Source organism: Neltuma alba, unplaced genomic scaffold, assembly GCF_004799145.2.
Source record: "Neltuma alba isolate B1F8T4 unplaced genomic scaffold, ASM479914v2 tig00005878_pilon, whole genome shotgun sequence".
Taxonomy (NCBI): domain Eukaryota; kingdom Viridiplantae; phylum Streptophyta; class Magnoliopsida; order Fabales; family Fabaceae; genus Neltuma; species Neltuma alba.
Genome location: NW_021634264.1, coordinates 1 through 68627, shown reverse-complemented (window position 1 = coordinate 68627; position 68627 = coordinate 1). Strand labels below are relative to the sequence as shown.

At 32.7% G+C, this 68627-nt stretch overlaps 4 protein-coding genes and 1 pseudogene across 8 annotated transcripts in view; 4 read left to right on the top strand and 1 right to left on the bottom strand.

Annotated features, from left to right (window-relative positions):
* Nucleotides 1-7221, top strand: part of LOC114748950 (dolichyl-phosphate beta-glucosyltransferase) — a 7485-nt gene extending 264 nt beyond the window's left edge. Inside the window, exons 2-11 of the mRNA XM_028937413.1 lie at nt 1160-1350; nt 1427-1475; nt 2494-2600; nt 3156-3201; nt 4969-5103; nt 5225-5314; nt 5431-5562; nt 5653-5736; nt 5980-6044; nt 6950-7221. Coding sequence (XP_028793246.1) covers nt 1238-1350; nt 1427-1475; nt 2494-2600; nt 3156-3201; nt 4969-5103; nt 5225-5314; nt 5431-5562; nt 5653-5736; nt 5980-6044; nt 6950-7136 — 1008 coding nt within the window. The 5' untranslated portion in view covers nt 1160-1237 and the 3' untranslated portion in view covers nt 7137-7221. The remainder of the gene's footprint in view (nt 1-1159; nt 1351-1426; nt 1476-2493; nt 2601-3155; nt 3202-4968; nt 5104-5224; nt 5315-5430; nt 5563-5652; nt 5737-5979; nt 6045-6949) is intronic.
* Nucleotides 7222-31852: 24631 nt separating this feature from the next.
* On the top strand, nt 31853-36817 carry LOC114748957 (serine hydroxymethyltransferase 3, chloroplastic-like; annotated as a pseudogene).
* A 1635-nt stretch (nt 36818-38452) lies between these two features.
* On the bottom strand, nt 38453-52874 carry LOC114748958 (actin-11). Of its 5 annotated transcripts, XM_028937424.1 has the most exons (6): nt 42409-42420; nt 40741-40743; nt 40334-40399; nt 39822-40215; nt 38865-39478; nt 38453-38767 (listed from the first exon to the last, which is right to left on the bottom strand). In XM_028937424.1, the coding sequence occupies exons 3-6, from the start codon at nt 40391-40393 to the stop codon at nt 38702-38704; spliced, it is 1134 nt and encodes a 377-aa protein (XP_028793257.1). In that variant the 5' UTR covers nt 40394-40399; nt 40741-40743; nt 42409-42420; the 3' UTR covers nt 38453-38701. The 5 variants fall into 5 exon arrangements, with proteins under 5 accessions (XP_028793257.1, XP_028793256.1, XP_028793254.1 ...); XM_028937423.1 differs by lacking the exons at nt 40741-40743; nt 42409-42420 and adding an exon at nt 52870-52874; XM_028937421.1 differs by lacking the exons at nt 40741-40743; nt 42409-42420 and adding an exon at nt 41368-41431 and having other exon boundaries at nt 40334-40403.
* Nucleotides 52875-55143: 2269 nt separating this feature from the next.
* LOC114748952 (CASP-like protein 4D1) lies at nt 55144-58822 on the top strand. Its single transcript, XM_028937415.1, has 3 exons — nt 55144-55304; nt 56590-56728; nt 58553-58822. The coding sequence occupies exons 1-3, from the start codon at nt 55144-55146 to the stop codon at nt 58751-58753; spliced, it is 501 nt and encodes a 166-aa protein (XP_028793248.1). The 3' UTR covers nt 58754-58822.
* A 3544-nt stretch (nt 58823-62366) lies between these two features.
* Nucleotides 62367-67637, top strand: LOC114748951 (D-xylose-proton symporter-like 2; the record flags this gene model as incomplete). The annotated part of the gene is made up of 12 exons (XM_028937414.1): nt 62367-62498; nt 63050-63147; nt 63759-63837; nt 64561-64620; nt 64784-64850; nt 64938-65062; nt 65622-65723; nt 65931-66299; nt 66383-66430; nt 66548-66610; nt 67260-67340; nt 67537-67637. Coding segments are annotated over exons 1-12 (1238 nt in total), but the record flags the coding sequence as incomplete, so codon positions are not given.
* Between the last annotated feature and the right edge of the window lie 990 nt (nt 67638-68627).

Sequence of the window (68627 nt, the reverse complement as noted above, 5' to 3'; positions counted from 1 at the left end):
TGGCAATCTTTTCTCTTCTTTGGTTTCATATTTTTTTCCCATAATGTGATTGAATTGTGTTCGATTTCTTCTTTTTCTGTGTTTCCAGCGATATTCTATCCTGTGACTTTAATGGGTATGGAATGGATGATAAGGTCATAAATTTATGAACTTTTCATAGTTCTGTGCTCTTGTTAGTCTCCAAGTTTGTGATTTGAAAATTCAAGTTGGAAGTTCTGTTTCCCATTTATGATTTTAAGCCGCATGATTTGCTTACCTTAAAGTTGACGATTGTTCTGGCCCAAAAAAAAAAAAAAATCTCGTATGAGGGATGGGAGTGGATCCCCTCCTGTTCGAGAATGTTAACTGCCGGTGAATTGCCTCATTGCCATCCATTAAATTGATCCATTGGACTAGCAATTTTATGGACATGTTGGCGATTTTCTCAGTATTTATTCTTGGCATCTTCTTCCTCATTTGAAAGTTCAAGCTTCATCCGTATGCTTTTGGACTCCTCTTTTGATTTAAATATTTTTTTTAAAAAAATTACCAGGCTTCCCTTTTTCAATCCATATTGCTTCTCTAACATAATATTTAAACGTTAGAGTTGTTTTTCATCATACTGGACCAGGGCAAAAGCAATTTTCCTATTTCTCAATAATCAACCAGAGTATAATGCTGGTTTGGGAAGTAAAGGTGTTTCATCCTTCAAACCTTCATATCAATCCAACGAAAGAAAGTTAGACAATTGACCCGCAATTGAGGCTGCACCGGAGGGACCCGCATCATATGAGGGATAGTATTCCTTAGATGAGAACCAATAGGACATTTCATAAAAGAGATTACTTTGTTTCATTACGTAGTTACTGATAGCTGGATTATACAAGGACCCACCAACCTTCAAATATGATGTTTTCCCTATAAGATATTTTGATATGTTACTTGTTGCGCTGGATCTGAAAATGGATAGTAAAATTATCTCAAAACATATTTCAATGCAAATCATGATTCAGCATTTGTAGATTGTAGGGCATTTGTACATTTGATAACCTGACAACTAAGATGTTTATTATTTATCAAATGCATTTACTTAGATGCATTTTTAGTGTTTGAATGTGTACAATTCATGCCATACGGATCCTCCTTGGTGAATCTTATTTGTAATGCTTACTGTCAACAGTGTAGGCTGACCTATTTCATACACAATAAGGGCAACTTATATACAATAACTGCTGCAACCTGTACAGCACCCGAAGGAATGGAATCTCTGTGGACAATGGTTGATCTTTTTGTGATGTTATTCCTGGTTGCAGTAGTAGGATTTGCCTCTGCAATAGTCTTTGAAGCATATAGAAGAAGAAATAACCATGAGTATGTTCAGTTAAGTTATTTTAAAAATGGAGTTATTAATTCTATTTCTCATTGCAATCTTTTATTATAACAATAGGCATGTTGAAGGTGCGGCTATTTTTGAGGATCCCAATTCATTGAAACAGGTTAACCATTTACTTTTGTGTGAAATCAATATCTTCTTTTGGTGTTTCATACGGATAGCAGATGGAAAAGTGCGCTTTCTGAACTAGTAAACAATAAGTATTAACAATGTTGAAATATAATAGCTTGACTAGGAAAAACCATGGTATTCAGCTCATTCTGAAGAATCTGTGCCGTTGTTGATGCCCTGTGGTGTGTCAATGTCCATGGAATGCATGCTTCTTTTCCCCTTCTCTCATGGTTCACTATGGCCACTCGTTCTTTGTTAATGTTTGATATTTTGTTTGAATATTCCTTGATAACTCGAAGGAAAGTAATCTAGAACCCTTATAGACAAAGAATAATTTAATTTTAACTTTGCTATGTAAAACTGTCATGTGTTAGGGATTATTATAAAGCCAGGCTTTCAATTCATAGCGCTAGCTTTTAAGTTGAAATGGTTTTTGTGACGATTTCAAAGCCTTGTGACCGAATGGTTATGAATTTGACTATAACTGACCCTGTTCGTCATAATGACAAGTTTAAAGTGATATTTTGGCCCCTATTCTTCTGAATCACACTTCAAGCCCATAGGCCTCCATGTGAGTTAAAAAGAGATTGTAATAAAACTATTCGTAGGTCATAATTTAACAGCTTAAAATTTTGATTTACCATGTCTCTGGCAATATATATTATTGCTCATTTATAAAAATCATAAAGGATTAAACTTTCAAGATAAAGTATGTTATAAGCAATAAACTAATCATATTCACACCAATGTTAAGGATCATATGGGAAATATTTCATGCATTTATATTTATAACTCATTCTATTGGTGGAATAATTATTTTAAGTATGCACATCAAATAACTATTAGTTGGAATAGAATAATCAATTATTTTCTTCTTTTATTTATATGATATTTTTTCAGTTTGGTTTTCATTTGTGTTGGCTGTGAAGTTAGGTAACATTTTAAGAGGATGAATGTTTGATATATGAGTTGGCTGAGTCTTCTGACTGATTCTTGCTCTGTATATTTAGGTTCCTTGCCCACACATTGTTGATCCAGCAACGAAGTATATGTCTTTAATAATTCCTGCATTCAATGAGGAGCATAGGCTTCCCGCAGCTCTTGATGAAGCTATGAAGTAGGTCGAAGCATGCCTTTTTATCAACATTATGATATCAGCAATAAAAATTGGACTCAATTATTTTAACTTATTGGTCTGTGTTGGTCTTCCTGTCATTTATTTTGCCGTTATGTATGCGTAATAAAATACAATCAACCTATTGGGAGTCTGCTGATGTGTCTATGTTAATTAGTATAGCTGAATTTGTTTACATGTCACTTGTCACATAATATGGTATCAGCAACACATTTATTCCCCTGCCTTCTAGTGGGGCTTGGAAAAGCTCCAAAAAGATCAGTAAGATAAGCAAAAGTAACCAACAAGGGGATATTTAGAATTCATATAAGATAAAACATTTAAAAGTCTATGTTCTTTCTTGATTATTTCAGATACCTATTCTGATGCACTTATTCGTTATTATTGCATATTTGTGTAGTTTAGTACTTGTTAGTATGGTGTGTTTTGTTGTGTAAGGTATCTTATTCTGAGAAGTAATGGAGTCTCTCCTGTTTATGGCTATTTATGAGGATTGCTGTATGGAACTATAGTGATATTTATGACTTTACTTTGTAGTTATCTTCAACAACGTGCCTCAAAGGATCCTTCATTTTCATATGAGGTATCATCGGTTTCTTTACACAATTCCTCATAACTTTAGGAAAGCTCTCCGCGTGCTTCTATTCTAATTGCTGTATCTCACTTATGATGCATAGTCAGTTTAGTGCTTACTTTTTAAAGCTCCACCTCAGGAGGCAATTTTCTTCCAATAATATACTCGTTCTTATGTTCTCCTATGATATCCATGACCTTCGTGTTTAAGAATGATTGAAAGCAAGTTGAACATGTCATCATGAATTGCACAGATAAATTTGAAGATCTTATATTGGCTTTAAATTCTAGAAGTTCAATAAGTTCCAGATAATTGAGATATTATTCCAAGTTCAATTGGTTAATGTTTCTATGACACAAGAAATGGGCCACAGTATCTAGTGCTGGTGCCTCTTCATGTCATGCCTTAATTGAGCATGTAAGATTTAAAGATAAGGCACAGAATTCCAGGTACAACTTTTTGAATATGAGGTACATTGGGTCTTTTTTGTTATGTTGATCAGGCTGTCTTGACCCAATTTTGCCCTTTGGAGGAGTTTATGTGACTAGCCTGCATTGAGTAGGAAACCCTTCTTTAAGGATTTGACTCTAGAGCGTGTATGTTGATTTTCCTTAAAGTTCTGTGCCATATATGGAAGGATCAAGGGCAGATTGAGTTTAAACCATTTGGCTAAGATCGCTGTGTACTTAGTAGTGCAGTTGAACCAGATCCTTGGCTTTTATGATTATGGGTTGGGCATGGCACTTGCTACTGTTAGCTCAACATACACTGGGAAATTAATTAAGCACTCGCATACACATGTGCACTGCTTAACTGTCCACTCTCTACTCAGGTGCGGTGAGAGCATTGGGATGGGTAATGCAACCGAAGTTTTCTTTTTAATTGTGCATGGATGAGGGCATTATTGGTTGTGGAAACACCTACAACATGTTGCCAGGATAACATGGATAGGACCGTGGTCAATGGACTCATCACATGTGCTGATGTACAGCTCATAGTTTGAGGGTTTTTGACCCTGAGAACTATGTTGTTACCTGCATTAAGGGTAATGAGCGGGTTGGTTTTGTGCTTTTGATTTCTACTTAGTTTAAGGCCAGGTGGAATAGTGTGCTGTGTTAGCTACATGAGGTTGGGGCACATGTCCCTTTTTATGATTAATTTAGTTAATCAATCTCCTGTCTTTGCTATTGGTTAATTAGTCTATCAAACATATCCACCTTCCTTGCTAGATGGTATCTTACTCTCATTATATTATGTTACTTGTATAACCTGTATGCTTGTTGAAAATCATCACAGAATGGCATAAATAACAAGGTGTAATTTTTTGCATGAGTTTTATTAGCGTCAAGAAAACTAGAGAAGTACTCTTCATGTCTATTCAAAACAAACTATGATAAAGAAATATGAATTTCCTTGCCCAACTTGTCTTCCACCATATGATTTTGTTGAGGTCAGACTCAACTAAGACACTGAAAGGCTATCCAAATATGCATGTTCTCTTTATTTATGGAAAATCATTTCAAAACTTAGGTGAAGGTACAGAAACATAGCCACACGCTAAAGGGAAAATAATTAAACAGCTCCCTACACACGGGCATCTTAATTCCCTGAGATGTTTCTTGGGTTTCGATGTTATTATCCTTCCTCCTAGTGCAAGCCTTGTAGGGCTTGGCTCTCCTAACATAAGTCTGACCTTCCAGCCCCTTATGTCCATCAAATTTTTGAATTTTCTTGTGCTCTCTTGTATTTATTTTGAATCAATATATGCTTGTGCAGGTTTTGATTATTGATGATGGAAGTTCTGATGGGACTAAAAGAGTAGCATTTGATTTTGTGAGGAAATATACAGTGGATAATGTGAGAGTTATTCTTCTTGGAAAAAATCATGGCAAGGGAGAAGCAATCAGAAAAGTGAGTTTAGTTAAAACAATTAAAGAAATCTCTCCTTATGATGAATGCCTGCGCATCATTGTCTGTGCTCATTGACAATTCATTAATGCCTTTTAGTTCTGAAAGCATTGTATTACTGCAGGGAATGCTTCATTCACGTGGTGAATTACTTCTGATGCTGGATGCTGATGGAGCAACTAAAGTCACTGACCTAGAAAAGCTTGAAAATAGGGTTGGTGAAATTAGCATGATCTGTGGTTTTCTTAGGTTTGCTTTTAATTATTTTTTTATTTCTTCTTCAATATGTTGATATGCAACTTGCTTTAAGTTTTGTTTCTAAACATTCAGATCCAAGCTGTTGCAAAACAAGAGTTTAAGAGCGGAGATTCAGCCACTGGTGATTCAAGTTTTAGAATATCTGATATCCCCATTGCTGCATTTGGTTCAAGGGCTCATCTAGAGGAGAAGGCTTTGGCTACAGTTTAGTGTTGCCATTCTTTATTTTCTTTTAATCTTTGTCACATTTGTCTTGATCATCTTGATTAAACCATTTAGCTTTAATATTTCCAGAGGAAGTGGTACCGTAATTTTTTGATGAAGGGTTTCCATCTTGTGGTTCTCTTGGCTGCTGGTCCTGGAATTCGTGATACCCAGGTAACTTCATTTAATTTTTGACCTCAGTCTGGCACCACTGCACTCTTATGACCTATTGACCTGTATATGGTTCTCCCTGTATCTAGTAGCTGGCCTTCTAGAACCTTCTTCAGCAATGATTATTTGCATACTGATTGCTTACCAACTTTAATATGGTTCAGTCTTCGCTTGCATAATGCCTGTCTTTTGCCCCCATGATTTTGTCGGTTTTCATTGCTCATCTTATTGACTTTGTACCTACAGTGTGGTTTCAAAATGTTTACTAGGGCTGCAGCCAGAAAGCTTTTCACAAATGTCCGCTTAAGGAGGTAATGACGCCTAATCTCTACAGAATACAATAACTTCTTGAGTTGTTTTAAAGGGATAGATTGAGAAATAATTCAAGATTGGTAATTTTTAATTGTTATAATTGCTTGTAAAGTCCAATCTTCTGTAACTACCTCTTTTGATTTGTATGTGATATTTAAGAAGTGTATCTGACATCATCAGTATTCTAAGGGTCTCAATGGTATCTCCTTGTTATAATTTATTGAATGCTTTCCCTTTCTAACATTTCTCTGAGCACATATTTTTGTAATTTTGCTATGTTTATTGATGGGCTTGTCTTTTCTTGTCTTGAATGCCAGAATCACCCCCCCCAAAAAAAAAACACACACACACACCAAAAAAAAGAAAAAGAAAAAAGATGTAAGAATTTCCGCTATTGATATCTGGAGCATATTTGAACTTCAGGTTTTTCTGAAAAATCCATACGTTCAGAATCTTCCGCTTTGCTACTGCCTTTTCCCCTTTAGTGAGGACAAATTTATCTTGTCAAACCCCCTAATGTTGATCAACAGTGTTGCCTTTTCCTCTGCCAATTGTCTTTTTCATCTTTTGGTATGTTGGTCACCTTTGGGGTTGAATTTGAGGTTAATTTCCTTCCCATAAGCCTATTTACATGCTGCAGCTATTCTATGTCAGCAGTTAAGCAATAAAAAATGTATGTCGACTATAGTTAAACATGGTTATTGAATACAAATTAGTGGTCTGATTGGCATGTCCTAACTGGTTGTTCGGCTGACTACGTAGTATGACACCTTCAATATATGAGTGAGCCATTGGTCGATGATGATTTTTGGACTTGCACTAGACTTTAATAAGCAAGAGTTGGTCTATCGTTTTTAATTTTCTGGTGCTTTTTGTTAATGGGGCTGGTATCTATTTTCTGCAGGTGGTGCTTCGATGTTGAATTAGTTTACCTATGCAAATGGTTTGGAATCCCAGTTGCGGAAATTTCTGTGAATTGGTCTGAGATTCCAGGATCCAAGGTGAATCTATTGAGTATTCCCAACATGCTATGGGAGCTTCTGTTCATGTCTATGGGATACAGGTCTGGTATGTGGAAAATTTCTGCATAAGTTTTTGTGCTGTACATTAGTATTTTAACATCAGATATACCGGTGTTAGATTATAAGGAAACATGAGATTATTCACTCTCTTTTTAAGTCTTTGGGGCAACAACTATATTTAAATGTTTATAGGTGAAGCCTTAGCATAACCTTCAGACTCAGACTCTATTAGGTTTCGGCAGCAAGGTCTTAATCTTTGAACGAGGTGGAGATTTTGAACGATTCATAGTTGTTTGTGTTGAATTAGAGGAAAGTATTCTAACCACACTTGTTAATCTTATGTTTTTTGACGTTAGAAAAGGTTGCAACTGACCAAAGCGAAAATAAGTGTTGGTTTGGTTTAACGAATCAGAATGAATGTAATACTCCTCGTATCCTTAATATAAGATCTATTTAACTAATTTGATTAGATTAAGAAAGTGAAGTAAGGTAGTTAGTTATAAAAAATATGACATGTTTTTCTTAAAACATTATAATAATCTGTCTTGATATCCTCTTTCCTTCTTCTACTTGATTATGGTTAAGGGAGATCTATATGGGTAATTTAGAAAAAATTGATAAATATGAGAAATAAATCTTATATTTAATATTAAAATCAACTTAATAATTAGATCTTATATTAAAGATCAGAGAATGTAATAATAAAAACTATGATGTAATGTAATAATAAAAATCAAGACAGATTGAGGATGAAAATGAAAACAAGCGGAAATCTCTAGCATTGGTTCGACAACATGATTGTATTCTTCCATCATTTACTTTGCCCAACAATGGAAATGATGGTGGAATGTTATCAAGATTAAGCGCAATCGAATGGTTACATTCCAATTAATATTATCTTCACTTTTAATTATAAGAGCTAATTAATTAATTTGAATAGATTAAAAAAATAAGTTAAGTTAGTTATTTGTAATAAATATGTGTTGTTTTATAAAATATCTTTGTTAATCAAATATATTAACTACTACTATCATTCTTAGAAAGACTATCTTGGAAGAAAAATACATAAAATATGACAGATAAAATAAATGAGGGTCTTATATTTAGGACCAAAATAAAAGTCAAATAAAGCCTTATATTAAGAATTGGGAGTAATAATAAAAGAATAGTTATTCTCAAATTAATAATTAAAGAAAGAATTACAATGAGGTTGCGAGAAAATAAAATAATTACTAGTAAGTCTTAATGACAAGTGACCATTATGACTTCTTACTAATTATGTTTTTTTATTTGGGACTTCATAGTAATTTTTCCAACTAATAATTGCAATCAATTGTTGCAAAAAATGAACACTAACATTTTAAGTAGCAAATCATTGCAAGATGCAATTCTTTCCAGGAATTCCAAGTGGCAATCATATGTAATTCAGGGGACATGAATGGTTGTTTCGGACATAACGTTGGATCAGAGCTCATTTAAAAGGATCTTAACGCGTGACAACCAAGAAGGAAGGTATCAAGGTATCAATGCTACGACTGAGAAAATTGACAGAAAAATTAAACATTTGGTGAAAGTGATATGATGGGTGGTATTACTGTTGGAACAATTAGCTGTTGACAACTAAAGTAGCGTATTTATAGGTGATGCCAACCCCGACGCCAATGCAATTGCAAGAATTGTGGAGAAAATATACATAATTAACAATAATATTTTAAAAAAATAATACTTATTTATTATAAATAAATAATTTTTTTAATATTTATACATTAGTTATATAACTTTCGTATTAATAAAACAGTACGAAGTATTTTGTTCTTTTACATTACCGGAGAAATATTAAACCAAAGTTACAGCATCTTTTCCAAGAATCATCCCAGTATCGACCAAAGTCTTCTAGAAACATGAATGCCAGTCCAAATTCAAAGCGTGATTAGCCATGAAATTGCGATTAAAACAATACCATTCTCTTATAAAACCCATATATGAGAATTTGAGTAAAAGGGAAGAAAAGAATCTTTAATTCATCACATTGAAGTCCGTTAGAAAGGAAATATTTGCATTAAAGTACTCTAAAATCACTCTGCAAGATCAAGTGACTAAACTGAAAATAAGTTTTATGTGTGAAAGGGGACTTTTCTCAAAATGCTACAGACAGTAAAATAAATTACTATGATGCTATACTATGAAAAATATTTTCCTAAATGATATATTTAAACTTGTTCACCATAAGAACGAGTTTGAATTTTTAAAGAAGTTGTTCAAGAGGAAAATGAGTTTCATGTCTGACAAATTTTTTGTTTTTAACAAAATCAAAAACTCGTTCAAAGCATGAATGAGTTTAGCCTGTTAGCCGCCTCTTCTTTTTCTCTTTTATTTCAACAAATTTACAAACAAATACCCATTCCATCGACACATTCCTTTTTCTTTAGTCTTAGGAGAGAATTGTAATTAATGACCCCGCTCCTTCTCAACAACCACTTCATTCTATATTTCCAACAAAATGAAACAATACTATTATATTTTACATTTCACAAGATATACAAAAATATAAATGAATTTTGCTTTATATCCTAATAATTAAGTTTTAAAAAAATATATAAACTTTGAATTCTTAACCATGATCAACTGAGCTAGCTTGCTTTAGGCGGCTTTGGTAATTAGGGTGTACTGTACAGCAAGATAAGTTATTTTAATTTCAAAATATTTTTCAATAAAACTGAATGAAATATTTTATTTTGTATTGTATAAAAATGCTGTTAGTAAATCATTTGTTACTTTCATTATTAATCATATTAATCATACTAAAAGGTTAAGTAATTATGACGTCATTTTATTGTAATTAATCCTCAGCAGTGTTGTTAATATAAGTAAATGACATTATTAAATATATTTTCAAGATTTGCATATTTTGGCTGATTTAACCTATAAAATTTTTTAGAGAAAACTTAGAAATTCATATTGGCTAAAATTATATCTTGTAAACAAATATTTACAATATATACTTAGATGCCGCATGTATCAAGACAGCCTTATCATCATTTAATGAACATTTAATTATATTAATTCAAACACGTTTAATTTTTAGCTAATGGACAGATCCAAAGTTAAATTATGAATATTGTTAAAATTTACACCCCTACTTAATAATTACACATCTAAAAGTGATCTATTGTGATTTATCATATATCTAAACAAGCTGCAATATGCTAAGTTAAACTGAATTTTTTTCTAAAAAAATTCAAGTATTTTATGAATATTATCAAATATGGATGTCCATCTCCTCTTTCTCTTCAACTTTATCAACTTCTACTACTTTCATTAGGCATTAATCTTCTATTACTCCATTACTTTTTCACTATGCCTTCAATCTTGTAACTCACCCTCCACTCACATTCATGTAGTTTATTATTCACTATCTATCATTTAAGTACAAATGTAACTTATGTGCAAGACTATGCCTATAAATAGGGCATGCCATTGTATTGTGATGTAAATGAAACAAGTGAAGGAATACAATATCATTCTCTCATTTTTTTGTCTACATCTCTTTCCCAATCTACTGTATTTGTTGGTTAATTTCATAATATGTTATTAGCACGAGACTCTACTATCTGAGTTCATGGCTTCTAGATGATACACGTCGTTGATGTTTTGTTCATTAAATAAAGATAGTTTGATCTGATTAGTTTGGTAAGATTTCTCTAATTTATTTCATTGTATTGAGATGTGAAAATTTTTATTTTTAGTTCTTCCTTTTCTCATATTTTCTTGATTCTACTGTTCTTATACTTCTTAATTTGCTATAAAGTTTATTTTTATCTATAACATTACTATATATGATTATCATCTTCGATATTAGTTAATTGTTGTCTTAGAAAATAAAATGTTAAACATATAAATGAATGGCTAATAGCCATTGTATTCTTAATTTTGTAATTAGATGACCAGAAGCCATCTCATGTTTTAATGATTCTTCGATTAAAAAAACCATCTTATGGTTGTAACAAATGGCATGGTAAGATTGTCACAATTTGATAATCTATATCAAAATCTTAAAGATTGATGGTCTAAAAAAAATTAAACGATACCAAAAAACTTCATAGTTTTGAAAATTTTGTTATGGTCTAAAAGACTAATATTTAAGAAAATTGATGGCGTGCTATTGAAAGCAAGAAATATATTCATAAGAGTGATAAAGAGTATGATCACATTGTATTAGTGAAACTAATAACTAAAAAGGTAATAATCTTGGGGCTTGACTATTGAATCTGTAACATCTCAAAATTTATTTAGGTTTTAGACTTTTAGTGTTTATGGTTAAACAACAACAACAACAACAACTAAAATAAGTAGATTATTCACTGCTCGAATCTCATCTTAAAAGATTAAAGAAAATAAGTGATTTAGGAGAGAATCACATTATATAAAATTATATGTGACAATGACAACCTCAACAGTCTATAATGACAAGTCTTATAGTGACAATGATAACCTCTGGGACTTATTTTTCAATTGTTTTTCTTGTTTGGGACCTCATTATAATTCTCCCTTAAAAAAAGGGGATAAAAATTAATTAAATATATGCCAATAAGTATATATATAAAAATAATAATAAAGTGAAACGAAATAAAACTCAAAATATTACAAATAATTGTATCTTGAAATTATTATTTCTTTTAAAAAAATCTGGGTTGTTTTTAATAGATCTCAACTAATTTTGTGCAGATTATTGTATAATCAAATAGTCACATTCAAATTTAATTTTATATATTCTAAGAGTTTATATAGGTAGCCTAAACCTAGTTATTTTAGGATACTCTCATTCAAATCTTGTACAGGCGTCAAGTATTCATCTTCCTTTTCTTTTTCTCTCTTTTCTCATTATTTTTCTTGCTTTAACTCCCCTTGTTATTTTGTGTTTCGTAAAGTGCCACCCAACTGCTCCTATTTTAACTTTTCCCATCTTGAATCACGTGTTTGCATAACCCAGGCATAGTAGCTTTCTAAACCTACAATTTTCACTTGTAGTCCTAGTCTTTACACACACACACATGTATGGCAAGGATTGAAACTTTTCATCTTTTCCTCTAATCACCTGGTGTTGCGTGGACTTGTTTTACATGTGTATATGTGTGTGTGTATATTCTATACACATTGCAATTGCTTCATGTTAACCCGACTGCTTGTTTTCCAAAAGGGTTCCCACATCCTTTACGACACTATCGATATAATCCAGTATGCCCTTTCTTCTCGCTTTAACATATACTCTTTTATCCTTGACTTGAACAAATTTATATAAAGAAGGACTTGAATTTTTTAAGAGCTGTTTCGCATCTAAAATTTTAAAGAAAAATAAGTTAAAACTTTATTGCTAACGGATATCTACTCTCCACATATTCATTCATCTAGACTCTCCAAAACCTTTCCCTAGAGGCAGTATCCACTCAAAATTATAGACATACATACATATGTGTGTGTGTGTGTGTTAATAGGTACAAGGCTTGATTGTTATCATAAAGCTGTCATCTTTGTCCTTTCTTGAAACTATCTCTCTTTCTGCACATCCTTTGCTTTCTATCCTCACGTCCCTTCTTTCTTGATCGCTTGTATGCATAGACGCACAAAGTGAAAAAAAAGAAAAGAAATTCTTTTACATGTAGGTTACTACAGATTAACTTAAATTACAAGAGGATAATTATTCAAAAATAATAATATAATAATATATTAATATAATATATCTCTGGGTATTTTGGAAAACTTTAAGACTTGAGAATATCTTAAGGATATGCTTTGATTGGTATGGTCCAATATTAATTCTTTTATGTATTTGTGTGATTTTGTAGACTCTCACTAAGAGCCTTATTACTTGGAATTTGCTACTTGACTACTTTCGATCCTGAGGATACCAGGTAACTTGGAGTTTTTCTATGTGTGTGCAATCTTTATCCATCATAATTAAATTGGTATTAACAGTAGTAGATACACATAATTCTATTGGCTTAATGGATACAAATAAATAAATAAGACTAAAAAGGTGAAGGAATAAAATTGTATTATCTTCTATGTTATTTTAATTCTCCTTAAACATGAATGTGTTTTGGTTATTTTGTGGAAATTTTATAGTAATTCGTTTTCTTTTAAGCATGCTTGCATATAGTGAAAAAAAAGAAAAGAAATTCTTTACATGTAGGTTACTACAGATTAACTTAAATTACACTGAGGATAATTATTCAAAATAATATAATATAATTAAAAATATAATATAATATATATATATGCGGTATTTTGGAAAACTTAAGACTTGAGAATATCTTAAGGATATGCTTTGATTGGTATGGTCCAAATATAATTCTTTTATGTATTTGTGTGATTTTGTAGACTCTCACTAAGAGCCTTATTACTTGGAATTTGCTACTTGACTACTTTCGATCCTGAGGATACCAGGTAACTTGGAGTTTTTCTATGTGTGTGCAATCTTTATCCATCATAATTAAATTGGTATTAACAGTAGTAGATACACATAATTCTATTGGCTTAATGGATACAAATAAATAAATAAGACTAAAAAGGTGAAGGAATAAAATTGTATTATCTTCTATGTTATTTTAATTCTCCTTTAAACATGAATGTGTTTTGGTTATTTTTGTGAAAATTTATAGTAATTCGTTTTCTTTTAAGCATGCTTGCATATACTGGATTTGTTATATATTCATGACATGCATAGGCGATTGGACTTGGGAGTTTATGATAATGATATATGTGACGAATTGTGACCTCGTGGTTTGCCTCACTTAGCGCAAAGTGGTTGCCTTTTAGGGCCCCGTTCCTTAATACACCTGGCCAGGTTTATAGAGGGGGAATGTGGGACAGTGACACCTCCTGGTTTTTTTTAAGGAGGAGAGCCATAGTCTCGGCTTGGGCTCTGTATCTTTAGCCAGATACATCCTAAATACTGGAGTAACTTTGGTCATTCCAGTGTGTGGGCCAGACCGTGTATAAGCTTATGGTTCCAGTCAGCGGAATAAGGTTGGATGGAGCAATAAGGGAGGAAGCATCCATTGCATATGAACATGGCATATTATTAAATTAGTTACATATTTTGCTAATAATTATTTAAGCTGTTGTAGTATCTGTTTGCCTAGCTAATATGAAATATTTGGGCAATAGTTGTATCTATATGATTGAACTCTGGGTTACTGAGACGTTTGTACTCACCCCAATTATTTAACACTTTCCAGGTGACAATCCTTATAGGGAGCAAGGGAAGGTACCAGATGAGTAAGCTAATGGCTCTTACACTTCTCAAGTACATGCTGAGTTAATTTGATTCTTTACTATTTGTCATGACCCTAGGACATAAAATCATAATTTTGTTAATTCTTTGAATTGATGGACTTTAGTGCTTTATTTCAAATTTTCACCACGGTTTATGTTATATTAGACTTTGAAACTATAGACTTGGATAATTATGCTCGAATATTATATGGGTTTTATTGCTCATGTTTATTTGATGTAGTAGTTAAAAGGTCGAGTCTTTGAGTGTTAACTTTATTATTGAGACCTTAAGATCAAACTAGTTTTTACATGGTGTTTGACTAGCTTAGAAAATTGGGTGTTACATAATCATAACAGTAGAATTAGTAATAGCCTTGTGATTAATATAATAAAATTATGAACAAATGTTATAATATGACTAGAAGTCATATAGATAAATATGTATCAATTCATTGAAAGTAAATGTTTTTTTAAAAAAAAGTGGTGAGGCCAAAAAGACTATATGATATTATGAAAATATCAAAAGTAATGTTACTGCTTGAAAGCAATAAGTTATGAAAAAAGATACCCAAATATTTATAAAAATAAAAGAAATACAACCATATGCTTAAAAGGTTATATATATAATGTTTAATTTTTATTAGTCTTTAAATTTATTGTGATTTGTGAGAAACAAATTATTATAAGAATTTGATATTGTGGTATTGATAAGTATGTGATATAAAACTAAATAGATCAAATAGACTCAAAAGTTATTAGTTTTATTTTGTTTATTTATATCTTATCATATGATCTGATTCAATATTAGTTTTGAATATTTTAAGTATCTATAGTACCTTGATCAATATTGAGAAGTTTAAACATTAAGTTTTATTTGTACTTTATTTTCAAAATTTTATTTTAAATATTTTTCTACATTTTTGTGTTTTCTCTATGTTTATTACAAGTTAAATCTGTGATACTCATAATTATTTGTTATTATGTTAATGATATATTGAAATAAAGTTGTCTTTCATATTCCTCTTAAATTATATAGTTCCGAAAAACTAGATGTAATAGTATTAATATAGTTCCATAAGAATTTATATTGATTTTTCTTTATGAGCAGACAAAGTATTGATAGTGAAAAATATGACCCATAGATCTACATCATACTTTGGTTCTCAAAAGAATGTAAATGTTATAGCACAATTAGATTAAAGTCCATAACTATATATGAATTAGGAAGTACTTGTGCTTCCAAGCAAAAGATAGGTTATTGGCCTTAACCTATTAAATACTATTAATTGTTTATGAAATATATGAATAAAGGAATCATGTTTGAATGGCTCAATCTTGAGGAGGAGACTGTTGGAATACAAGTATGAGTTGAAATTTGATATATTTTCATATCAATTTCATAAATGGATTTCATCAATCCTATATTATATTGAAAAATTTATTGTGGTAATGAAATGGTACAGTAAACCAGAAGTTTACTAATATAATTAGATTTATTGTTGGCATGACTTGTTTGATCATCTTGAACTATATGATACAACAAATTATTGAAGATTATGTATTGATATCCATTGAAGAACCAGAAGATTCTTCCAAATAGCTAACATTTTTAAGAATTCGTATGTGCTGTTTGTTCTAAAAGAAAACTGATTATAAAATATCACTAGTTATGTTTTGTTTTAGAATGGATCACTACATTTCTGAAAATATATTAAACCCATATATATGGGCCTATTTAAAAGCACATAAGCCATGCAAGTATTCAATATTTGATAGAATCATCCATATAAAATGATAACATGTGTGACTGACATTAGTTTGTAACCTGAAATTTGCAAGATTGTTTAGATAAATATTTCTGGACTCTATGATGCTAAAAACTTGATTTTAAAGATGTTAGTGAATTTCTATATCATGCTTTTAATGTTGAAAAGCCTGCTTAACAAATTGATCTAGCAAAATCATTTGTTAATATCTTTATGAATAGTTAGATCAATATTTATGAGAACAAGTTTTTCTATTTTAATATTGGCATATTTAATTTAGGAAAAATGACATTAAGGTCCCACACAAGCAAATATATAGCAAAAAGGTCCCCTGAAATGAAATAATTCTTCTGAAGTCCTAAAGGGATCTCAGTGTAATTTAGTAAAATGAGACTGGACGTTTTTACCCCTGATGAGATAAGTTCAAATCTATTGAAAGTTACCCTATTTTCATTGGAAAACCCAAGCCTATTCGTAGGGAAATAAGAAAGAGAAACCCAAAGTTTACCCTTTTTCTTCCACATTCTCACTCAAAAATTCTGACTGCTCTGCTGAAATCAAGTGTTGACAAAAATTAGGCAAAAGTTTTAGGGTGTTCCTTCCCTGTGCTCCCAATTTCTGGTTCAAAAGCTATCATTCAAGGTAGTGGTCATCGAAGTTGTGACCTGTGATTGAAGGGCTTGCTAGTCGGCGTCTAATTTCTGGTGTGATTATGCTCTTTCTTCTTGCTAATTAGCATCTAATTGATTGAAGATTAGTTCTTGATTGTTGTAGTATAGTTTTGCTTCGGTATGATATGAAATAGCTTTTATAATAATTGTTGGTCTTTTAGTGATAATAAGGTTAATTATTTTGATTAATAAAGATTTTGATGAAAACTTTTCCTGAGTTTCTCAACTCTTCTTTCCTGCTTTTTTTCTCGTAAAAGCCAAAACGCAGAATCATACTTTGAGAAGGCGTAGTGGAAACACCCCCTATAAAGAAAACACGATTTAAAATGTGAGTCTGCAGGAGAAAATATGGGCGGAGAAAAATAAAAGGGAAACAATCAGAGTGTAGTTGAATGATGAAGCAAAGCTATTATTCCTTTCCCAATCATTAATAAATAAATAAATAAAAGTACAAAATGAGGAAGTAGAAGATGAAAGAAATTTTGTGCTATGGTATTCCTCATAGAAAGGGTAGTGTTGCTTATTCAACTTCCGGCTACTTGGACTTGCCCAGCTGCCTTTCTTGACACTTTTCTTAGAATCAATTTTCTATTCATTTTTTCCCTTTTTCTTTCTTTCTTTCTGTATGTGATTATCTCAATTTATTTAACTTGGTCACTCTTACAACTTTAGTGTGGGATTCGTTGTTGCTTTTAGTAAAGATGTCGTATTACTCTTTTACCAAACAAGTCACTCATGTATATCCTATCTTTCAAATCATTCATTTCTCTCGCATATGAAATATTTAAATCAGACATCTTTTTAAATTTTCAACTTATACATTCTTTTCCCTCTAATAATCATGCCACATAAATTACTCCTTCATCGCTGTTTTCTTCCTGTATTATTATGTTAGTTTATGAAACTGTTAATGGAAAGAAAGTAACTCATGGAGGATGTCAAGCTTAGTAACATTTTTTTTTGTTTGAAAAAAAAAATAGCACAGCAAGAGAAAATGAAACAAAATGGAAATTAGTAGAGTGATACTTAAAATGTTGTGATGTGATGGTTGCCTCATCAGAAGGGAATGGGTAATGGAGATAAATGTCTCTAATGGGGACAATGATTAATATGCGTCCACCATAATAAGAAACCTGGGACTGTTAGACCATATGTTGATTAAGAATGAAGACCAAAGCTTACCTTGGATTCATCAATATGATCGGGAAGGCACTATAAAATCGATTATTACTATTAAGAGATGGGTTTTTTGAAGGTATTGACAGAAGTTATTAACTAATAGCTCATTGGATATGTTTGTTCAAAAATTACACTCGTCTTTTAATATGTATGGTAGATTAAGTAAAGTATACTTTTTCATGATATCTGATTTGTATAGGAGTTTCATTCTGTAAAGGATGGTAATTTTTGGATATTTGCATAATATTGTGTAACTTTTTGAATTTGTTTTGAAAAAGCTGTTATGAACTAGTTCTGTATCAGATATGATATTTAGGTGTTTTCCTAAACCAAATGAACTTCAATAAATTTGAAACTTCAACAGCAGATGGTACATGAGTATACCTTGCCAAAAAGTCCCAATGAATAGGATTTATTCTGTGGCCTAGAATCTATAAATGGCTTTTAGGGCCTTTTTCCTTATGTTTAACAATAAATAAGGAATGTTAAATATTACCAGCTTATTGATTTGTCTAATTTTGTCACTGAATTTTTATATATACTTCTGACAGCTTTTTGGTTTGCCAAGTTCTATTCTTTTATGATAAGAATTAGAGAAAACCTTAGACAAGGCTCCATGTTTTGACTTGCCTTCTATATCATGTAGAATTAGTCATAGTTTTTTTTTTTACAGGTTAAGAAGATGGGAAATGATGGAACCAACAAAAGTGCACAACAAAGCTGTAATTTTTCTGGTTATACCTTGTTCACAGAGGAATTCCATAAGAAAAGCTCAAGGAAGTACAAATCACTTGAATCTAGGAATCAACTTGTGAGAAATGCTTGGGACAAATTATCTAAATAGCAAAAGGAGGAATATTGTAAAAGGGTTAAGGAACAAAGAGCTCCCACAAAGTCCAAGAAGTATATAGTTCCTTTCTATACAAGATGTGTACCTAAACAATTCATCCAAGTTTGCAAGCATATCAAAGAAAGGAAGGAACAAACGAATAGATAGGCTAAAAAAGATAGGTTTTGACAAGTTGGTTGAAGTATGTTGCCACACAATTCAAAGAGAATTGTGTGGAGAGTTTATGTGTGCATTCGACCTTCCAACAAAAAGCATTTCCATAAGAGGGAAGAGAAGAAAAATGAGAGCAAATGATGTGCATGACTTTATGAGGCTACCACTTAAGGGGGAAGAGATTAAAGTAGCTGCGAGTAGTGAAGATGAAGTGTCCAAACAATGGAGGGTTGTGTGTGGTAATATTCCATACAAGAAGATAGCGTCATTGTTGACCGAGAAGAAACAAGATGAAAATTTTGAAATGCTGTTTGTCATGTATGCATTGGGAACACTGTTGTGTCCTAATGCAAGTATTTGTGTCACTGATTATTTGTTGAAGGTCATATTATCAACAAAGGATAGATTGGGTGGGTTTGATTGGTCATCTTATGTGTTGAATGAACTATACAAGGGCATTGGAGTGTACAAGAAACAATTAGAAAAAGGCAAGTTGACTAAAAAGAAGAATGTGCCAGGTTGTCAATACTTCCTACAAGTAAGTACTATTATAATTTGTATATTTTTTTTGTCATTTTATGGTCTGAATGTTGTCAATGGCTGCTATTAACTTATCATTGATGTCACATGCAGATGTATTGTCTACAAAAATTTCTACTGGGAGAAACAAAAGCTTCACATGTTAAGCATGCTCTTGCATTTTGGGATGAAAAGAAAGTGCAATAAAGAGTTAACATGGAGAAAGAGAGCGATCAAGGACTATTGCATCCGACTAGTCAAGCCACCAATTTTGATCCAGAAAATTTAACTCACCTGGTATGTGGACTTGGAGGCTTAATGTACTTTTTTTTTTGGGCTGTTGCTTACATATTGAAGTTCTGAATTTTATTTGTATAGGAGATCAAAAAAATATATACGCGATTAGTGTCAATGCTGGGAGAGGAAATGATGGCCCTTCAGTGAAGACTAACGAAGGATGGTGATAGTGTAAGTGAAAAGGAGAAAGAGGAGGAAAAAGAATCTAAATCAGAAGGGAAAAAAGTTGTCAGAGGAAGTGAATCAGAGGAAGAGGAAACTGAAGAAGAAGGAACTGAATCGGAAGATGATAGAGAAGAAGAACAAGAAACTGAATCAGAAAAGGAGATGGGTAGAGAAGAAAATGAAAGAGAAGAAGAGCATGAAGAGGTCAAAGAGCTAAAAGAGGACAAAGAAGATGAATAAAAAATAAAAGAGAAGAAGAGGATGAAGAGGACAAAGAGCAAGAAGAAGATAAAGAATATAAAGAAGGAAATACAACAAAAGAAGAAGATGAAGAGGACAAGCAAGGGAAAGGGAAAAAATATGTGAGGAAATCAACAAGGGTGATAAGTAAAGGTAAGGCTCTTAGGTCTCTATTTCTAGAAATCAAAAGTAAGCCTGGGAAAAAGAGAACAATTAATGACAGGCAAGCTTTATTTGACATGTGTACAGCAAGGTGTGATGAAGAGGAGTAAAAGCAGTAAGTATTATGTTTTGGTATCCAAATTTATATTATGTTACAGAATTTATTGACTTCATAATTGTTTTATTTGCATTAGATGCTTTATATCGATGTATGGATACTTCCTAACCCGTGGTGAGCTGTAATGTCTCCAACGTAGAAGATGGATAAATGACAGGATAAGTCATATGTATATAGTTAACATTAGAATGAGTTATTTGATGGTAAAGAGTTGTAATTTCTTTGTATTGTAATTTCAATTTATGACTATGGTGGCAAATACATTTGTTGGAGATCAAAAGGATAAAGAGGAGTGAGTGAACGACATATATTTTCTGCAGATTTCATGTAAAAGATGGTAGCCAATCCTTTAAGATGGAAATGGGAGGACCATGAAAGGGAAATATTACCTAAATATATTGGGTACAAAATAGGGGATTGTGATTTCCTTTTCGGTCCTATGTTATTTGAAGATCACTGGTTTTGTTATGTTTTGGAGACAAAGACCATGACCTTCTATGCCCTTGACTCCTTGGCTAATAGCATCACATTCATGAGATTACAAGCAGAGGAAGAAGAAGCAAAGAAGAAGGGGGTGAGCAACAACATGATGCGAAGAAAAAAAAGAGGACAAATAAAGGGCACTTCAATCCCAAACAATTTATGGCAACATAGATTGTGTGTAGTTATTTGCTACTGTTATACTTGTCAGTGACTACTTTTATAGTCGTCACTAGCAGCCTGCATAGTTGTCATTGCATGCTCTGTTAGTTGTTAGTAGATGCTGTGTTAGTTGTCATCACATGCTCTGTTAGTTGTCAGTAGATGTTGTGTTAGTTGTCATCACATGCTCTGTTAGTTGTCAGTGGATGTTGTTAGTTGATTAGATGCTATGTTAGTTATCACCAGATGCTGTGTTAGTTGTCACTGCATGCTCTGTTAGTTGTCATTGGATGCTTTGTTAGTTGTTACTGGATGCTGTATTACTTGTCGCTGGATGCTCTGGCCCTTGTCACTGGATGCTTTGTCCCTTCTCACTAGATGCTCTATTTGTTGTTAGTGGATGATGTTTTTTGTCACTGATGCTCTGTCCCTTGTCACTGGATGCTGTGTTGTTATTGAAGCCTTTTGATATGTGGTTTTTTTTGCAAATGAACTATTTCCATACGATATTGCATGCTATTAAGCCAGAATTGTTTGCCAATGAGGACACAATTGACAACGAAGTGAAATGGGCTAAAGTTTATGTGCAGAATGATATGTGAGTGTAGTTGTTCTGTTCGATTGTGTTATGTTGTTTTGTTCATAATAACAATTGCATGGTGCTAACATATTCAATTTCCTTGGCAGTGATTCATGTGAAGTTCATGTTCTCTCTTAGCTACAAGAGTGGGATGGCACTGTTCGTGATGATGCAAGATATACAATGCCGTGATACTCCAATGATGAACTACAAGAGTTGAAGGTTGGCTATTTGTGGTGGTTGGTTACCCATCCAAATAATGAACATAGGGGGTGAAGTGATGTCAATTTTATCGGACTACAACAAGAGCAAGAAGAGGAGATAGAGTAGTCTATTAATTTTTTGTTTTGTTAGGCCATGATATGCGTTGTAAGATGATTGGCAAACGGGTCATTTTGTAACAAACTGATCAAATTATGTTTATAATATTATTACATTTGTCATCACATGTTGTAATACTACTTTCTTAGGATTTTATTACATTTTTAATTATATTTATGTTTTATATGTGTAGAGATATTAAGGGACAGTGTTTTATAAAATATTCTAATTTAATGACAAGTGATATAAGAATTTCATAACAAATGAATGTGTGGAGAATAACAATTGATATTCAAAATTTTCACAACTAAAGGTGTCTATATAAATAATGTTACAGTGCTCCATTAATAAGTCATAAGTAACACCATTGACAAGGGACAATGTTCTCACTAACAAGTTACAGTGCTCTATTGATAAGTCATAGTGCCATCATTGACAAAGGACAGTGTTCTCACTAACAAGTCATAGTGCTCTATTAACAAGTTATAGTGCCACCATTGACAGGGGACAGTGTTCTCACTAATAAGTCATAGTGCTCTATTGACAAGTCATAGTGCCACCATTGACAACAGACAGTGTTCTCACTAACAAGTCACAATGCTCCATTTACAAGTCATAGTGCCACCATTGACAAGGGACAGTGTTCTCATTAACAAGACACAAAACTCCATTGACAAGTCAATGTGCTACCATTAACAAGTCACAGTGCCACATTGACAAGGGACAAGAAGAGGTAAATTTTTGACACTTCATTAATAATGATTATATATGACAATATAACCAAAATATAATATGACTGAGTGATTGAAAATATCATTTGATGGTAAGAAAGGTTATGTTACTTGAATTCATATTGTTGACAACTTACATCAACAAATTCATTGACAAGTCATAATGTAATGATTGACAAGTCATAACAGGTCTAATGACAACGCAGAGTACAGGTAATGACAATTGAAATGATAGCAGAATCTAACATGCCAATTCATAACCAACTTTCATTTACACCTTCATATACATGAAACTACACATATTTCACAACCCATCCCAAAAAAAAACATAGGGGTTGTATGTAATTATGAAACTAACCCGTGGTGTGTATCCATTTACAAAAAATTTCCTTCACACCCATTTACAAAATATTCCCTTCACATCCATATACAAAAAATAGCTGACTTCAATATGTTCTCAATTGGGATTTGGGTTCTTGCATGTTTTGGCAATGTGTCCAGGCTCTTTGCATCTTCCACAATAATAGACCTTCTTATTTTGGAACTGAGATTCTATCCTATTAATCCTTGGCCTTCCTGGAGGCCTTTTTGTTTTCGGTGGATGCAAGAATGTTTGGGTCAACATATGAGTCACAGTAGGTGCATCAGGCTGTGGACAATCATGCATTGCAATTGGCCTTATGCTATTTGTATATATTTTTCCTGTGTGGATAATTTGTAACAGTCATCTACATAATCATACACGCTGCGATAAACTAGTTTGATTGCTGCACATGCATGAGGACAAGGTATTCCACTCATTTGCCATGCCAAACATGTGCATCTGTGAGAAATAAGATTAATAGTCACATAGATGATGCGTCCCTTATGCATTGTTTGCACCGAAATATGGTCATCACCATAACATGTTGCCTCCATATACGCACTTCTTGCTATTTGTTCCAACAACTTTGATTCAATATTGAGTCCTATACCATTTTTCCAGCTTCTCATCCCCATTTTGCTAGCAACCATCTTCTTTACCAACTTCTCTTGATGCTCTTATATCAAAACTGGCAAGGCATGCTTCCTTTCTTTCAACATCCATCCATTAAAAGACTCAGCAAGATTATTGGTGATGTTATCCCATCTCTTAAAAGGAAATTTACTTTGCACCTATCTATCCACATCCCCATGAGATTCAACCCATTGTGCCAATTGTGAACAAAACAATCTTAAATTTTCTATTGCAACATTAAACTCATTGTCATGCATTGCATATGCGATTCCATCAAGTAAATTAAGTGCATTCTCCTTGTTATTTTGTGAGGTTCGTCTCACATCTCTATTGATTTTCATATACTGCGTACTGTAATTTTCTTTCACACGTTGATAGCAAAAAGCATGTCTTTCACCATCAAATACTGTCTTGACATCAGCGATGATAGCATTACTTTGATCTAAGACAATTGTCACTTGTGTTGATTTGGTTATCTCCTTTAGATTCTGTAGAAACCAAGCACATTCATCATTTGTTTTCCTGTTAACAATACCATATGCTAAGGGAAACAACTCATTATCAGCATCAAATGCACAAGCTGATAATAAAGTTCCTTTGTAAGGACCACTCAAATGACATCCATCTATATAAATAATTAGTCTACAACCTTGCACAAAGCCTTTAATTGAGCATCCGTATGTAATGAATAGCCTCTCAAATTGGTTGCTATTTGAGCCTTCCCATTTTGCAACTGTATCAGGATCAGTTTCCATTAATCTCTCACTCATCCAAGGGATTACCTTATAAGAATCTTCTACTCGACTATGTAATTCCGTTAATACTCTCTTCCTGACCCTATATGCTTGAGTATAGTTCAATTGCACTCCATATTCTTTATACAAGTCCTTTCTAATTTCATTATGACTCTTGTCAACATTGGACCTCAAGTCATCAATCACAATTAAAGTAGCTAAATTTGACCTTCCTGAGTGAGAAATAATTAAGTTGTCTTGTGCATGATGAATGTGTTCACTTTTGTATGTTCTGATAGTTAAAAACTTAGTATCTTGATGTGCTCCAATTGAATATGCATCCATATACCATGGACAACCATCAACCTTGCACTTCACAATAATCTTTTGCTGATTATTCTTAATAAAAAGGTATGAAAACTTCTAGGATAAGCTGTACTTGTATAATGTTTTTCGGAGAGCAGTGGCATTTGGAAATATTTGTCCTTCTCCAATAATCAAATCCTTCCATTTTGTGGAATTCATTTGTGGTGTAGATGTTGGGATCATTTCAATAGCAAAAAGAATTGATGATGGCTCTCCAATCACATCAAATAGGTGGAGACATAGACAATTCATTGACACCTCCAAATGATTGATCAATCCTGCAAGAAATGACAAGTTAGGGTGCATGCATTGACAAGTTGATAGCAAGACAGTAACAACTGACATACCAAGAAATGACAATAAGAGATTTGTTAAACTAAACTTACACATCTTGCTCCTCCATTGTATTATCCCTTATTGTTTCTATATGGTCCTTATTTCCATTCCCTTCTATATACACATAACCACTTTCTTCATTGAACTTTATCAAATGTTCTACCCCATCATCATCTACCAACTCCACAAAATTTTTTTTTATCAAACACAACTGAGAATTTTAAAAGAAATAAGTTGCTTTCTTTTCTAACAATTGATGATATAATCTCTTTTAATTCTTCACAACTTGTGCCTCCTTTATATTTGTTGTTCTTACACTACCTCCCACATATCTCATATTATCTTCTTCATTATTTATAAACTTTCCACCTATGTGAACAAAGCAAAATAAATGCTTTCTAGATGTACCTGTCATCAGTAATTTAAACCTGCATCAAGAATTACGCAACTGTCATTGACAAGTCAAGGAGCTCTATTGACAACTGTCACGGCACACATTGACAACTATTACGACTTGATTGACAACACAATATCCCATTTCGTATTAAGGGTTTCTACCCATATTAACTTTCATCTTTTTCTTCCTTTGCCACTAAACTAACATCAGAACAGAGCAAAACCACTCACAAGCAACCCAAAAACAGAGCACCCATGATCATCCTACACACCCAACTTAAAATCACCAACACACCAACCAAAAACACAGTTTTTCTATTGATTAACTAGTGAATCTCATTCCCAAAACCACTCACAAGCAACCCAAAAAGGCAAAAACGATTTTCTGATTTTCCATTTCCAAACAAATGCACAATCTGTCAAGAAAGGTAGGAGAGGAGAGGAAAGAAAGTTCTACACCTGAAGATTTGTGGAGATTCACATGGAAGCTCTTTGGAGTTCACTAATGATAATGGAGAAGACACTTCATCATCAATGGCTCCTTTCCTCTTTCCCAATGTCTTCTCTCTCAAGCATATTGCGCGAGAACTCCTCACCCACCGTCTTTGTTTTTGATGGCAAGGGCAAGAGAGTAATTTGAAGATTCTGAAAATTGCACACAAGTCCTTTTGGGACTTCAAAAACATTATGAGATTTCAGGAGACTTTTTTGCTGTATATATGCTTATGTGGGACCTTAATGTCATTTTCCCTTTAATTTAATACATTGCAGCACTCATACACATTAAAGCAACAAAATTCTCCAAATAAAATTAGTTTTGGTCATGAGCTAGATATTTTTCATCTAAAAGATGAAAATGTGCAATATTTATTTCTACTAATCCACCACATTGCACATAAATGGATTTTAAAAAATAGTTGGGACATATGTTGGGTAAGAACCTCCTTCTTGATTGTTTCTAAATGAAACAAAATTATGTTCCTAAAAGAAGCAAATGGATTTAGGAGACTTATACTGCATAATTAGTTGACTGTTATTCGACAAAGTTTTTCTAACAGGAGGGGGAGAAATTGAGTAGCTGGAAAAGAGAATACATGGAATGCATTATTACTATCAAATATAGATCCTCAAATATATCAGTATGGACCAGAAGTTTATCGAAATTGCATTCATGAAATACTACAAAATATTTTACTGATATGAATAAAAAATTTTAAATCTCTTATTCCAGCTAAAAATGCTTAGTATAAATAAAAATAAGACATGTCGGAAGCATGAGAGGTTAATCAGTTCCAATATAAATATATTGAATAAAGAGGAGCATACAACTTGGAAGTTGTATTAATGAGGCATGTACTCTAAAAGAGTATCAAGACATAACTAATTATAAAACATCAGAAGAGGATCTGGTACTGAAGAGAAAGAAAGAGATCTCAATAAGTTATGTCAAAGAGAAAAATGGAACTGAAAGGATAAAGGTTATCAATGATGATTTTGATAAGAATATCACGTGATAAAAAGAGGATCTTACACATAGATCTATCATACAAAATAGACATAAATTTAGCCAAAAAGAAAAGTAAAAAGGAAAAGATGTGATGAAAATATTATTTCGATATGTGAAAATAGGCCTGCAATCCGAACACATGAAATATAAAGTTTCTATAGAATATATAGATGTTTATGTGAAAATAAAGAGTTTTACAAATGATTATGATGAGACATATTACTTTGTGGTAGATATAATTTTGTATATTTAAATAGTTTGGTAGTTATAAAATGCGTTTGTTAGATATTATTATGATCCATGCATGAGAATCATTAAATGGTGAAATTTACATGATAATCCTTGAATAATCCAAAATATGTCAAGAATATATATAAGAAAATCTTTCAGTATATGAAATATTATGAAAATTAAAATAATTTCAGTGTGTAACATTCATTTTATAGTTCTAGATTAAAATATATGAAATTTCCTGAAGAATTTCACTTGTCATAAGCATACAATTCTAGTTATTGAGAATAATACTTAATTAAGTTAAGTAAGTTTCTATAAGAATTGAAGTAATCAGGGTATACGTGGTATAACCGACAAAGTAAATATCAGTTGAAGGAATGATATTAAAACATAATCCAATTTGCCCATGTATTCTTATGAAAAGTTCTTGGAATGAGTTTGTTATAATTTTTGTAAATATTATTAGAATTCCTGAAGAGCTCATAAAAGTTATAAATTGCTTACAGGAAAAAATTTGAAATAAAGGACTTAGGAAGAACAAAGTTTTTGCCTTGGATTGTAAATTGAATACTCGAGAAATAAAAATTTTTGTGTATCAAATAATTGATACAAAAAAGGTTTTAAAGTGTTTTTATATAGATAAATCATATCCATTATGTACTTTGGTGGTTGTGAGATTTTTGGAGGTGAATAAGATACTTTTAGACCTCAAAAAGGTGACGAAGAATTATTTGGTCTAGAAGTACCATATGTCAGTACAATTGGTGCACTTATATATCTTGCTAGTCACATATGACTTGATATATCATTTGTTGTTAACTTATTAGTAAGACGTAGTTCTTCACCAATATGAGAATACTAAAATAAAGATTATAAATTCTTTTATGATCTAGATATTGGTAATTCCAAATAGAGTATCTCATAATATCCAAAAGATGGTGAAATAAATATCTAGCAAACCCATTCAAATAAAAATTTAGCAGCTTTGTTCACTAAGTCACTTTTTATTACAATATTTGAAAAATTTGTTCATGATATCAGATGTCACAAACTCAGAGATATTAATTGATGTTATTAAGAGGAGGAGTTAATACACGTTGTACTCTTTTTTCCTTGTCTATGGTTTTTTTCTACTAGATTTTCCTAGCAAGGTTTTTAATGAGGCAGCACCGAATAGTGTATCAATGAGTATGTACTCTTTTTCTTCTGTTAGGTTATTGTCCCACAAGATTTTTTCTAGTTGAAGTTTTTTTAATGAAGCACATCCTTATATAATAGACATCCAAGGAGAAGTGTTATGAATATTATCAAGTATGGATGTCCATATTCTCTTCCTCTTCAACTTTATCAACTCCCACTACTTCCACTCGGCATTAATCTTTCACTAGTCCATTACTTCTCCATTATACCTTTAATCTTATAACTCACCCTCTACTCACATTCATGTAGTTTATTGTCTACTATCTATTATTTAAATATAAATGTAACTTATATATAAGACTATGCCTATAAATAAGGCTTGTCATTGTATTGTGATGTAAGTAAAACAAATGAAGAAATACAATATCATTCTTCTATTGTTTTGTCTACATCTCTTCTCTAATCTACTTTTTTTATTGGTTAATTTTATAACAAAATATAAATTATATTTCAATAAAGAGGTTGTTGGGGAGGACAGGGGTCATTAATTGCAATTCTTTCCGAAGGCCAAAAAAAAGGAAGAATGTATTGATGGAATGGGTATTTATTTGTAAATTTTGCTGAAATGAAAGAGGAAAAGAAGAGGTGGCTGACAGGTTAAACACGTTCATGCTTTGAATGAGCTTTCGGTTTTGTTAGAAAAAATTGTCAAATATGAAGGGGTGTTTGGATGAAGCCAAACCATTGTTTAGAGAATAGCTTCTGGAGAAAATAGATTTTGAAAGAATAGATTTTTTGAAAAAGTGATTCTGATAAAGTGAGAGTGTTTGGATAGTTGTTGTCAAAAGTGCTTTTTTATATGTAGAAATTACTAAAAAGGACATAAGTTTAAATGATAGTTACATATAAGTTATATTTCATAATATATGTTTATTTGCAGTAAATAAATAATATTAACAAAATATACCTTACGTATATATATTAATAAAATAAATAAATATGTTTTTTGCAAAATAATTTAATAAAGTAATTAAATATGTATATATATTAATAAATAATATATAGTAATAACAATAATAAAATTAATACGTATATATATATTAATAAAATTAATACGTAAAATATATATATTAATAAAATAACAGAATAATTTGTTTTTCGTAAAATAATTTGTCAAACCGGTGGCCATGGGAAGGTGATAAGCCATGGCAGAAGAGAAATTTTGTTTTCCACCGTTGAAGCCTCTCTGACAGGAGCAATTATTATCTCAACAAACATATTTCTCCACAATCCATAATTTGCCAGCTTATATGAAAACCATGGTTTTTCAAAAAAAAGAGGTGTTTGGCAAATTTTTTTCCAAACCATGGTTTGGAAAAAAACCCAAACACCCCCTGAAACTCTTTTCTTTCTTAACAACCTTTTTGAAAATTCAAACTCATTCCTATGGTGATCGAGTTTAAATATAGCATTTAAAGAAATATTTTTATAGTGTGATATCATGGTAATTTATTTTACTATGTGTAGCATTTTGATAAAAATGCCCATCCCTTGAAAAAAAGGCCACCTATCCAAAACTATAATTTGTCAGATTTTGAGCTATCTATAACGTCTAGGAGTGAAAACAGGCCAGGCCAAGTCGGGTTTCATCTTTAACAGGCCTAGCTTGTGATGGGACTTGTTGGCCTGAGCCTAGCTTGCGGCCTGTGAAAGGTTTTTTAATCGGCTTGAGCTTGGCCTGTAATCAGACTTGGCCTGACCTATGGCATGTTAAAAAGCCTGTTTTTTTAACAAATTTCAAACACACATAAATCAATTCAAAATTACAATAATTCAACCCAATTTATCTAAAATACAAACAGAAAATATGAAATTATCAAATTAACACAATTCGTAAAATATGTCCTCTTAGGCCAAAAAAATAAATATGAAAAATTATTAGAAAACATAATTTCACTTTGATATAAAAATATCACTTCATACCATCTCTAGTAAAAATTAGTTGATGACTAGATCTAGTTTAAAATATGAAACATCCTTCATCCTTTTTATATTTTAAATTTATCATTTGTTCAAACTAATTTACTAACAAAATTATATTTGATCCTGTTATTACACATGGTTGTTTTAAAAAAAATATGTTACATTTATTATAATTAATTTATTTATTTAAATTAATTAAGCAACTATCATAATAAGAATTAGATTGAGCACACATATATACAATCTAAAACATAATAGGTTAATTATATAAATATATATTCTATATAAGATTAATATGAAAAGCATAGATCAAATAAATGAATGATGTTTTCATTTTTTTAATGCACTTACGTTTTCTTTCTTTGTTCAAATATGTGTCATTATACATACATCAATTATTTTTATTATGGAGAATGGAAATGAAATGAAACATACAATAAGTTCTGGATAACACGTTTATGTGGGTGGGGTTTTCTCAATTAATCAATTAGAATAGCAGATTCCCTCTTGTCCATTTACACTTTTAACCTAAAAAAAAGAAGATAATAGGCCCAGGCCATCTGATAGGCATAACAAGCTTACTATCAAGTATGAGCCTGGCCTAATAAGGTAAACAAGCCTTTTTACAGGCTTGAGCCTATTTTGATATCTAAATAACAGGCCAGGCCAGGCCATTTATAGGCCAGTCACAGGCCGCTTTACCTATTTTCATCCCTAATAATGTCAAAGTTTGAGCAAAGGAATTTCTTATAGATGAGCAAAGGGTATTTTTGTTATTTTATGGACAAACTTATTTTGAGTTGAGTCCCTTGGTTGCGGAATATTTCTAGATTGCTCTGTGACTTTAATGCAAATAGATTTCATCAGTGGGACCTAATGTGACTTTCTCAATTTTAATTTATTAGATTTAATTTTTTTTAAAAAAATGGAATACCCACGTAACCAGGGGGTTGGATTCTCTCCACTACCTTCCCATTCTCTTTCCTTCCACTACCCTTCTTTTCTCTTCACAATTATTGGATCAAAATTCCAATGGTTCAGATTTAACATCTTATAAAAATAATATTATTGAAAAAAAAAATAAATAAATTTAAACTGTTAAAATCTAGTCTGAACAGTTTACAATTGTAATAAAAAAAATTAAAAAAAATTTGCTCTATAATAACAGTTTGTAGTTATGAACTGTTCAGATTAGATTTTAACAGTTTAAATTTATTTATCTATTTTTTATCAAAATATTTATTTTTATAAAATGTTATAAAATATTAAATCTGGATTATTGGAGTTTTGATTCCATGATTGTGAAGAGAAAAAGAGGGTGGTGAGGGGAAGAGGATGTGAAGGGTAGCGGAGAGAATCCAATTCCGTAGCCAGATGCTGTCTGATCCCTCAAAATTTATCAGCCTAAATTTCTCTGCGTCTCTTGTGCGCGCGCCGTCCCTGAAGCCAAAAACGTTGCCTGAGCCCCACTCCCCGTCCGCCGCTCCGCCGCCGCCAGTTCGGCGTGCCTCCACTATATTCACTCCCCGTCTCTCATCTTCTTCTGCCTTAGTTGTGCCCCTCTCTCCTCCTTTCTCCCCCTTTGTTCTAGTGCTGTCCGAGTACTCTCAGAGGTTTTGTTTGAGAGAAAATTTGGGTGCTCTGATATTTTACTAGCCCAGTCGTCGCCATATTGGCTTTTTCTGAGGTGAGTCTCTTCAGTTCGTCTCTTCTTTGGGTAAAGCAATCATCTTCTTGCTTCTCTCTCTCTCTCTCTCTCTCTCTGTGTCTATGATGCTATTATTCTCGTCCTCTCTCTCCTCTGCTCACTCCGCCTCGCTGGCTTTTCTTTGGATGATTCTAATTAGCCCCGCTATCTCGGTAAAGGAGTAGTGTAAAAAGATTAATCTTTGTTCTGTTGTTATTCTTTACACGCGCGTGTATCTGGGTAAAGGAGTAGTGTAAAAAGATTAATCTTTGTTCTGTTGTTATTCTTTACACGCGCGTGTATTCTGGGTAAAGGAGTGGTGTCAAAAGATTAATCTTTGTTCTGTTGTTATTCTTTACACACGCATGTTATTTTGATACAGACATTTTAGACAATCGCTTGGCGAAAGAGGCGCATGCCGAGTTTTGTGTGTGTGTAATCCTATGATTATTTTTTAGGGAGGAATTTGTTAAACATGTTAGGATGCATTTTAAGTTAAAATATTCCTTTTGTTTTATTATTGTTTAGCGTTTCTGAAAATGGCATTTTTAGTGTCTGTGCATGAATGATGTACAAATTAATCATTATTAGATCGATATTTGCTATTCTTTTCAGTTACATTGTCTGCTTTGATATGAAATATCGATGAGTTAACTCTTCTAAAGTTTGAGGAATTTCATGTCACGGAATTCACATCTGTATTTAGATTCTGGCGTCTGTAAATAATTCATAATCAACATTTTCATATGAAAAATTATTCTGAATCCTTAATATAACTTGAGAGTAGGAAATCTGTTTGTCTAAAATACTTTCTGCTAGTAAGAAAAAAAGCTGTTTCACTTATAACATGCTATGGTGTGGCATTGTTATCTTTACTTTGTTGTACAATATTATGAACCCCGCAGGATACTTCATTATAAAATCATAAACGAGGATGCAAGTCTGTGGTAGAGTTGCAATGATGGGTTCGGGGCAACAATTTGCATTGACAAAGGTGCTGAATTTTCCTGCTAATGGGTGTGCCAGCTATGGATTCACACCTCAAGTAAAGCTAAATAATGTGAAGGCTTGTAGAGCATCTTATGTTGAAGGAAGTTTGGTCAGTGGAAGACCATCTACTGTCTCAGTCTCTGTGCCTGAAATAGGAGGTAATAATACTGTTTCATTGGAAAGATTTCATGTGATTAATTAGCAAGTATTTACTTTCGAAGACCTAATAAATATCTAAGCTTATAAACTTTGATGCTATAGTTAATAGTTTTTTCTTTAGTCTTGTTCAGTGTTCAAGGTACTTGGCCTGCTAAATGTTTTGCAATATACACTGTTATGTCAATCATTAATTCTTTGGCACAAAGGCTGACGTAAAAAGTCTATGGGTTCGAATTGTATTTTCAGCTGATCAAAGTAGCTTTCTGGATTATGGCTTGAGTGAAGCTGATCCTGAGGTTTATGCTATTGTTGGCAAGGAAAAGAACCGACAGTATAAAAGCCTTGAGCTTATTGCTTCAGAAAATTTTACATCAAGGGCAGTGATGGAAGCAGTTGGTTCATGCCTCACAAATAAATACTCAGAAGGTTTACCTGGCAAAAGGTAAATTTTATTCCTTAGTATTTTTCTGATGTGTAGAAAGGGTAGGAAAGAGAGAGAAAGAGGAAGAGAGAAAAACAGAGGGAAATAGGGAGAGAGAGATAGATAGATGAGAAGAAGAGAGAAACAGAGAGGCTCAATTCTGTTTTTCCCAAAAACTGATTACAATAAGCCCTTCTGGTCTCTTTGTATAAGCCATAGTTCCTAAACCCAATTAACTAACTAACTAACTACCCATTAACTCCCTTGGCTGAGTCTCTCACTTTGTATTTATTACGTAACATTTTCCATCACTAAGTAAATAAATACTTCACTAAATGATTCCTCCCTCTTTCACTAATGTAATTGCATTGATTAGATTCTCATTTTGTATGTAAGGTACTATGGTGGAAATGAGTACATTGATGAGCTTGAAATACTATGCCAACAGAGAGCATTGGCTGCATTTCACTTGGATGGGAATAAGTGGGGTGTAAACGTTCAACCCTTATCTGGTTGTCCAGCCAATTTTGAAGTTTACACTGCAATTCTTAAGCCACATGATCGAATAATGGTAAACAATTTTCACTTATGTGATTTTTATTAATCCAAAATTGTGTTTGTCACCGGGCTGTGTTGATATGAAATATTGATTTTGCAGGGTTTGGACTTGCCTCATGGGGGACATTTATCTCATGGATTCATGACTCCTAAAAGGCGTGTATCAGGAACATCAATCTATTTTGAATCTATGCCTTACCGACTTGATGAATCGACAGGTACTTATATTTTTGTTATGAAATTATAACTAATTTATTGGATAGCTACATGAAGCTTATTAAGTTATTTTTGAATCATAAACAGGCCTTATTGATTATGATATGCTTGAGAAAACTGCTATTCTCTTCCGACCAAAACTCATCATTGCCGGTGCTAGTGCTTATCCTCGAGAGATTGACTATCCACGGATGAGAAAGTGAGTCCTATTCTGATGTATTTTCTTGAATATTTTGTTTGCGATTGATTATCTTTTGTGATTTGAGTTTTTGTCTCTTAGCAAAAGGCTAATTACATTTAATATGCATGGGAAGATTGCGGATGAAGTAGGTGCTTTTCTTATGATGGACATGGCTCATATTAGTGGACTTGTTGCTGCTGGCGTGCTTGCTGATCCCTTTGAATTCTGTGATATCGTGACAACCACTACCCACAAGGTTTTCCTCAAGACCTTCTGAATGTTATGTATTGATTTTTGGTTCCAAAGTGAAGGGAGCAGGATTTGCTTTTATCTTTTAAACAACCAAAATATGCTTTATTTTTTACTATATGCTTCTCTAAGTTGGTTTTTGCACACACGACTTGGTACTATTAAATATTTTTCTCCAGTCTCTGAGAGGTCCAAGAGGTGGCATGATATTCTTCAAGAAAGATTCTGTGCACGGTGTTGATCTAGAGTCTGCCATTAATAATGCTGTTTTTCCAGGCCTACAAGTAAGTTAGATATTGGTTCTTCTTATTCTTGTTGGGAATATATTGTCTAGTATATTTTGTGCCTATGAACCATGAAACCAGATGTAGATATCTCTGCTTTCGTTGTTTTGTACTGAAATTCTTTATTTAGGGTGGTCCTCATAACCACACAATTGGAGGACTAGCAGTTTGTTTGAAATATGCACAAGCCCCAGAATTTAAGGTTTACCAAAACCAGGTATTTCTCTTTCAGCCGATTGATAAGTGTGTCCCTGGGCGGATGATGACAGATTCACTCATGACTTAAATCTTGCAGGTGGTCTCTAACTGTAGAGCTCTGGCTGATCGATTAATTGGACATGGCTACAAATTGGTTTCTGGTGGAAGTGACAATCACCTGGTTCTTGTTGATCTGAGGCCTTCTGTAAGCATGTTGCTATCTTATATCTAATTTGAAAATAAAATTTCAGTATTTTTTTAACTCCCTATTGTTTTAGCGCCTTAATATTTTGTTGCTTTAAGCGTTGAGGTTTAAATGTTGCTCTAAAAATCTCTTGCATTTCACGTTAAGCAAGGTAAAAGTGAATGGATCAGAGATTAAAGAGAAAGTCAAGGGGGCAAGATTCTTATTCCTATGACAATTGGAAATGTAATGTAGTACTTATTTTGTGACGCACTGTTGTGGGCCAAAATTGACTTGTCCTTGCATTTAATGAAAAGTGATTATTGATTGTATGATTCTTTATGTATTTTTGAACTTAACATGATATGGTGATTTGTCTATTGATATTGGGGTTACGTTCTCCTTTCTTGACAGTGTGTGTGTGTGTGTGCGTGTGTGTGTGTAGTGTTTATGAACTTAAAATATACTTCCTTTCATCTATACCGTGACATTAACCAGCATAACATCCCCTAGGGTATTGATGGTGCTCGGGTGGAGAAAATTCTAGACATGGCCTCGATAACTCTCAACAAAAATTCAGTGCCTGGTGAGATTCATGCTACTTGTGTACCATATTCTTGGCCGTGTTTATGTATTATTCTATTTGCTGTCCTTCCTCCCCCTCCTTCTCTTTCGTTAAAAATATTTATCCCCTCTTCTTATGCATGTGAAATTATAACAGGTGATAAAAGTGCTCTGGTTCCTGGAGGCATTAGGATTGGATCGCCAGCAATGACGACAAGAGGACTAACAGAGAAAGAGTTTGTTCTAATTGCAGACTTCATTCATGAAGGTGTGCAAATAACGCTTGAAGCCAAACGATTGGCCCCGGGAACAAAGCTCCAAGAGTTTATGCAGTTTGTGTTATCCCCTGAATTTCCTTTGAAAGATCGAATTTCAAGCCTTCGTGAAAAGGTCGAAGCTCTCACTACAGAGTTTCCAATTCCTGGAGTCTAAGTGGTGTAGTAATTGAAGTATAGGGGGATGGGGTGTTAAGTGCTTAGCTGAGGCAAGTAGAAGACTCGAGTACTTAGTCTTGTATGTTTAATATACTTCTGTCCAATCAAATCAAAAGAAATGGATTTTTTTAAGTATTAACAGTATTAATAACAAGTTTTTTATAAAATAAATAATCTATAAAAAATCCGCATATCTTGATTGATTGGAAACAGTCATCTTAGTCATATAAAGCTAAGTATATAAGGTCTCTCTTTAGGTGATAGAATAGAGTATTTCCTTTGATCTCCCCCCGTTATGGTCTGGCAGGGCAAAATGTATGATTTGGTACTAAATGGGTTGTACGTTAGATTTTACGTGGACTGTAATATACAGAGCTGATTATCAAAGTTGGTCTCCGTGGTGGGACATTGGTAACTAAACCATTGTGTCCGTGAAATACTATGTAGTATGGGACTGGATGTTCGTCAATTTTGATCCGTAATATTATTTTGGGTCTTGGAGGTTAAAAGTTGTTTATTTAAGGTGCTGCATCAGGAGTATGATTTATATATTGTTTGTTGTGGTGTGGAAGCAGACAAATGTTTTGCCCAGGTAATTATTCGTTGGCGTTTCCTTCGGATATTTGATGAAATTTTAAGTTAACTGAGTTCACTGGAATTTGTATATTTGCACTAGTTTTAATGCAGGAAATTGTTCCAAAGAGGTAAGAAACTTGAGTTTTTCTCTCCTTAAGTAATTTTAAAAAATTTACAATGATTTATGTTTATTTATCAGGGAAGATAAATATTTGTTTAAGCAAGCACAGTTTACATCATGAACTCTGGGTCTGAAAAAGGAAATTCCTAAGACTCAGCTATATTTGATCTCGCCTCTAAGCTTTTCACCCTTCCCATGTATGAGAAAGAAAAAACTAGGAATATCAGTGCATCCGAAAATAGAGGATTGATCTCTATCAATAGACCTACTAATTTACCCAGGTAACCGCATTAAAGGATAAGTTGACGCACCCATCACTTGAGCAGCAAGTGATCGAATTAGGGACATGTAATCCAAAAACAGTATAGGAAAGGCATAAAGGGATAAATGTTATCCATTAAAATTCCCATGCACTGGGTTACTTGGCTAACTCAAGTGATGGAAAGTACATATTAGATAGGTACATGGAATGTGATTGGATCAGATCAAGGAAATTCATTTTTTGATGGGAATCAAGCATCTGTAGCGATGAAAAACAGGGTGGAAAAGGTTGGGCTGAGCACAGTGGAAGGTGTTATCAATAGAGAAACATATGCTCTCTCTGTGCTGTGCCCTGATATTTATAAATTTTGGGGTACTTGGATTTTCATTGAGATGCTTAACATGTTCAGCAAACTCCTAAAAGCTAGAAGAGAAATCAATTGAAAGAAATAAACCTTGCAGCATCAGCATGTATGATGGGATTCATTAGAAATTCATAGATTTGCTTGTTTAGAACGTATAGGAGGCGTATGCCTCTGGAGAGGACGGAAAAGGGTGAGTTCAGTGACAAAACTCAAGACATCAATCCTAGAATGAGGCTCGTCAGATGAACTTTGACCATAGGCTCCAGCTAAAATTTAATAGTGAAAGCATAGTATTTTTCTCATTCCAATGGTCTATTTATATACCATTGACCTTAAAAGAGCACAGAGCTATAAACGTTAAACTTCAGTAACAATTTAGAAGTAGTTAAAGTTAGGAGTTGTAGAACCCAAAAAAAAAAAAAAAAGCCCTGAAAGAGCGATGCAATTTACCACTCGGAGAAGAGCCACATGATTTGGCGGCTGGGAGAATCCCCTCAGCGCAACACTTGTAGCCCATGTCCTGAGTAGCTAACTGCCTTTACTGGCAATGTATGATTAAATGGGTTCAGAGTAACTTAGCAAAGGACGCACATGGGAAGCAAGTGTATTAGGAAATTCCAGCTAATTCAGACGCAGAGTTACCAATCAAAATCTTGTCAAAGTATACAATACTAAAAGAATTGGACCATCGTGAAAATGTGAAAATAAAATCCCCGCCTTCTCAGTCATCACTCCAACATGAGAACATGAAAGGACAACAAAGCTACATTGAATAGGCTGCAAGCTGCAAATCTTCCTCAGGACACATACCATATTCTCACATTTTAGAAGCATTTTCTGTGCACAATGGATGGTCCAGATTCATCATACTCTGCCTTTGCAATCCACATCTGCTCTCAATAGACAATACAACATCTCATCAGAGATTGAATGGAAGCCCTTAAAAACAAAATTCGAAGGAACAGAGAAGGATAAAACAGTACAAACCTGTTGGAAGGTGCTCAGGGATGCCAAAATCGAACCACCAATCCAGACACTGTACTTCCTCTCAGGTGGTGCAACTACCTTGATCTTCATACTACTTGGGGCCAATGCAGAGATCTCCTTGCTCATTCTATCAGCAATGCCTGGGAACATGGTTGAACCCCCGGAGAGGACAATGTTACCATACAAGTCTTTCCTAATATCAACATCACACTTCATAATGGAGTTGTATGTTGTCTCATGAATGCCTGCGGCTTCCATTCCAATCAAAGATGGCTGGTACAAAACCTCCGGACATCTGAAACGTTCAGCACCAATAGTGATGACCTGACCATCAGGCAACTCATAGCTCTTCTCCACTGCAGAGCTGGTCTTGGCTGTCTCTAGCTCTTGCTCATAGTCAAGGGCAATGTAAGCTAGCTTTTCCTTCACATCTCTAACAATTTCCCGCTCTGCTGAGGTGGTAAAAGAATACCCACGTTCAGTCAGAATTTTCATCATGTATTCAGTAAGGTCGCGACCAGCCAGGTCAAGACGAAGGATGGCATGAGGGAGAGCATAACCCTCATAGATAGGAACTGTGTGACTGACACCGTCACCAGAGTCCAACACAATACCTGCAGAGGGAAAGCAATTAAATCATCCTCGGAAAAAAAAAAATTGACAAATGCAACCAAAGCCCGTTATATGATTGTGAACTAACAAAGGTAAAACCCGTCATTATTTCATATGGTCCCAACTGACTGCAGGAACATTATCCTTGTTCAAATGGCAAGTGTAATCATGCAGAATAATGCAAAAACTTTCTGTCCCATCGAATGTTTAAATATAATGTTATAATATATGCTTTCAAGATACCTTAGGAGTTTTACACAAGTCAATATCTTAAAACTCCTCAGACAAGTTTTTCTTAAAAAAAAAAAAAAAAAAAAAAGCCTCAAAGCAAGTCCGGTAGCTTACCAGTTGTACGACCACTAGCATACAGTGAAAGAACAGCTTGAATGGCTACATACATAGCAGGGGTGTTGAAAGTCTCAAACATAATTTGAGTCATCTTCTCACGATTAGCCTTGGGATTAAGTGGAGCCTCAGTTAAAAGCACTGGGTGCTCTTCTGGGGCAACACGAAGCTCATTATAGAAGGTATGATGCCAAATCTTTTCCATATCATCCCAGTTGCTGACAATTCCATGCTCAATTGGGTACTTGAGAGTAAGAATACCCCTCTTAGATTGTGCCTCATCACCGACATATGCATCCTTTTGGCCCATGCCAACCATCACACCAGTGTGACGAGGACGACCTACAATGCTGGGAAACACAGCACGTGGGGCATCATCTCCAGCAAATCCAGCCTGACCATAGCAATGGGTTATTTTAAACTTGCTGGATCACAAAGCAAGGCATTTAAAGAAAGTAGATTGAGCTCGGTATGTTTAAAAAGGAAAGATGATAAGGAAGATCTATTTATACCTTGACCATTCCGGTCCCATTATCACAGACAAGGGGTTGAATATCCTCAGCATCTGCCATCTTCTGCTATCTGCTAAATAAACAACTGGTAAGATGTGTGCCATTTCTATAAGCAAAACCACTTAAACTAGAAGTTGACATTAACCCTGAAAGATATCAGATGATGAAACAACACCAAGATTCTGATTAAAACACCACAAAAAAACGCCTTATTTAGTTTTATAACATACAAATAAAAGAGATGCTTCGGAGTATCAAATGATCAATGCCCAAGACTCAAGGATAGACAGAAGCAGCGAGACAACCAATTATGAACGTGTATTAAACGAAGTAAATATAGGCACTAGATCCCATACAAATTCCCCAGCTGTTTGTTTTTTAATTTTTTTAATCATCAAGAGGGTTACAAACTCCATTGGCAAAAGAGAAACAAAAATTTGGCTAGACACCACGAAGTCGGCCATATTACTAATTAGTTAGGTGGGGGAGCATTGACAACGTTGGAAAATGTACACATAGCTTCAGACAGAAACCAGCTTCGAAGGTTGCAAATCGAATTACTTCAGGCATTCAATCGAGCAACATTTTCTAGCTTCCCATAACCACAATAGATCCAAACCATTAGCAAGAAATCTACGAAATGAAAAGAAAGAGATAAACAATGCGACCAATCAAACCGATTCAAAGTTCAGAGAAGACAAGCACCCACCTCGCGAACAAAAACCTGGATCGTTCAATTCAAAACAACCTAGATACACGCATCAAATAATTCAAATTGCGCGCAGGAATCCACTCCACCATCCAACACAAACATCAGGCCACGAAAACGATCAGATAAAAGCAAATGAACGTGGCACACATCATTTAAATCATAATGCAGGTAACAATCCACTAGACATCAGAACTGAGAACCAAAAAGTGGAAAAAGCATGCTTGATCAAATGCTGAATAGAAATGCAAGGGACAGATCTAAGAGGCAATGAAGCGGATCGAAATGATAATGTAAGAGAATCGAAGCAAGAGAAGAAGTAGACCTTAAGGATTTCCGAGCGATGGAGAAAGAGATGTAGAGAGAGGGAAGAGAGAGTGAGAATGGAAGGGAGGAAGTGGGAAATTGGGAATATATATGTAGGAAAGAGGAGAAGTAACGGTGGCCGTTGGATGAGATGAGGAGAGACTGTGAGAGTTTGAAAATGGGATGGGAAAGGGGGCGAACGGGTCCATTGGGATGCCATCTTCTGTCTCTGAGTGCTGTCCGCTGACCAATCCCTCTTCTTCTCCACACTTCCCCCTCCGGTTTTCCGGTCATCCTCCTTCCTTCAAGTGGATTCGCGGTTTTACCCCTCTCTTAATTTTCTCCTTTTACTTTTATTTTTGAAAAAAAAAAAAGTGGCCCCTCTAATTTTGATTCAATTTCTGTACTTTAAATTCAGTTGAAAGTTTTAGCTAATTTAAAATGTTGGTCCTTATATTTTATAAATAAAATTATAATGACTAATGTTTTAAATGACTAAAACTGTAGAAATCTGTATTAAAATTTATGGACTAAATTTCAATCGAATTAAAATTATAAATATTAAATTACATCAAATTAAAGTTTAGACAATAGATTACAACGAAGTCCAAACTATATAGAATGAATTTTTTTTTTTGCTTGTTAATGAAATTAGCTTCTTAATTATAACACATATTTTTGGAAGTACTTTTTCTTTATATGCAAAACAACTTAGATGAATATCAAATTTTAGAATTCATTAGAATCTTTGCGACTTGGAAAAAAAATGAAATTATTTACAAATAACTTATTAATAAAATTATTGCACCCCAATAATAGTAAATTCTAAATTTTTTGTTTACTTTTTTATTGTAAAATCTAATATGGAATTTTCAGGTGACTTATTTTAAAGCACTTTTTAAGTTTTATTTCGTTTGAAACTAGTTTTTATTTTTGACCTGATAATGGACATATTTGGTTCGTAATATCAACTATTTTATTTTCCTAACTTTATTTTATATCACATGCTTAATTTAACTATTCTATTTTATTTTGATCAATTAGCTTTTACCACCTCCACTCCTTAATATAAGACTCTATTTGATTTTTATTTTGGTCTTAAATATAAGACCTCAATCCATTTTGTCTCTCATATTTATATTTTTTTTTCAAAGTAGCCCTTCTAACAATGATAGTTCTAGTCAATACATTTAATTAGCAAGGATATTTTAGAAAAAACAACACCTATTTAGGATAAATAACTAACTTAATTTACTTACTTAGTCTCCTCAAATTAGTCAATTGGTTCTTCTAATTAGGACCGGAGGTAGTATAAAACAACTTAAATTTAAACTAGCATTAAATTTTTTTTGTTGGTCATCAGCTTGTGAGGATGCTTAGGAAAATTATGAGTACTTTGTGGAGCAAATGATGACAACTAATTACTAGGTGTTACTTAAATCCAACGTATTATACCAACTTTCAGCATCACTATCCAAATCTTTTGCCTTCTAAATTTGAGATGATGGATACACACACACACATTATCTATTGTCTTTAATATAACAGCTAATCTGATATTAAATTTAATCATAAATATAATATCTCAATTTACTTTGTCTCTAAATAATCCTTGTAGTAATTACATATGTTAAGAGTTAGTTTTAACTAATACACATTATTAGTACGTATATTCTAGAAAATACAATACTTATTTATTACAAATAACTAACATAATTAATTTTTTTAATCTTTTCAAATTAGTCAATTATGTCTTATATTAAGGATCAGAAATAATATTCATCTAATATTTAATATAAGACTCATTTTATAGTACTACCTCCGGTCCTAATTATAAGACCCAGTTGACTTATTTGAAGAGATTAAGGAAGCAAGTTAAGTTAGTTATTTGTAATAAATAAGTGTTGTCATTCCTAAAATATTCTTGCTAATTAAGTATATTGGCTAGAACTATCATTATTAGAAGGACTATTTTGGAAAAAAAAAATGTATAAATATGAGAGACAAAATGGATTGGGGTCTTATAATTAGGACCAAACAAAAAGTTAAACGGGATTTTATATTAAAGACCGGAGGTAGTATTATATTTAGAAATAGATTGCGTGTGTGTGTATTTTCTGATTCATCACACAATACTTCCCAAAGCAGTCGTCCATCAAGTTAGCACCAAGTCTCCCCTCAATTCAATTTTCAATCGGAAAGGTTTTAAAAATCACGGGGACAACGTCCCTAAAGACCCGTTTAAGATCACGCATGAGGGTCCAAACGTACATCTCAACTGGCAAAAGTTTCTTCTTTTTTTGGCACGTCATTTTTACAATCTAGCTTTGGGGTTCAAATAGACTTCTGGGATGAAGCTGATGGATCTTACTTTTTACAGTAAGAAGAATACCAGTGTGGTGAAATAAGGAGGAATATGGTATTTTGAGTTTTTCTAGTATTATGTGTTCTTGTTTTATTAGCAATTTTGATTTTAGAGCAGCACTTTTATTTAAAGTTGTTGATATGAAATTTTTGTTCATTTTTTTAGATGTTTATACCAACTGATTCAGAGGGTATATTTATCCATATAATATATTTAATTAAGCATTTTAGTATTTTTCAATTTCTTACTAATAATACATTAATTTTAATATTCTAATAATTTTATTTTCAAGATTTCTTTTATGATTGTCACATTATATACATATAATATTAAATATGTATTATTTAATAAAATTTATGTCATTTTCAGTCATGTTATATCTAAACTTACTTTTTTATTAATCATCCAAATAAGTTTCAATTTTTCAAACTGATTTTTTTTATAAAAATTCATCTAAACATAAATCATACCATACTATCTGACTTTTATCTCAATTTTAGTTTGTAAAATTCAAATTGAAAAAAAAAACCACTTCTATTACTGCTAATCCAAAAATATCCTAAAAAGTCAAACAAGGCATCTTACTTTTACTAAAGCGTAATGACGTTGGTGTTATCATTGCGCAGAAGCCAAGATAGCAATTCATCACCCATCCGTAATAATTAGAGCTGCACATGGGTAGGACTGGACAAGACAGGACTCTTGCCCAATACCTAGCCTGAAGAATGAACAGGCTGAAAAATAGTAATACAGCCTATTACCCAGCCCTACCTATGAAAAGCTGTAATAAGTTTGGACTAAACAAATGCAGGCTGAGCAAGGCAGGCTTTTATTCCCAACACGTCGATATACTATATTAATTACCTAATTATTTATGTGCTTCTAAATAATCTAATGTAACTTTGTATTAAAATGAAAACTTGGCCTTAATTTTGTTATTACTAATTAATATACCATGAAACTACTTTTTGTAGTAGTTAAGAGGAGTGGACTATGACAAAAAAAACATTGTTAGTATATTTTATTAAACTTAATTATTTTTCTAGTTTCTAATTCTCAAAATCATTAAAAAAAATAAATAAGTATAATGAATGCTGAATATTGATGTAACAATATATTTGATTTAGAAAATAAATATGAGACAAATAAAATATATAAATAAAATTATATATATTTTTGCAGGCAGAACCAAATGAGCAGGGCAGCATACCATGCCTGATGCCTAGCCCTGCCCAGCAATTTGCCTAGCCCGAACATGCCTAACAGTTCTTTTGGACCATTTTTTTAGGACGGGTTGGGTATTTTTTTGCTAGCTTCAACAGGCATAACGGGCAACTGAGCTTCATGAACACTCCTAGTAATAATGATAGGCACTATTCTTGTAGACTGAGCCATCCAGAATTCACCATAAAATAGAGGTCGACGTGCAAATTTATTACAGAAAAATTTCACTTAACAGCTTTGTCATATCCCCTGAAAATTTAAAATCATAATAATATTATTTGTTATTATTAAAAGATTAATTTTAATTATAAAATAGTGACATTGATTATTAATATTTTTACCGATAAAAAACCAAATTACTGCCATTTTAAACCTTTAGAGACAAATTTACACCGAAAGAAACTTCCAAATATAAAAACTTCCAAACACAAATTTGCACATTAACTTAAGATGAAGCAGCATACCTGAACAGGAAATTTTCAACCTCCATATCTTCTGTGAATTTAATGAGGTTTTACCATATCCGAAAACAGATTTCCATGGAAATCCTAACATTAATTAGGATCTTTGTTAATTGCGTGACTCTTGCAATTAAAGGAATGCCCAAGTAATGAGATGATATGCAAGTAGCAGATCCTACTGTTGAATGGATTCAACTTTTACACTCCAATTATATGAACAATAGATAGATTGGGAATGGCATCTAACTTTATTGGGATTGTTTCGCATCACCAAATCATAATTTGCAAAGGACAAGGTTCAATTTCAAATTCTATATGGTAAATAAATTGTAGGAAAATTATTGTGTAGTCCCACGAAAACAATCTAATCACAGCCAAAATAATTCTAAAGTGCCTAGAGACCTGATTGCAAATAGGCTTGTACATGTAGTTACCAAAACACTTTGATTTATTTCTTTTGGTCCTTAATATAAAAGTTAATTGACTAATTTAAGTAGATTAAGAAAAATCATTAAGTTAGTTATTCGTAATAAATACGTATTATTTTTCCTAAAATATTCTTGTCTTTGTTAGTTAAATATATTGGCTAGAATTATTATTATTGAAAAGACTACTTTGAAAAAAAAAAATTAATAAATATGAGAGATAAAATAGATTGGAATCTTATTTTTAAAACTAAAATAAAAGTCAAACAAGTTCTTATATTAAATATCGAAATTAGTATTAAAAAGAAAAAGAAATAAGAAAAAGAGGCACTTGGCCCACGCACCTTCATTCCAGCTAAGGTCGAGCCCTCATCATCTCTGCAAGATTAAGATCGGTAATATTCATCTCCTAGCTAGAATATGAAAAACTTGTGTTCAAGATGGGCTCTCTTGATCATTTAAGTTGGGGTTTTATTATGTGAGTAGAATAATGAATTGCTATTCTATTTTTGGGTACATTGTTGATGGGTTACTCTTGTTTCATCATGACTTAAGTCAGCATGAATGAATATAGTGGAGGATTTTTGTGGTTAGGATCCTCCATTATGAGATGAAAATCCTACTTCTGGTCTTAATCATAAGAACTAGTTATCTAATTTGAGAAGATTAAAAAAATAAGTTATGTTAGTTATTTATAATAAATAGGTGTTGTCTTTCCTAAAATATTCTTACTAATCAAGTGTGTTAGCTAAAACTATAATTATTAGAAGGACTATCTTGGAAAAAATTATATAAATATGAAAAACAAAATGGATTGAGATATTATATTTATAACCAAAATAAAAGTTAAACAAAATTTTATATTAAGGACCGTAGGTAGTATATTTCAAATACTTTAAGCATTAGTTGTTTATATGATAAGTGTAGCTGTTAATAACAGGTGTTATGGAAATTGACATGTTAGATGGCTAATAGTTCGAGAAAGCTTTTATTGTGTTTGTTTCACATAGGAAGCAGTCTGTGAATAATGAACAAGGTAATATGCAATATGTTAGGGGAGTATAAGAACAAAAGCAACAAAGGAAAGCACTAAAGATAGAGTTGACAGTAATGATATCCTCAATTATTGGCAGGGTAAGCAATAAAACTCAAATACACTTATAAAATTTGGTGATGATGATGGAACAAAACATTTAATTAAGTACAATAAAAAAAAGTAGTCATATGCATATAGTAACTAATGAAAATGACAATGAACAAGCAATAATGAATTATCTTATGCATTACCACCAAGTGTAATTTGTCTTTGTTATGTTGAATTAATGCTCTTTTCTTTTCCTATACCTTGCCACTGGGCTGCTCATAACTTGTTATTACTTGCATTATTTCCTCTCGGATGGATCCCTCGTTTGAAGGTTTAGATAGATGCTCTATCTCCACCTAGTTTGTATAACAAGATTAAAGGTTCAACATCATTGGCATGTGCTGTACAAATGATGTCAATGCTAAAACCTAAAATGCTACGATCCCTTGATGAACATCCATCCGAACTTTCGACCAAATGATCTATTTTGGAGGAAATCATAAATTAGAGTGCAAACAATGACAAGTTATGAACAACTCAATAACAAGTTGTGGGTCATTAAAAAAATCAATTCAACATAATAAAACTTACACATGTTGACACTCCATTGGATAATACATTACTACCTGTGATTATCATTTCTATTTGTTGATACATACACATTATCATTTTTTCTATTATACTTAATTACATATTCTACTCCACCATGATAAACAAGGTCTATCAGTGTGCTTGTATCAATACTCACTGTGAATTTCATTCAAGTTCTGTTTTTTTTTTTTAGCCAACAATTAATGATATCATTTTTGTCAAATCTATATGTTGTGCTTTTTTTAGTTGTTGTTCTTGCACCCTCCCAACATAATAAATTTTACCTTATCCATCATTAACAAAATATCTCCATATAAAATAAACATAATACTACCTCAGGTCCTTAATATAAAAACTAATTTGATATTTTAGTCATAAATATAAGATCACATCCACTTTGTTTCTCATATTTATTTATTTTCCTCAAAATAGTCCTTATAGTAATTGTATATGTTAAAAGTTCCATCAAATGCTAATTCTAGCTAATACACATGATTAGCAAAAATATTTTAGAGAAAATTACACCAATCTATTACAAATAATTAATTTAACAAACTTTCTTAATCTACTTAAATTAATCAATTAGTTCTTATATTAAGGATTGATAATAATTACTTCATAAAAGTACTACCAATCTTTCATATCAAATGGCACCATGCACTTGTTATTACTGACAATTATACTTAACCATATTAGCAGCCAACATTTAAGATATTAACTGCCAAGTAAAGTTAAAGGTAATATCAAGTTCAAACGGGAAAGATGTGGCAATAAGCAAATAAATAAAGCAGTCAATTAGGAGACAAAATTACAATTGGAAACAGATGATCTTTCTTGTCCTTCCGATTACTTTTAAGCTATTGGATGTTTCTACAATGCCCCAACATGCCTCTCACAAACCACTGTTTCGGATGCCAACAACCCAATAAATTTAAAAAAAAGAATAATTCCCGCCAAAAATTATTGAGAGAATTTATATCAAGCTCACCTTCCAAATGTTGGATTTTACAACGGCAAGACATAATTAAAAGTTGGATTTTCAAAAGTAAGACATAACTATGCTTTCTCATCAACTCTCTGTGTGGTCCCATCAGCTCCATCAACTGGAGGCAATGTCTACAGGCAAAAAAAAAAAAAAATCAAGAGCATAAATTATGGTTAGGGAAATGAAAGATGAACAAAGTCAAAAGGAAAAGGGAAAAATGGAGGCACATGACATGAAAGATTTGTTAATGATATTTGACAGCCAAAACAGAGGTGTCAACAAAAGGCAACAATACCTCTTTCATCCCGTAAACTTAGGTTGCTCTAACTTTTTTCCAGGTTTGTTCATGTCGATTTCATCCTTTATGTACATTAAAAAAAATGTATCTCTCTCTAATTGGCAACGTCATCCCTTTGTTGACACAGTCAGCTGACGTATCAAACATTTTCCTATTAGATGATGCAAATATGATTTGGTTATTTGACCTAATATCTTATTGAATTAGAAAAAACCTAAAATGGTGTGTGCTGTTTTAATTATCTAATCCCAGCCTCCTTCCTTCTCAAAGTGTTTACATGAGATTTTATGCCAGATATCCATATAGGCAAAGTAATACCTATTTTTGCATCATCTAATAACTACATGTATGACATGTCAGAAGACATCAAAATAGTTTTATAACCATTTAAGATGAAATACATGCCAAAAGAAAACATTAGGATGATACAGAAAGTCAAAAAATTAACATCAAACTTAAAGGACATTACAGGAAACCTTCCAAGCTGAACTCATCTTACTGTAAAATATGCTCTGTCATGATGTAAACCTTGTAAAGGAGAAGAAACAGCATCTCAAAGTTATTAGAAAAACCAAAAAACAAAAAACAAAAGGGAGAAAAGGGGGAAAGGAAAGAACCGGATCGTTTCAACCCATATATCAATTTTGCAGCACCCAGCTGAAACAATTGACATATAACATATAGATACACTACATTTTACCTTCAGAACTATGACTTAATTATAAAATTGGCACTTGAACTTCAAAATGTAACAAAATAATCTCCCAATTTAGACTAAAATAAAACTGTTGAATTAATGTGGTATTGTAGAACAATAGAAAGAATGGAATGAGGAAGAAGGAATCAATGGAAGATAGAGAGAGGAAGGAAACTGAACAATCTGCCTGAGTATTCATTAGAAGATCGACTGACTGAAGTACAAAGGTTAGGATGCTATTTATAGACATCCTATCAGTTGTCTAACTAGAGACTGTCTAAATTACCCTTCGGCCTTGTCAATGGAACAGTGGGGTGTTGCTGCTGTAATTGGCATAAGGGCACCCAAGTTGCTTCTTCTTCTGGAAGCTGTTTCCATTTGATCAAAACTTCAGCAATAATTCTTCCTTTTTTCCTACCAACCCGTTTATTCAGAACCTGTTCTGGCTCCTTAACTGGCGGGGTCAGGCCAATTAAAAGGAGGACACTGCTGCTTAACTCTCGGGTCAGGACACAGTTTTAACAGGGAGATATGGAATATATCATGTATCCTTGAATCAGCAGGGTGTTCTAACTTGCAAGCACCCGGCCCTATTTTCTGTATAATCCTATGGGGACCAAAGTATCTAGGAGCCAACTTCTGGTCTTGAGGTTAATGACTAGAGCATACATGACATGATCTTCATGCAGCCTCTTATATCTACTTTTTAAGTCCGAACCAGATGCTAGTTCACAAGAACTGTTTGCAAGGAAGGGGCTTCTCAGTTATCCTAAAACTAATAGAGATGTTTTGTTAACTTTTGACAATCATTTGTGTATTCAAGCCTTAAATCAGGGAGGCCAATATTATCTTCCCTTAAATTAATTAAAAATAGAGGAGGATTAAGAGCAGAAGAAGGAAAAAAATATTTTGAATGATCCACATTTCAGTCAAACATAAACCCACGACACACATCATACTTTGTCATGGGCTTTCAAAATTCTAGTTTACACAAAGCAAAGTAACAAATTCTGTGGCATCTTAAATTCATAACTTGGAATCAGCAAGGCAATAACAGGTGGTCAGAAAGGGCATGTTCGAGAGAGCTTACAAGATTAGGCTTATAGATATTATGGACAACAGAGGCGCCAGCAAGAAGAGAGAAGACAACGACAACAGAGGACCAAGCCATAGATGGAGTCCCTGTTGGCTTCCTCCCACCTCCAAATTTTTTGTTCATTCCCAAAATCGTTGCCAGAGGGCTGAGGTGACCTTCTCGTACTATCTGAACTCAATGTTCAAATTGCTTCTGCCGTACCTGGAACCCAAAGTTACTTTTCTCAATCTCAATTCTTAAATGACGTTAGCAACATAGATGAAGATCCTGCCCCAACGCCATTTAGGAGTTTCAAGTTCATAAGTAATTTGTAACCGGCCATACCAGAGAGACTTGCTCCAAAATCTATTCCATTATGAAAGCTCTAGAATCACAATTCATGCCTAAAACAAATATATCCAGCTTTATATATTTAAATATATAGATTTTGGACATATGCTACAAAACAGCGTATTAAATACAATAGTTTTACATACATCCAGTGAATAAAATGCAAACATCTCAACTTGTCATAGCAATATTAAAATACAAAATCACTAGATATAAAATTTTTAAATACAGATATATAGGACAGCTTATGGAGTAAAGGAGAAATCTACATTTTATTTTGACAAATCCATTTATGGAATCTAAACAAATTCTCCCTTCAAGTGTTTCAACCAAAAAGAGCAAGCTAATAAGCTCCCCCCAGCTATGGAGGACATTGTTGAAATAAACAAATGAATACAACCATTAATAAATTGTAAAGGAAGATAAATGAAAATTCAAAATGAAATTATAACCTTCTTCAACAGCATATCGTTTCAATTTGGTCCTATGATAAAAAGTAATCATACTCAAAGTGAATATATGTAGCTTTGTGCTTTCTCGCTTCAACGTACAGGATAAATACCTAAACTTCAAAATCCAATTTTTGAAATGACTAAAATAAAGGATAAAAAATAGAAAGCATAAAACACACAAAACTAAATACCATTACTATGAGTTACATCAGCTCTTTAGTTTTCTATGAGGAAATTTCGGTGATACTGAGTAACTCAATCTAACATGCATATAATCTTGTACTCAAAAGCATCAACCATACGCAAAAGCAATGTACAAACTAAGATAAACAATATTTGGTTATTTAAAAGTGCTGTCAATATAAACCATTCAGTGAAAAGGACATGTTAGGCAAATGACATATGAGGGTTGGGAAGGAAAAAATAATTTGACCGAAAAATGATACGCATTCCGTCAGAAACTAAAATAGAGTATCTGAAGCTCCCCGTCATATGGTCTTATACTTGAGAATAACACAGCATCAGACTACTGCCAAGTTCAAGTTTAGAGCAAGGATAATAAAATCACTGAACTTTTGGTGAACTCATAAACTAGTATCAAGCAACAAAGATTTAACAGGGACATAGCATGAGTCCAAGCAAAGCAACTATCACCTGGACAAAATTGAAGATCGGGGAGAGTGTCTTCAGTTCAATCACGGTGGGATTGCGTGGAAGGGTCTTAAGCGTCAGCTAGCCGGAGGCCGGTGGCGTCGTCGCAGCACAGCAGGAGCGAGGCAACGACGGCCGTGTAAAGGTGAGGAAGCCTGGAAGAGTGCGACACTGAGAGTCTCAGACAAAGAGGTGAGTTAGAGCTTCTTTTTTGGGACTGATTTTCGCAATTTAGTGACAAATTGGTGGGGCAATTTGAAATGCGCCAGTGTGCAGACTCAATAGAAAAATTAAGGTTAATAGAAGATGGGAGGTCAGAGTGGGATGAGTGGGGAAATCGGCAAACTCTTGTGCATATGCCTTGGCAAGATTAAGTTTGTTTTTTTTTTGGGTAAAATTGGCAAGATCAAGTTTTGAAATTGATGGTGAGGTGAGGTGAGGTGCAGATTTGGGGTGAAGAGAAGTCCGATCTGGACAAGATTCAGGAGCGGGAGATGAAATGATGAATAGACGATCCTGGATAGGTCTTCTTCCTGTTAATGGGCTTGGGCCTTCGTTTCTCACCAAAAATCCTAAACTAAGCCTTTGAGAAGAAGTTACAAGCAAGTATATCAACAACGCATGCCATCACTAACGGGATTAGTCCGAGTGGTAAGTAGTTTGGTTTTGTTTAAGTGAAATCTCGAGTTCGATTCTTCATAGATGCAGAAAATCCCTGCTGGGAGACTCACCCACCATACCTAGATGTGTGATGCGGGTCAGATCTGAACATAGTCAGGGCAAAACTCTGGTGAATTGGGTGAGAAACCAAAAAAAAAAAAAAAAAACGCATGCCATCTGCGTGTTCAACACTGGAAACTACACTCTCTCGTCCTAAAAAAAAGGGTTTGATTTCCCATCACAACGCCTAGAGAGGCATCTTAAAATAAAAGTGCCTAGATTAACACTTGAGAGTATAATATATGTTCGTATTACCTAACATTGGTATCACTGAGGAAGAGTTATTCCAACGCCATGTCCTTGGCTTGAGTTGAGCCCGAACCCCTACCTAAAATTTTATGTACCAAAAAGGAAAAAAAATAACACATGCCAATAACCAATAAGAGTTGAGTTTTGTAGAACGGACTAGTCCTTTAAAATGTGGTGCCTACATTTAGTACCTAACAGAAACTCAAATAAGATTGCTTCTAATAGGAAAATGTCTATGCTTTAGGGGTGAAAAACAACATATGCCAATATATTCAAAGCAAACCATTCTTATTATTACAACCTGGTCCAAGAAACACATCCACAAGTGAAGAGTAAATAATGACAAGATTTAGAGTAGGAAATGACTGAGGTTGGTCACTTGTTATTAAGACTTGTTTAATAATTAAATTTCTTGCTTAAAACTTCTTGGTAATTCTTCCTTAATCTAATCTTTGTTTTTTATCCAAAAATCTAATTTTTATTTTATTTTTTATTTTTTATATTTTCAAATTGTTGATTTTCTCCTCATCATTTCATTTCATACGGCTTTGGTCTAAGTACAGATATTAAAAACAAAAATCATTAAAAGTGTAAAAGCCATTACAAAAATCAAAATTAAAAATTTATTAAACTATAATAACTAATAACGATATTAACCATAAAAAATTAAATGAAAATTTTTGACTCTGCAAGTCCTATAACCATAAGCTCAAAAAGTGAGTTTAGCCATTCTAGGTAAAAAGGACTTTCACGTTTTATTTGCCGGACAAATCTTTTTTTTTTTTTGTACATATTTATCTTCTCCTATTATTAGTTCTTAATCTAAAAACCAATTTGACATTCCATTTAATTTTAAATATAAGATATTAATTTACTTTGCCTCTCATATTTACTCTTTTTTTTAATGTGGTTCTTACAGTAGCTGCATATGTTAAAAGTTTTATAAAATTGTAATTCTAGCTAATACACATAATTAGCAAAGATATTTTAAAGAAGATAACACCTATTTATTATAAATAACTGACTTAACTAATTCTTTTAATATATTCAAATAAGTCAACTAGTTTTTATATTAAGAATCCAAGACAGTATGTTAGAAAATTACTTAGAATAAGCTGATTTAAATGCCTCCAATTAAATATAAATATTTCGAATAATCTTGAACGCTGAAATTATTGTTTCGATTAATATTGCATAAAATATGAAGACCTATGATTTATGAAGAGTAAAAGTGCATCTAGCATCATGATCTTATTTTTCAGGTGCATCCAGTACTCTCGTCTTTTTTATAGTGTATTCGGTACCCTGATCTTATCTTTTTATTTATTCAGCATCCTAATCTTATTTTCAGTGCATTAGCACACTAAAGATTAGGGTGTTACATGTAACTAAAAAAATAATATCAAGATAATGGATGTACGAAAAATAAAATTAAATTAGAATACTAGATATATCATAAAAAAGATCAAATGCTAGATGCATTTGAGAAAAAAGATGAGGTGCTAGATGCACCTATATCTATTTATGAATAAATGTTTCGTTCACTTGATGATTAATCCCTTATTTTTCTATTAAAATAATTCTTTTATAATTATATATGATTATTTTTATTTTTAATTAAATTATATTATTTTAATCATGATATGCAAAACCGTTAACCTTAAATCAGTAACCCCATCGGTTTCAATAACCATTTGATTCTTGTACCTTGATACGAGGTCAAATTTTTTTCAGTTAAAGCATAGGTATCCTCCTATTAGAGATAATTTTATTCGAGGTACTATCTGATATTAAATGTGAACACTTCTTCCAGTAGGCATTCAAACATAAACAGAAGTTTAAACCTACCAAGCTTTTCTCTTAAAAAATTAAACAAAGCCTTTTAGAAGAAGTTACAAGCAAGCAAATCAACAACGTTAACGTATACCAGCATATTAAAGCAAACCATTCTTATTATATTTATCATGAATATTAATTTATACGTCCGCCCACCAACCCTTGCCTGATATACTAGTATTAAATATTCAAGTAAACGAAGACCTTAACTATAATTAAGACTTTTGCAATGCAAAAAGAGGGAGAAGTTGCTCTTGCGAACAGGCACAAGATCAGCTGAGAAGAAAAAGAAGAGGAGGAATAGTTGACTCTTAGCTTATTGAGATTGGAAATGGAAAGCTTTCCATCGAATTCGACAGTGAGAAGAAGCTGTCTTCTCCTTCTTAGGGTTCTAACCTCAGTGTTCTTATTGATAGCACTCATCCTCATCGCTGTAACAACTCAAACTGTAGCTGCAGTTAAATTCAAGTTCACCGATTTTCACTCTTTCAGGTAAGAGCATCAATTTCCAATATTATTATCAATTATATATCTGATATTACTGACTTTAATTAATTTGAGAATTACCTGTATCTTTAAATTTTTTCCGGATAAAATAGCATTCAGCACCCCAGCCTCATTTTTTAGGTGCATATAGCACCATACTCTTATTTATGGTACATCCAACATCCTAATGTTATTTTTTGATACATCCAACACTATAATCTTACTTATATTACATCTAGTATCATAAAGATTCGGGTGATATAGCATCAAAAAAATAACATGAGAGTGCTAAATGTACCATAAACAAGATCATGGTGCTAGATACACATGAAAAATAAAATCAAGGTGCCGTATGTTATTTTACCCATTAATCTACATGTTTGTATAGCTGACATGATACTGAAATTCAGCTTGGGTTGCCCGCTTCATAACTAGTTCTGTTAAGAGTTTTGGATTTGATTGATTGGTCAGATTTTAATATCTTTCTCCCAAGTTATTGTTTTCAATTTTTTTAAAAAAATAATAGCCTATCATATTTATAATTTAGTAATTTTATTTGTTCAATTATATTGGTGATTGGATCACTCTAAAAGAATCATTTAGAACAAGTTTAATGTTTTTGTACTAGTAGTCCTTTTAATGGACTTTGTAAGAAAACAAAGCAAGGTTAATTTCTTTTTAATGTACGTGAACATGAAACAATTTTTGTTTCTGTTGCTAGGGCAGAAGAACAAGCCTAATGTTTTTCATTGAACAGCCAATGACAAGATACTTTCTAATAAAAAAATTCCATTCAAGAAATAATTTTTTTTGGAAGGAATTGTTTCAGTGGTCTTTAGTTATTTATTACCTCCGGTCCTTAATATAAGACATCGTTTGACTTTTATTTTGATCCTAAATATAAGACCCTAATCCATTTTATCTATCATATTTATCCATTTTTTTTCAAGATAGTCCTTCTAATAATAGTAGTTCTAGCCAACAAACTTGATTTACAAAGATATTTTAGGAAAAACAAGACATATGTATTATAAATAATTAACTTAACTTGTTTTCTTAATATATTCAAATTAGTCAACTAGCTTTTATATTTAGGACTAGAAGTAGTATATAGTTTTAATTGATGTGAACACACTTAATCAATAAGGGGACCACACTATTAAAGAATTTCTGAAAAATGTGGTCAAAATTGAAAATAAGAACATCTGTCGTTGTTGAATTAGCGAATGAAAAAAATATATGAGTATGTATTAATCAGATATCAAATATTGGCAAATTATAAAAAATGCAGATACATGCTGGCGATAATAGTGATTGGGTTGGCGTATAGCCTCGTCCAAACCTCATTTTCCATCTTCGGCCTCGTCTCAGGATCAGACGCCCTGTTCAAGGGCGATATTGCCTACATTTTTAATTTCTACGCTGACAAGGTATTCATTTATTAACTATAGTATATTATTAATTGAAAGTTATTAAATACTGCCTCCCGTTCAACAGTTCTAAATAGAAGAGCTAATTATAACACATGAGGTGTGTTACAAATTTATTTTAGAAAAACAAGCAGAAGTCTTTAATAGTGACTCACACGTCTCCCCGGTTCAATCACAATCTAGTATAACCTCCAATTATAAATATAAGATCCACTTTACAGTAAAAATTATACTATGAAGTGAATTTTATATTTAAGACAAAAAATAATACTGCATCTGGTCCTAATTACTACTTCCGGTCATTAATATAAGACCTCGTTTGATTTTTATTTTGGTTCTAAATATAAGACCTCAATCTACTTTGTTTTCATATTTATTTATTTTTTCTCGAAATAGTCCTTCTAATAATAATAGTTCTAACCAACAAACTTAATTAGCAAGGATATTTTAGGAAAGACAACATTTATCTATTACAAATAACTAACTTAACTTATTTCCTTAATATATTCAAATTAGTCAACTAGCTCTTCTTATATTTAGGATAAAAGATAATACTCCTCCGGTCGTTAATATAAGACCCATTTAACTAATTTGATTAGATTAAGGAAGTTAGGTAATTAGTTAATTATAAGAAAAGTGACACATTTTTCTAAAACACCATAATCATCTTTTTTAATACCCCCTCTCCCTCTTCTACTTGATTATGGTTGGGGGAGTATCCATAGGGGTAATTTAGAGAAAATTAAAAATATGAGAAATGAGTCTTATATTTAGGACCAAACCAACTCAAGAATTGGATCCTATATTAAGGACCGGAGGAGTATAAGATATCATTTAGTTTACAAACGGGGTCTCATAATTAGAATAAGAGGTAGTAGTTAATAATCCTCCATTGAAAGAAATCAATTGAAAGGATCCAAATTTATGAAAGAAAGGGAGGTTCTTCTAGCTTTTTTTTTTTTTTAAAGGTGTTTTTCTTTAGGTCATGGGAGGAAAATTGGAGGAGAGAATACAAGGGAAAATTGGTTAAGAAAGAAGTTTGAATATAGAAAATTCCAAAAAGAGGCAGTTAACACTTCAAAATAACAAAAATAAAAAGAAGGGAAGCCTGAATTATAATTATGAAAATGTGGGGAAATAACTAATATGTCCTTGTGTGAATTAGAAAAATCATGTAGTGAAGAGAAAATAACAACAATTGAATTCGAATTAACAACATTAAAACTGAAAATGACAAGTTCTAAGTTGGTAAACAAAACCTGTCATTAGGATATAACTTGTAAATTGAAAACTGAAAACAACAACAATATAACTTAAAGCAACATCTTGGTCATATAAGGACATATTGGTTATTTTCCTACATTTTCATAATTCCAATTCAGGCTTTTTCCTTTTTTTGTCATTTTGAAGTGTTAATTGCTCTTTTTGAAATTTTCTATGTTTAAGGTTCCTTTTGTTATTTTCCCCAAAAAAATTCCAAAAATGGTTTAAAAAATCTTTTCTTATAGTATTCTTTCCCCTCTAATTTTTTTTCCCATCCAAAGTCCAAGCATAGGATTAGTGATTGTGAAGGACCAATTCATCTCAATTTGGACGACTTCTTCGTATGGAATTGAGGTCAAAATGTCAATAAACAGAAACCACATCACATGACTTGATTCATTCTAAGCAGTTGTAAGAGGATTTCCTTCTTTTTTCTTTTTCTTTTTTTAATATCAACGGATATTACTGTTATATTAATTCATAATATAATAAATAAAAATATAGATTTACGAGTATAAGAAATATTCTTAATTTACTGATAATTTGTTTTAATTTGGACAGATAATATCATATCTGTTAGCGACAGGTGCAGCAGCAGGATTTGGGGCATCTCAGGATGTGCACAGAATATTTGATGACACACTGAATTTAAACCTCAATGACTTCTTTGCTAAAGCAAATGCATCTGCTAGCTTACTTCTCATAGCATTCATTTGTTCTGCTGTAGCATCTATTTACTCTTCTTATGAATTGCCCAAATAATATTTATCTTTGGTTGTATGAATTTGAGTCCTTTAATGTTTCAAAGTAAAAGATTTTATAGGTGTTTTGGAAATAACTCTTGTAAAAAAAAATCAATAAAGTTCATATAGGATTTTTTTTTGGGGTGAAAAGTTCATATAGGATTTAGATCATCCCTAATGCTAGGGAGACGGAGAAAAATAAAGATTGGCGTGAGTTGGTAACATTTCACAGATTTGATATTTTTAAAGTTTGGATTGGCTCATGTAATCAGGTAACCCTTTTTGAATATTGTACCATATATATATACGTGTGTGTATTTGCTGCTAACCTTATACATATGTGTGTGTGATTCTCTTCACTGATCTTATGTATAAGATAGATAGAATTTTTTATTTTAATATATATCATCTCGTTAAATTTATATATGAATATATAATTTTATTCCAATTTTTATTGTCTCGTAGATTGTTATGTTTTTTATATGGCTATTTGACAGAGTCAGATTTAAGTATTATCAGGTCTAATTAAAAATAATTCTTTTTCAGGTGTTTTTTATTTTTACACATGCTCAAATTTGAGACCTGTGCTTAAATAGTAGCTACTGCTATTTTCTTGATGTGTCTTTGATAGAGCTATGATTTAAATGGCAAGAATGTATTGAGGTGAGAAAAATGGCTGGATTGTACAAGCGTGGTCAAAGGTCTAGAGTCCCAGCAGTGTAAAAAATATTTGGTGGCATTACCTGCATTTGTTTTTATAAAATTTAAATAATCAAATTACATGATTTAAAGTTAATATTAGTTAGAAGTAATAAGAACTTAAAGAATGTACTTGTTTTCTTTAAAATATACCCTTATAAATAAGAGACAAGTGAAAAAAAAATAACATGAAAGAGAATACATGATAAAAAATGACGATATTTACGTCAAGTCAATTATATTCATTATGTCAAGTTTTTCAATCACACATAATTATATGTTCTATTTTTAAAATATTAACATATAATAGTATTTAATTATAAATCTATATGAAACAAAAAGGACACTCGATAATGTGTGATTGGAGAATTTAACATAATAAATATAAGAAATTTGATTAAATTTTTCCCAAGAAAAGAGAATGCAATTAGTTAGGGGTAAAATTAATAAAATTGCATTTATGTTTGAACAATCTTAAACGGAATCTTATAAAAATCCTGGGACCTAACCATGAGGCTTAGCACTGTTGGCATGTAGCTAGGCTTCCCAAACATCTAGTCAATAGGTTTGATCCATAATGGTGTGTATGGAGAAAGTCTCATGGCTAGTATTAAAACCTTTCGAGAAGTCCACGGTGCGTTCTTATATTACCTATTAGTCTTGAATCTAAATAAATCTTTTACTTAAAAGTGTGAGGCTCTAGGATATGAGGTATATTATATACTACTTCTAATTTTTAATATAAAACTAATTCACTTATTTGAGTAAATTAAGAAATTTGTTAAATTAGTTATTAGTATTTGTAATAAATATGTGTTATCTTTCTTAAAATATCCTTACTAATTATGTATATTAATTAAAACTATTATTTGATAAAGCCTTTAATATGTACAACTACTTTAAGAACTATTTGGAAAAGAATAGATAAATATGAGAGATAAAATAAATTGATAACTTATATTTAAGATGAAATTAATGTCAAACTAATTCTTATATTACTTCTGGTCCTAATTATAAGAGCTAATTGACTAATTTGAAGAGATTAAGGAAAAATTTAAATTAATTATTTGTCATAAATAATGGTCTTTACTAAAATATCCTTGCTAATCAAATGTATTGGTTATACATACTACTATTTGAAGGATTATTTTGGAAAAAATACATAAATATTAGAGACAAAGTGGATTAAAGTCTTATATTTATTATCAAATAAAAATCAAATAAGATCCTATATTAAGAATCGGAGGTAGTATTAAACGTCGAAATAAGTATTTATTATGAAATATTTGAACAAAAAAAAAACGTGTCAAAAAAGTTTCCTTGCCTCCGTTGTTTTTTTTGTGTTTGTCTGAACGTGAAGGGGGCCCACGGCAAACCCCATGTGCTCAATCAACATCTGATGTGTCCGCCAATCCACTTAGCATGGAAAAGCAGCTTGTGCCCTCCCGCTTACGGCCCTGAGTCACACAATGCGGCTGAAACCACACTCCAACGATTCATTCTGCGGCTACCGTTTTTCCCTGTTTAATAAGTTCTTTTTCTTTTTAATTTTTTTAATTTTTGTTCCAAATTCATTCTTACTATTATTTTGTATTTTTATAATTAACGCCTATCACATACATTTATTTGAAATTTAAAAATACTGTTTTCGCAAATAACTTCTTTATGTTGATATTTATATGTGTCTATTTCTGGTTTCTAGAGGCTTCAAAACTTTTTCTCAAGACTCTAACTTCCTGAGAATTCTGGTAAATAAATTCTTGAAATTCAAAAACTAAAGAATATTTTTGTATGACAAATATTTTTATTCTCTTGACTAAACATTGTTCGTGACCTATGAATTGTATGGCTTACCATATATTTTATATTAATAAACACAAATGAAAATTGATCAATTCATATATAGAATTTAAACAACCAAACTTAATTTTGAACTTCTCTCTCTTTGTCCATATATTAATTTTTCAATTTATTTCTCATTATTTAACTATTAATAATTTTATTAAATTTTATTGTATTTTATGACATGCAGTATGTCACACGATTTATATTGAATAATATTTGGGTTGAACTTTATCTACTCCCCAACCCATCCCATTCTCAGGTGGCTTATTTGAGAAAATTAATCTGAATATATCCGAGTTTATGGATGGTCTACAATCTCAGGAAAAAAAAAGAGAGACTGTTTTGAAAAATCTCTTGGTATATATATTCATTCTGTGGATTTTTCGGGTTAATTAATTTTTTTCATTAATATGGTTTGTTCCCCTAAAATCAAAGAAAGAGAAATTTGAAAAAAATCAAAATTATGTCACTATTTAACTGTTTTTTTTATATGTTTGCATTTAGTAAAAATGTCTTATATTTGAAATGAGAGATGATATGTTAACCACATTAACAAAATTACAGGGTTTATAAATTTTAATTGCAATACTTTAAAGCATACATTTTTATTTCATTTTTGAAAAGAAGAAGAAGAAGCGAATTTAGTAATTGATTGCGTCGTTAAGGTTTTATTTTGAATCACGATTAAAAATATTTATAAACATATTTTATATAAATCGAGACAAAACTTTTTTCACATACTTATCTTATTTTTCATAAATTACTATTGAAACTGTTTATAAGTTATTTCAAATGAAACCTGAAATTTTACAGGGTATTTGAAACTTCTATTGACTTTGCAATCTGATACTTGATTTTGAAGGTTTTACTTCAGATCCTAAATAAATACTTGTATTTGTTTCTTTTAGATCTTTTGTCTAATGATAATATTTTCCTCTGATGGCAAATATTTTTTTTTTGGGCCTATAAATAAATAGAATAATAATGGAGGGCTAAATGCAACCTCCCATCTTAATTATAACACCTTGATTATATGACGTAGGCAGTATCAATCATTGTTCCAGTTGGCCCTCCATTGGCTTCTACGTAAATAATCTTATAATCGGGACATTTTCCCTCCTCCTTGATGAGCCAATTTGGGTGGGCGTCCTTCTCAGCCTTTGTAGTCCACAACAATGGCGTCTGAAATCCCGCGCAAAAGTCTCTCCTCTCGCGACAAGGTTTCACTCCTCTTCTATGCTCTCACTGCAACGACTCTATTTTCGAATCTTTCGTGTTCAATATGTTCGTTGATTGGTTTGGTTTCTGAACAACTGGATTGGAGGATTAGGTGGTCGAAAATTGGATTTGGGTTTATAACAATCTCATAACTTGTCTTGAATCATACTCTGAGAGAGAGAGAGAGAGAGTTTTATTTTTCTCGTCAAATGAGCTCCATATCTTCCCGCTTCCGTTTTGGTCTTCTTCGTTTTAAGCGTGTCATTCAGTAATTTTGTGCTCTTTCTGGATGTTTAGAAAGTAATGTAGGAATTAAAGACCTATGAACTTAAAACACCCAACTCAAGTAGTAGTAAGTCAAATTAAAGTACGGACAACTAGCCTATTTGAAGACCATCTCATGTTTGATATTCTAACTAGAAAACTGAATACGAACGAGCAAAGGAACATTAAGGAACATGCTGTTTTGATGCCAATAAAAATCAAAATCATTGTTGCTTTTATGTGGCTTCTGTTCTTCATATTTTATGGGACCTGTTGCTTTTTTAATTAGGAAATTGCATCATCTCATGATAATGGTGGTGCTCGGGAGCCTCTTCTTCACGGGATTCATGGACCTGAATACTATTCTGCCCATGCTGCAATCCTTCCGTATGTATTGTCATGCATTGGTATTATCATTCTGTGTACATCAGTTATGGATGAAGTATGATCAAATCTGTAATGAATAATAGTGGCCACATTTGAAGTCTGCAGTTAATTTTTTACCTTAAGGTGGAAATGTTTGCATGAGGAGAAGGTGTGCAGCTACAGCGAGCTATTTATTATCATTTATATCCCTTCATTTAATGACATCTTTGTGGTTTCATTATGTTCAGCTGAGCTATTTCATTTGATGCACCTAGTACCCAATGTTTCATGTGTTTTACCTGCCTAAAAATGTAAATGATTTTTTCACGAAGCATCTTCTAAAGGACTATAAAAGGAAGCAAACTATAACAAAAGAAGAAAGGCAGCATCAACGTAAAAGGTTTTCCAACCTTTCTGCATATTAAAGAATAGTGTGCCCTGAGTATAACCATTGGCCAAACATCATAAAGAGGCCAAGAAAACCAACTACGGCATAAGATATGCAAGAGAAGAAACATCTGTTGACATACCGTGACTTCATGCTCGAATCAAGTGAATTAAATGGATGCAAATAAAAGAATCCCATAAAGCTTTTTCCAGCATTCCTTAAAGAGTTTTATTTAAAATTTCAGATTTCTTTTCCCTGCATTTGGAGGGCTACTTTATGGCTATGATATTGGTGCCACGTCGTGTGCAACAATTTCTATCCAGGTATGGTCTTTTAACATGACTAGATGATTTTTCAATGTTTCTGTGAATATTTATTTGGTAAAATATCATCTGTAATTGTCTGTGCTTTTTATTGATATACGAGGATCATCCCTAGCTGTAGTGCTCTTAAAAAAAAAGCCAAAAAAAAAAAGAAGAAGAAGAAGAAATAAAATAAAAGGAAAGAAAGATATACCTCAGGGTCCTTATATTCAAGCATCAAATGGTGGCAGGAAGCATGCTGATTTGGCAGAACTTTGCTGTTATCTAGATATGCAAAATAATCAGTGTTGTATGCTACGCCAGCAGGGGAAATGACCAGAGTAAATTAAAGTTTCATTTTTATTTTTATTTTTTTCCCGAGAAAGTTAATGGAGCCTTCGCCTACTCTAGTTTTGAGTGATAATTAGAAAAGACACTTTTCATATATAGGCCAATAGGTGTAGGAAAACATCAGTATTATTCCTGCAATACTGAATGGGTTAAAGTAGTATTTCTTCTTCGTAGATGTTAATTTAGCGTTTTAAGTTAGAAGTTTCTTGGCAATCATGCTACTTTATGCTTTCAGTTATTTTTTTACTAATCTTTAAGAATAACTTAATATAGAGATTATGAAAACACACATCAGTTTATAATTTTTTTCCTTCTTCATTGCGTTATCATGAATACAAAAATAAATTTTTTTTTTTCACTTTTCAATTAACTATTATTTGTATTTTCCTGCAGTCGCCAACTTTAAGTGGGACATCATGGTATAACTTGACTTTTGTTGAAATAGGTCTCATCGTAAGTTAAAAGTTGATTCCAAGCTTGTTCTTTCCATAGATGTGGCTAGATTCTCTCTTTACCTTGTGATTCAATATATTTGCTCATTATTTTATTTTATACAACTGAGAATGAGGCACTGGAACTCATGTTTTGCTTTCAATTGCTATGGTAACTTTTGCAGACAAGTGGATCATTATATGGGGCTTTGGCAGGCTCTGTGCTGGCCTTCAATGTTGCTGACTTCTTAGGTGATGTGACTATTTTAATAATAATGCTATGTACATTTTCCAAATTTTTCTTTCCTAGTAAATTTAAGTGACAAATTGGATGTGAAGGTAGAAAGAGGGAATTGATTTTGGCGGCATCTCTTTATCTTGCTGGAGCACTTATAACTGCACTAGCTGTTGGTTTTCCTATCGTCGTGGTTGGACGCTTTGTGTATGGTATGGGGATTGGACTGGTAAGCTTGTAGCTGATAGCTGATTTGTTACTTCGTAAAATAGAAATAGAAATAATGTGGTTATACATGCGGTCTTTTATTCTTCATACTAACTGCATGCTAAGCTTGTCATGCACAGAGAAGAAAGATAGTGCCTTGCTATTGTGATGATCTATTCCTTTTTAAACAGTGACAGTATACCCTAACTACCCCATATATATGTTCCGCTAAGAGCAATTGGGTCCATCTACTTTGTTATCAGGAAGTAATTCTCATCTAGCTAATATCCCTTTTTCTTTTTTTTTTTTTTTTTTTTATTCCCCCTGATTGGTATCGATATATTCTAGCAGTCTTTTCGATATAAAACATATATTGTGATTTGACTATTCAGAAAAGTTATACAGAGGATAGGCTTGTCCCATAAATATAAGAGTAGTGTACAGATTCTCCCTACTTGTTATTATACTTCTTTTTCTAAAATACAATTTTGTGTGGAAGAATGTTCAAAGACAAGTGTTTATATGTGTTAATGCTGTCTATGTAATTCTAAGCAGGATATGCAATTTTTCATCTCTTTTAGGCGATGCATTCTGCTCCGATATATATTTCTGAGACAGCTCCAACACAGATACGAGGGCTATTAGTTTCTCTCAAAGAGTTCTTTATAGTTCTTGGAATGATAGTAAGTTCGTTGTCTTTTCCCTTTGGATTTTCAACCCCTTTTTTTCCTGATATAAATATGTAATGATGTTTTCCCATGACATTACCTTTTATGATGGCTTGCATCATCCCTTCTTTTCTCTTGTTCTAGATATGTTGTCATAAAGACTTCCCCCCTCCTAAACATCTGCCTGCATTGCATTTGGTAACTGTCTATAATCTTTTGCAGGTAGGCTTTGGGTTTGGTAGTATTCTTGTTGACATGGTTTCTGGCTGGCGATATATGTATGGTGCTAGTACTCCATTAGCTGTCATAATGGGAATTGGCATGTGTTGGCTTCCACATTCTCCTAGATGGCTACTATTACGTGCTATACAAGAAAAGGGAAATGGCCAACATTTAAGAGAGGCTGCAATTCTTTGTTTGCACCGTCTTAGGGGTCCAGCTATTGGTGACTCAGCTCCTCGGCTAGTAGATGAGATTATGGGTGAGCTTTATTATGTAGGTGAAGAGAAAGAAGTCACGATGGGAGAGATTTTTCAAGGAAAATGCTTCAAAGCTGTTGTGATTGGTGCAGGACTGCTCTTGTTTCAGCAGGTAATTATATTCCTTACGAAACAGAATACAAATTATTGAAGATGACTACAATTGGTGTCCTTATAAAGTGGAATTTATGACAGATCACTGGACAACCGAGTGTCCTTTATTATGCTGCATCAATCCTTCAGGTATTAAGATAATCTAGTTGGAGTGAACTCTCTGACAATTAATAAAGAACCTATCTTTTACACTGTCATCACAGTAGTATTCTTCTGTTGTAATTTAATTCAACCTTGTATTTGTAGAGTGCAGGATTCTCCGCGGCCCATGATGCTACCCGAGTCTCTATTCTCCTTGCCTTGCTAAAGGTAGACATATTGTTCTTTTATCATGTTAATTCAAATCCTATTTTATGTTTATGCTTTTATTAACAGTCTCATGAAGTGTGTGAATAAAGTTTCTTTTAGCATGCTAAATTATTAAGCCATATATGATGTGTTGGTATAAGCTATGAATTTTTATGCATGTCACTTGTTATTGAGTTCTTTTAAGGTGTTATAAAGGATTTAGACTTGCTCTTTTTTTTTTTTTTTTTGGGGGGGGGGGGGGTGGGGAGACCGGGGGTACATGCAAAATTCATCTTCAGAAACTAGAACTAGAAAAGAATGCTGGAACAAAATTTTTTGACATTTCCTTTCCTTTATTCTCTCTGCTTTTTCAATGTTTTGATTTTTTTTTTTTTGTTTAAAACTTCTTCTTAGCTATAAATTTCCTGTTGAATTTTAGAAACAAAGTAAAACTGTGTTGGTGAATTAGATATTTTTTTGCTTAAAGCTTGTATAAAAAATGTAAAGCGAAGGTTGTCTACCTGGACCTGGTTCTTTTTACTATCTATAGTCAACCAAAGACAAAGGACGATTCTTCTCTCTTCCACTCCTGCCCACTTCCACATTTGTTTATGATCAAATGTCCATACGAAGGCACTTAGCTCTGTTTCCATTTCATTTGTTTGTGTAGTTAATTATGACTGCTGCTGCTGTTGTCATTGTGGATAGTCTTGGAAGGAGACCTTTACTGCTTGGAGGAGTTTCGGGGATGGTAAATTCCGTGGATTTATTGACAATCTCCTGAGATTGCAAAGCTTTCTGTTGTCTATCTGTGGATTTATTTCCTTATGCTTGGTTGCGACTACTGTCCATAAATAAAGGAAATGGAATGATCAAGGCATGAGACTTTCAAAGGCTAGAAATCCTCTACATTTTAGGACTCATAAACGGTGTTTGCTGATTGGCAGGTTATATCCTTGTTCCTTCTGGGTTCATATTACTTATTCCTGAATGATGCATTGAGTATTGCGATAGTTGGTCTTCTGCTGTATGTGGGGGGTTTTATCAGGTATATAAAAATCACACACCCACACACACGTCCTCCTATATTATTACTATGTTCATTTCAATTCCTGTTACGATTTTTCATTCTTTAACAGTTTAGCTTCTCTTACTTTATAACTATATGATGATGATGACTGATTAAATTAGGGCTTTGGGAAGGTTAGTTGGTTAGTCAAAATGAAGGGAAAGAAACAAGAATTGACGGGATATTTGGACATTATGCATGTATTGATCTATAAGATCTTGGAAATTCATCTTTGGGAACTAATTTGTTGCCAATAAAATTTTGTTCAGTGATTTCCTGGATTCATTATAATTATAAAAACCAGCTGTTTAATACGCAATTGTGGTGCGATGAAAAGGATTATTTTTGTTGAAATTGCAAACTTCAAGTAGAAATGGTAAAAGCGTAAGCATATGTGTGCATCTAAACAGCCGAGTTCTTGTTGCAGCTGATCTCTTCCAGTTTTTCCAGTCCTGTTTTCAGTAGCTGATACAGGGAACATTGAAATAATAGTTGAGAGAAAACTAGGCCGTACTTGAGAAAGTGCAGTTTGAAGGATGCTAGTTTTGTTAGTTAAATAGCTGTTAGTGACAACCGGCTAATAGCTAAGGATCATACAATCTCCATTCACCCTCATAGATATTAAATAAGAAGAGAAATGGACGCAGTCATCTATGTTGATGGTGAATGCTCACAAAGAACTCACTTCGCTGCTCACAAAGGGAAACTAAGAAAGGTTGTGCTAAATCTCAACCTTTTGCGGATGAGTTAGCTTCCTGCACCAATGGTCACAATCCAGGGATCATCGTCTTGAGTGCCCCCCCGGGGGGGGCCCACTATCAAAGAAACACAAGCACACACACAAACAAAAGATTGCCCAGTTGTTGCTCATGGAAGATCATGCGGCTACTGCTTCCCCAGGTTGATGCGAATGTAATGCCTTCTTTCCTTCCTGGTTTTAACATAATGATAATTACCAGTCTCAAATAT

Excerpts from the sequence above, each read along its gene's own strand:
- LOC114748958 (XM_028937420.1), bottom strand. The coding sequence starts at position 49,856 with ATGGAAACAGCTTCCAGAAGAAGAAGCAACTTGGGTGCCCTTATGCCA. Across the intron at positions 39,479-39,821 it reads TGCTAGTGGTCGTACAACTG|GTATTGTGTTGGACTCTGGT; the intron begins GTAAGCTACCGG and ends TTCCCTCTGCAG. Across the intron at positions 38,768-38,864 it reads CCCTGAGCACCTTCCAACAG|ATGTGGATTGCAAAGGCAGA; the intron begins GTTTGTACTGTT and ends TATTGAGAGCAG.
- LOC114748952 (XM_028937415.1), top strand. The coding sequence starts at position 55,144 with ATGGAAAGCTTTCCATCGAATTCGACAGTGAGAAGAAGCTGTCTTCTC. Across the intron at positions 55,305-56,589 it reads ACCGATTTTCACTCTTTCAG|ATACATGCTGGCGATAATAG; the intron begins GTAAGAGCATCA and ends TAAAAAATGCAG. Across the intron at positions 56,729-58,552 it reads TTAATTTCTACGCTGACAAG|ATAATATCATATCTGTTAGC; the intron begins GTATTCATTTAT and ends TAATTTGGACAG.